This window comes from Uranotaenia lowii, chromosome 2, assembly GCF_029784155.1.
Source record: "Uranotaenia lowii strain MFRU-FL chromosome 2, ASM2978415v1, whole genome shotgun sequence".
In the NCBI taxonomy this organism is placed as follows: Eukaryota; Metazoa; Arthropoda; class Insecta; order Diptera; family Culicidae; genus Uranotaenia; species Uranotaenia lowii.
Genome location: NC_073692.1, coordinates 358,592,243 through 358,664,331, shown reverse-complemented (window position 1 = coordinate 358,664,331; position 72,089 = coordinate 358,592,243).

Below are 72,089 nucleotides of genomic sequence, written 5' to 3'. Positions count from 1 at the left end.
TAAACCGGAACGATTTATTCGGGCGGAAAGCCTAGATGTGTTTTTTATTGGCAGCCTTTTCAAAGTGAATCCTGCTTACCAGAAGCTGACTGAATTTATTGTTTTTTTTTTGTTTCGATCATCGTTGTTTTACCATCTTTATGGCATTCGCGACTTTATATCAACGTTGCAGCTGACTTGCCAACTGAGCTTTATCACAAGCCAAGTTATTGTTAAAATTAACCATAATTTTAAGTGATTGAAAAACAATTCTCCTTGGGTTTAATCATTTTCATGTCGATTATGATCAACATAGGCCTATACTCAAAAAAAGAACCACTTCCTTTGGTGAACAACTTTTGTTTGCTTTGGTTTTGATGATATCTTGTCAAGTGGATTTGGAAATAGCTTTCAAGCAGGAAGGACATAGAAAACAAATTTTCGAAGGTGATGGGAGTTATTAGAGAAATATAAGGTATCAAATAAGAAAGGAACATTAGCCGTGAATACCATGAATTTTGGAGAAAAAAATGCAACAGCTCACCGACGGGACTTGAACCCGCAATCTCCGCCTCTGTACAACAACGGTGCGTTAGCCAATTCCACCACGGTGAACGTGTTTGGGCGGAGTTCGACATGAAATCTAACAAAGCGGTGGAATCGATTGCATCCCTACTGAAAGCCGTCCCTGCCTTGTCAGCACAAATGTTGCTTCGTTTTTTCGCTGACATTTGGTACCCCGCAATATTCCCGGCCGACTGGATGCAGGGTATCCTTGTGAATGTCCCTAAAAAGAAACTTAACAGAGTGTGGTAAAAGGCGAGGCATAACTTTGATCTGTAAAACCCTCAAAGTACTCTGCAAAGTGATCCTGAACAGGGTCCAAAAGAAAATCGTTGATGTGTTCGTTGATTTCGAAGAAGCATTCGATCGACTGAATCTCGAAAACATCTTTTTTATTATTAGGCGAGCCACCGCGTCCCCCCAGTATGCTACTCTGGGTCCATGGGGGCAATTGGTCGACTCTAGATACTATGTACCCTTATGCTATAAAGTCTACCTGGGGCCTCTGGTTATAATTCCCATCGGGACCTGCATCGAAGGCTGTACCCGAAATGGGAGAACAAGTCCGCGCTTTAGCGCTCATCGGCTTACTAAGTTTCAAGTCCAAACTCCAGCATATATACCATGCCTCTTGTTACGATTCAAGACTAAGGACTTCTCCTCTGACGACTCGAGGTCCAACGTTGCCTCTGAACTCGAGGCTCGTTTGGTTTACACGACTATTATGCGCTCCGCCTCTGTTCGAAACCACTTCAAAAGACCAATGACCTCTCCTCTAACCACTCGAGATCCTGGCTCCGCTTGGTTTGGCTCGAGGCTCTCTCCTCTTTGCCCATCCGTGTGCCGAATCGAGAACAGCTTATCCTGGATACGCGCCTATAATAGCACACGTCCAGGGCTTTACGAAACTACTCGGATGATTCCCGGCGAAGACGTCATCCTACACCGACTCGAGTGACTCACACGACGTGAAGTCACTCTACCCGAGAGTATTTCGCGGCGTGAATACTCATCCCCCTACGAGTTCGACTGCGAAGAAGGTCAAGTCTTATACCCACAGCCTCCGTCGTAGAGGGCGCGTTCGACTCGGATACTCCTCAACGGTAACGTTGGAGGTATTCTACACACAGACGCGCAACGTACCAGGCAGCTCGGCATAAGCAGAAGGTAGAATCTCATCTTTGTTTGCTTTACTGCCAGTATCCAACGCATACTACCCAGATGCTCTCCGACGAGAGGAGTTACCCAACACCGGTCGCGGACTGTTACTGGTTCCAACTCCTCTGCAGGGCGGATCATGGGTTCATGATCCGGGTGAACCCATCGCTGACCACGCGCCAAGTATTGGCATCCTCACACATCCTCCGCACGATGTTGTCGGCTGTCGTGTCTGGTCCGCAGGCGGCGGACTGGTCGGACAGTTGAACACTACGAGCTCTGGTGTCTCTACAGTATCACCGCAGGTTGGGCAGAATGGTGAGCCATGTGTCCAAACCCGATGGTGGTACTGCATGAAGCACCCGTGACCAGTCAAGAACTGTGTCATGCAGAAATCCACTTCTCCATGTCTCCGGTTCATCCAGGATCCGACGTTAGGGATCAAGCGATGGGTCCACCGGCCACGTTCCGAGCTGCCAGTTGGACATCGAGGTCTCTCTGGCATGTTTCCGCACATCGGGTATGTGCCTGTGCTCGTAGCAGAAGATATCTACCTCTAGCATGACCGAGATGGGAATGACCCCCGCCAGAACACCAGCAGCTACCGAGGACACCGTTCAGTATGCGCTGATTACACGCAGGTTCATCAGTCGCTGTACACTGCAGAGCTTTTGCAGGTTACACTGCCTGCTCAAGGCTGCCTTTCAGGCTGCCGCTCCATACCGCAAAATGGACGAGGTCACACTCGCCAGGACCCTCCTTCTGCTGCAGCGGATCGCCGAGTTATTCGACATGGCCCGTGAGAGGGCTGCTGTCGCCATTGCCGCTCTTTTACAGGCGTAGTCGACGTGGGCCGTAAAGCTTAGCCGGTCGTTGGTCATCACCCCCAGGTACTTGATCGCACGGTTGGGTTCGATTAGGCACGATCGAGCTGTAATCGTCCCTGATTGTGCTGAAATCAGGTTGGTGATCAACACCACTTTCCACTTCTTTAATAGCTACTGTGGCGGGTAGCTGGACCTCTTCGGTTGATGGGCCCGATGCCAGTAGAACCACGTCGTCGGCGAATCCCACAAGTCTCACTCCCGTGGGGAGACGCAGTCTCAGCAGTTCGTCGTAGACATGAGTTATGTTCTAAGACTACGAATATTATTTATAAACACATCTTTAGATTAATTTAAATTAAAAACGTTAGGCACTTCATTAAAAACACGACAACAACTATGCATAGGGTGATTTTGGGCAAAAACTGTGCGACTAGATGGAATCCACAAAAATTTCTGTTGACGAAGACGTCTCGCTGGAGCATGAATTTGGATGCTTTGTAGCAGTAGAGGACAGTCAATGTTGTGGATCAACAAATCAAAACAAACATTCTTTGGAGGTGTATTCGTCTGCATCGCAAGGTCTCAAGACTTATTAGATTGCATCTTTCGGCATACGGTTGCAGTCGAACGGCATTACTCCACAGCAGTCGACGGAGTGCAAATCGTAGGAACTTCTTTTGTACCCTTTCTAGTCTTTCAGTGTGTACTGTTTGATGCGGCGCCCAAACTACCACGGCGTATTCCAGAACGCTGCGCACCAAGGCGCAGTAAACTGCTTTAAGACAATATACATCCTCAAACTCAACAGTGTTTCTACGAATAAAGCCAAAATGGCAAAGGCTTTTGCAGTTGTGGCGGCTATGTGTTCTGAAAAACTTAGTTTCTGATCAAAAATAACTCCGAGATCTTTAATCGAAACTACTCGTTTCAATTCTGCTGTGTCCATTTTGTAGGCAAAACGGAGTGGAGTTCTAGCTCTGCCGAAAGTTATACATCTGCTTTTACTGACATTAGCTTCCATCCCATGAGACTTGCACCAGTCCAAAAGTGTCGAGATGCCGGCTTGAAGTGTTGCACAGTCAACTGGTGATTAGATTTTCCGGTAAATCTTAAGGTCTTCTGGGTACATCAATTTAGAGGATTGCAGTAACACAAGATCGTTAACAAAAAGGATAAAGATTAGTGGTCCTATGTGGCTGCCCTGGGAAACACCGGAAGGGACGTCAAATGGATGAGATCTGATTCCTCGTAGATTCACAAATGCTCGTTGGTTTGTTAGGTAGGAGTAGAGCCATTTTATAGACCATGACGGAAAGCCGTAGCGTTCTATTTTCCTGATGGCGATTTCATGTGGAACGTTATAAAAAGCTTTTGAAAAATCTATGTAAATGGCATCTAGATGTTGCTTTTTGCAGATAGCGTCATGGAGTGTGGTAGAGTAGCTCATAAGATTCGAGACTGTTGATCTTTTTTCCATGAAACCATGCTGGGGTTTTATTGGTTTAGCAGCGTTGTAAAATCTCTCGTAGATAATTGACTCAAACACCTTTGACAAGCAACAGAGAATCGATATAGGTCTGTAGTTCACGTAATGACTGTTTCCCGATTTATGTATTGGTTATTTATTTATTTATTTATTTTCGACGGATCGATAGTTTTCAGAGCTGTCAAGACTTCATGCTGGGTTAGAAGCGGCTGAGGAAGGTTGATGTCAAATGCAGGCAATGTTTCGAAGTTGTCGAAGGTGGCATTTGTGTTGAATAAAAGCTCTTAAAAAATCTGCAGAAAGGTTTGCAGGCTCACATGCAGTTTCAGAGGAGCGCCCGTCAAACGATATTCGCTATGGAAAGCTGCTGGTTCGACGTCGAGACTTGATAAATTTCCAGAATTCAGAAGGATTGCTTTCCACTTCCCTTTCCATATCATTGAGGTATCTCCTGTAAAGAGTGTTACGTAACGCTGAGTAATCAGCTTCCGTTGATGCTAGATCGGCTTTGTTTGTTGCTGTTTTATTCAAGAAGTATCGTTTGCGTGTCTTGCGTAGTCTGTTTCTTAAACGACAAAGGTCGGCGTTCCGCCAAGGTTGCTTGTACGACTGATGTTGGAAAGGTCGTTTCTGTGGAGTGTGAAGCGCAACTAATGTGTGTAGCGAGTGTCCTTTCGCTTGGCCCTCCTTGTCATCGCAGCGTCACATGCGCGTGCGAGTACCCTCGTCAGGTTTTCCGCAGACAGGTTTTCCAAGTTCCGCTCCCAATTTAACACTTCGACGAAGACGTTCCGGTCGAATTGTGTTGTCTTCCAGAGGCGTGCTCCTTTTGTCGTATCTATTCTACCTGCTCGCGTTCTTGTGCCCACACGATAACGAATCGCAAAGTGATCGCTAACGGTGAACGCATCGCTTACCCTCCAGTCGCTCGTCCAGCCCGGACTACTGAAGGTGACGTGATTGATGGACTCACTCCCATTCATGTGGTAGGTCCTTGTATCGCCTACATTCCCCAGGTCTACGTTCAGCCTTGCCAGGGCTTCCAGTAGAAGCTGTCCCCTGGGGTTTGTAAGGCGACTACACCGTTTTACGGCCCACGCGTTGAAGTCCCTGTCTATGACAACGGGGCTCCTGCCCGTAAGACCTTCAACGATTTTGTCCATCATGACGCCTAACCTCTCCGAAGATCCCGTTGATCTTGGCTATCACTTTGGCTTTATTGGTTACCCAATTACTGCCGTCCGAGGTCCTGCGATACGTGTCTGCTACTAACGCCACGTCTAACTTTTCCTTAAATGCCATCTGCCGCAACAGCTGGTGTGCTGAGTGGGTGTGTTTGAGGTTGAGCTTCTTTCCCCGCGAAGGTGTAGCCATCACCTTTTGAAAGGCGAGGCATCTAGGGTTGCCAGCCCTGTGTCTGCTCACACTTGAGTGCCGCGTTTTCTGACACAACCGGAAGTTTCCCGAACGCCAGCTTTGTCCCGGATTTTGGAAGCCCTTCCCGCATCCTGATCGAAACCTGTTCCGTTTCGATCTTACACAGATCCTTCAGCGCATCCATGACCTCAACCTCCGTTCCTATCTCGTCCAGGTTCTTAACCCGGACGGTAACCGTGGTGCTCAAGGCACGGATTTCCGCTGCCTCGCCAACTATCTCCTGCGTAAGCGCACTATACTCCGCGATTTTAACAGTTGAGCCACGTCGGAGTTTGCGAATCATCTCTTCGGAGCGTGTTCGGGGGATTCTGCTAGACACACCAGCCTATTGCTCGTCCTCATCTGACGAAGGACATCGGCGTAGGTACCTTCCGGTGCCTTCAGCACCAACGCCTCCCCCTTGTCCCTGACCCAGTTGGGTTTGGGCTTGGACTTGGCCTCCCTTTTCTTCCCTTTTTTTCGCCCGGATCTTGCCGGACCTTAGGAACCTGGGCTCGTTTCTTCATGACCCCAGGTCTCGTCTCCTCTCGTTTTTTTCGTTTGCCATATCCGGAAAACTCCCCTTCGCCATCCATTTGCACGCAGACTCTGACCCTCTTTGGTCGAGTCGTATCCGCCCGCAGAGGGGTCACCACGTCCTAACCTTCTCCCGGCAGCTCCGGGGAGCTTAGGAGTTCCTCGACTGCTTGCTGGACTTGAGCGAAGGAGTCTTCGCTCTCTCCGCTGTCTACAGGCGTCCTCACCGGCTCGGCGGGTTGTCTAACTGGCGAGCGCTTCAACCTGCTCCTGACGAACGGATGAGGACAATCGTCCTTCTCCGCCTCGTTCTCATCCTTCCGCGTTTTTTGTTTCGAATTAAATCATATTTGTTCCCCGGATCGCGAGGCAAGTATACGGTCCAATGCGCCAGTGACCTGCAAGGACTGCAATATTGTGAGGTGTGTCTCCTGGTGCCCCACAGGCAACCGTTTGGGACTGAAGTGACTTAACAATTCGCCAGCCTTCCAGGTACATCGGCGCGGTTCAGCATTACACCTTCACCAAATGGAGTCGGTTTCCAATTTGATGTTCCATGTTCATAGTCCGAATTCGATTTCAAGGGTCTTCATGAGGGAGGGAAGAGGGTGTAGTTCTCTCGGCCGTACATCTGCAGTAATGCAGACACGTTTTCACTCTGCACTACGAAGAGGTGAAACAACATCGCAGAGCAAACATTTGGGCTGCACTTAGACGTAGAGGAGTCCCAGAGAAACTAGTCCATCTCTTCACCTTTGTAAGCAATCAATTATGCATAATATAACTCAAATAGGATTTTCAGACAATAGATAAGAAGACAGAAGATAAGTTAATAACCAGCTAACTTTGAAAATTCCTCAACATTTTGTGTTCCATATTTCAAAAATCTGAAGATGCCCAAATGCGCTTTAAATTTTTTTTCTACTGAGACTGAAACAATTTTGACGGTTGATTTATTGAAAAGGATGGTGTTTAGATACACGAAAATCAAGAAGAAAGTGAAGATTTTCTAACGAATCATACTTTTGTGGTTGGATAAAAAAACCATTAATTCAAATATTTTTCAACTGAATTTTTTGATTATTCCTGCAAATAATCCGGGTAAAATACGGGCTTTTTTTGCATTATCTAGGCAACTGATCCGGACCAAACTTTTCCCTAATTTTTCAATGTTTTTTTTTGGACGAGTCCAGACAAACTCCGATAAAACCGAGCCATAAGGAATGTTTGATCTAAGGTAGAATATATTTGAAAGATGATAAGTTTGTTGAGTAATTTTTTATCGTGTAAGTAAGTTATTACTGTCAAATGTTTTTTAAGATCTTCAATTCTATTTTAGATGTTTAATCAATATTTTTTATCCTTCTGGCTTTGATGATTCTTTTATCATGAAAATATTGATGAAATTTGTGAATGATGAAAAAAAATCCAACAGATTGTAGAAACATGAGATTATCTTTCAAAATTTTGAAAAGGCTCTTTCATTTCATTTTATTTTGACTATTTTTTAAGTATAAATAATCCAATCCTTTAGAACATATGTCTACCCATCTTTGTTCAATATCGCTTTTAAACTCATTAAGTACAAAATTTGAAATCAATTTTATCGAACAAAAAGTATCTACCTTAGTATCGAAATAAAGCCTTCCTTTTTCAGTGTTCTAATCTTCCAGAACTTTCCTACCAAATTCTTTTTTCGCTCTTACCAAGCTTTCACATTCCAATTTAACAGCTCCCAAAGAATGAAAGAAATCGAAGTAAAAAAATCTACGATAACGCTAAACAAATCCAACTTTTTCCCTTCCGATGAATGGAAAAACTGCTGCCGGCAGCAAAGTTAAACATAAAACTTTTGCAAAATTTAAAATTCAATCTCCGCATCAAATATTCCATTTAAATTACTCGATTTCTTCCTGCTTTGGTTTGATATTTCTGCTCTCTGTCGTCGCCGTTTGCTCTTCGATCGAATTGGCCCCGAAAGGTTACGGGTCCGCGAAATTCCAACTAGGGACGGACGTCGCCGTCGTTCGTCGCGGGTTAATCGAGCAGAATCGTCATCGCCATTTCGTTTTATTCGCCCATTTTGACGGGAGATCTGCGAAACTGGCCCTCGTCGGATGAGGGAAACGGAAAAGAGAAAAAAAATCAGTTAAGGATCCGACAGTTTGCTCCCGAAAAGTGTAAAAGTGTTTTGTTTGCTGCTCCCCTGCTCCTAACGATGATCTTGATTGAGGATTTCGTTTCACTTCCCGGAGCTGCTGGTAGATTGCTGATCAACGGTTTGTGATTGACCTTTTCCAGGATTTTTTTTTGTAATTGAATATTCGGCAGAATTTAAAATTAACATTGGAGGAAAATTTACTGACTCATTTGTCCAATTTTCCAATTTTCTCATTTTCTCTATTAATTTTTTCATTTTTTTTTGTTTTTTTGATTTTAAGCTTTCTTAATTTTTTTGCGGTTTTGGTTTTTTTTTTCTTTTTTTCTTTTTTGCTTTTATGCTTTTTGCTTTCTTTTAAGCTAATTGTTTTTTTTTTATTGCTTTTTGCATGCTTTTTTGCTTTTTTGCTTTTTTGCTTTTTTGCTTTTCTGCTTTTTTGCTTTTTTGCTTTTTTGCTTTTTTGCTTTTTTGCTTTTTTGCTTTTTTGCTTTTTTGCTTTTTTGCTTTTTTGCTTTTTTGCTTTTTTGCTTTTTTGCTTTTTTGCTTTTTTGCTTTTTTGCTTTTTTGCTTTTTTGCTTTTTTGCTTTTTTGCTTTTTTGCTTTTTTAAAATTTTAAAAATTACAAAATTACAAAATTACAAAATTACAAAATTACAAAATTACAAAATTACAAAATTACAAAATTACAAAATTACAAAATTACAAAATTACAAAATTACAAAATTACAAAATTACAAAATTACAAAATTACAAAATTACAAAATTACAAAATTACAAAATTACAAAATTACAAAATTACAAAATTACAAAATTACAAAATTACAAAATTACAAAATTACAAAATTACAAAATTACAAAATTACAAAATTACAAAATTACAAAATTACAAAATTACAAAATTACAAAATTACAAAATTACAAAATTACAAAATTACAAAATTACAAAATTACAAAATTACAAAATTACAAAATTACAAAATTACAAAATTACAAAATTACAAAATTACAAAATTACAAAATTACAAAATTACAAAATTACAAAATTACAAAATTACAAAATTACAAAATTACAAAATTACAAAATTACAAAATTACAAAATTACAAAATTACAAAATTACAAAATTACAAAATTACAAAATTACAAAATTACAAAATTACAAAATTACAAAATTACAAAATTACAAAATTACAAAATTACAAAATTACAAAATTACAAAATTACAAAATTACAAAATTACAAAATTACAAAATTACAAAATTACAAAATTACAAAATTACAAAATTACAAAATTACAAAATTACAAAATTACAAAATTACAAAATTACAAAATTACAAAATTACAAAATTACAAAATTACAAAATTACAAAATTACAAAATTACAAAATTACAAAATTACAAATTACAAAATTACAAAATTACAAAATTGCAAAATTACAAAATTACAAAATTACAAAATTACAAAATTACAAAATTACAAAATTACAAATACAAAATTACAAAATTACAAAATTACAAAATTACAAAATTACAAAATTACAAAATTACAAAATTACAAAATTACAAAATTACAAAATTACAAAATTACAAAATTACAAAATTACAAAATTACAAAATTACAAAATTACAAAATTACAAAATTACAAAATTACAAAATTACAAAATTACAAAATTACAAAATTACAAAATTACAAAATTACAAAATTACAAAATTACAAAATTACAAAATTACAAAATTACAAAATTACAAAATTACAAAATTACAAAATTACAAAATTACAAAATTACAAAATTACAAAATTACAAAATTACAAAATTACAAAATTACAAAATTACAAAATTACAAAATTACAAAATTACAAAATTACAAAATTACAAAATTACAAAATTACAAAATTACAAAATTACAAAATTACAAAATTACAAAATTACAAAATTACAAAATTACAAAATTACAAAATTACAAAATTACAAAATTACAAAATTACAAAATTACAAAATTACAAAATTACAAAATTACAAAATTACAAAATTACAAAATTACAAAATTACAAAATTACAAAATTACAAAATTACAAAATTACAAAATTACAAAATTACAAAATTACAAAATTACAAAATTACAAAATTACAAAATTACAAAATTACAAAATTACAAAATTACAAAATTACAAAATTACAAAATTACAAAATTACAAAATTACAAAATTACAAAATTACAAAATTACAAAATTACAAAATTACAAAATTACAAAATTACAAAATTACAAAATTACAAAATTACAAAATTACAAAATTACAAAATTACAAAATTACAAAATTACAAAATTACAAAATTACAAAATTACAAAATTACAAAATTACAAAATTACAAAATTACAAAATTACAAAATTACAAAATTACAAAATTACAAAATTACAAAATTACAAAATTACAAAATTACAAAATTACAAAATTACAAAATTACAAAATTACAAAATTACAAAATTACAAAATTACAAAATTACAAAATTACAAAATTACAAAATTACAAAATTACAAAATTACAAAATTACAAAATTACAAAATTACAAAATTACAAAATTACAAAATTACAAAATTACAAAATTACAAAATTACAAAATTACAAAATTACAAAATTACAAAATTACAAAATTACAAATTTACAAAATTACAAAATTACAAAATTACAAATTTACAAATTACAAAATTACAAAATTACAAAATTACAAAATTACAAAATTACAAAATTACAAAATTACAAAAGTACAAAATTACAAAATTACAAAATTACAAAATTACAAAATTACAAAATTACAAAATTACAAAATTACAAAATTACAAAATTACAAAATTACAAAATTACAAAATTACAAAATTACAAAATTACAAAATTACAAAATTACAAAATTACAAAATTACAAAATTACAAAATTACAAAATTACAAAATTACAAAATTACAAAATTACAAAATTACAAAATTACAAAATTACAAATTACAAAATTACAAAATTACAAAATTACAAAATTACAAAATTACAAAATTACAAAATTACAAAATTACAAAATTACAAAATAACAAAATTACAAAATTACAAAATTACAAAATTACAAAATTACAAAATTACAAAATTACAAAATTACAAAATTACAAAATTACAAAATTACAAAATTACAAAATTACAAAATTACAAAATAACAAAATTACAAAATTACAAAATTACAAAATTACAAAATTACAAAATTACAAAATTACAAAATTACAAAATTACAAAATTACAAAATTACAAAATTACAAAATTACAAAATTACAAAATTACAAAATTACAAAATTACAAAATTACAAAATTACAAAATTACAAAATTACAAAATTACAAAATTACAAAATTACAAAATTACAAAATTACAAAATTACAAAATTACAAAATTACAAAATTACAAAATTACAAAATTACAAAATTACAAAATTACAAAATTACAAAATTACAAAATTACAAAATTACAAAATTACAAAATTACAAAATTACAAAATTACAAAATTACAAAATTACAAAATTACAAAATTACAAAATTACAAAATTACAAAATTACAAAATTACAAAATTACAAAATTACAAAATTACAAAATTACAAAATTACAAGATTACAAAATTACAAAATAATAAAATTACAAAATTACAAAATTACAAAATTACAAAATTACAAAATTACAAAATTACAAAATTACAAAATTACAAAATTACAAAATTACAAAATTACAAAATTACAAAATTACAAAATTACAAAATTACAAAATCACAAAATTACAAAATTACAAAATTACAAAATTACAAAATTACAAAATTACAAAATTACAAAATTACAAAATTACAAAATTACAAAATTACAAAATTACAAAATTACAAAATTACAAAATTACAAAATTACAAAATTACAAAATTACAAAATTACAAAATTACAAAATTACAAAATTACAAAATTACAAAATTACAAAATTACAAAATTACAAAATTACAAAATTACAAAATTACAAAATTACAAAATTACAAAATTACAAAATTACAAAATTACAAAATTACAAAATTACAAAATTACAAAATTACAAAATTACAAAATTACAAAATTACAAAATTACAAAATTACAAAATTACAAAATTACAAAATTACAAAATTACAAAATTACAAAATTACAAAATTACAAAATTACAAAATTACAAAATTACAAAATTACAAAATTACAAAATTACAAAATTACAAAATTACAAAATTACAAAATTACAAATTACAAAATTACAAAATTACAAAATTACAAAATTACAAAATTACAAAATTACAAAATTACAAAATTACAAAATTACAAAATTACAAAATTACAAAATTACAAAATTACAAAATTACAAAATTACAAAATTACAAAATTACAAAATTACAAAATTACAAAATTACAAAATTACAAATTACAAAATTACAAAATTACAAAATTACAAAATTACAAAATTACAAAATTACAAAATTACAAAATTACAAAATTACAAAATTACAAAATTACAAAATTACAAAATTACAAAATTACAAAATTACAAAATTACAAAATTACAAAATTACAAAATTACAAAATTACAAAATTACAAAATTACAAAATTACAAAATTACAAAATTACAAAATTACAAAATTACAAAATTACAAAATTACAAAATTACAAAATTACAAAATTACAAAATTACAAAATTACAAAATTACAAAATTACAAAATTACAAAATTACAAAATTACAAAATTACAAAATTACAAAATTACAAAATTACAAAATTACAAAATTACAAAATTACAAAATTACAAAATTACAAAATTACAAAATTACAAAATTACAAAATTACAAAATTACAAAATTACAAAATTACAAAATTACAAAATTACAAAATTACAAAATTACAAAATTACAAAATTACAAAATTACAAAATTACAAAATTACAAAATTACAAAATTACAAAATTACAAAATTACAAAATTACAAAATTACAAAATTACAAAATTACAAAATTACAAAATTACAAAATTACAAAATTACAAAATTACAAAATTACAAAATTACAAAATTACAAAATTACAAAATTACAAAATTACAAAATTACAAAATTACAAAATTACAAAATTACAAAATTACAAAATTACAAAATTACAAAATTACAAAATTACAAAATTACAAAATTACAAAATTACAAAATTACAAAATTACAAAATTACAAAATTACAAAATTACAAAATTACAAAATTACAAAATTACAAAATTACAAAATTACAAAATTACAAAATTACAAAATTACAAAATTACAAAATTACAAAATTACAAAATTACAAAATTACAAAATTACAAAATTACAAAATTACAAAATTACAAAATTACAAAATTACAAAATTACAAAATTACAAAATTACAAAATTACAAAATTACAAAATTACAAAATTACAAAATTACAAAATTACAAAATTACAAAATTACAAAATTACAAAATTACAAAATTACAAAATTACAAAATTACAAAATTACAAAATTACAAAATTACAAAATTACAAAATTACAAAATTACAAAATTACAAAATTACAAAATTACAAAATTACAAAATTACAAAATTACAAAATTACAAAATTACAAAATTACAAAATTACAAAATTACAAAATTACAAAATTACAAAATTACAAAATTACAAAATTACAAAATTACAAAATTACAAAATTACAAAATTACAAAATTACAAAATTACAAAATTACAAAATTACAAAATTACAAAATTACAAAATTACAAAATTACAAAATTACAAAATTACAAAATTACAAAATTACAAAATTACAAAATTACAAAATTACAAAATTACAAAATTACAAAATTACAAAATTACAAAATTACAAAATTACAAAATTACAAAATTACAAAATTACAAAATTACAAAATTACAAAATTACAAAATTACAAAATTACAAAATTACAAAATTACAAAATTACAAAATTACAAAATTACAAAATTACAAAATTACAAAATTACAAAATTACAAAATTACAAAATTACAAAATTACAAAATTACAAAATTACAAAATTACAAAATTACAAAATTACAAAATTACAAAATTACAAAATTACAAAATTACAAAATTACAAAATTACAAAATTACAAAATTACAAAATTACAAAATTACAAAATTACAAAATTACAAAATTACAAAATTACAAAATTACAAAATTACAAAATTACAAAATTACAAAATTACAAAATTACAAAATTACAAAATTACAAAATTACAAAATTACAAAATTACAAAATTACAAAATTACAAAATTACAAAATTGCAAAATTACAAAATTACAAAATTACAAAATTACAAAATTACAAAATTACAAAATTACAAAATAACAAAATTACAAAATTACAAAATTACAAAATTACAAAATTCACAAAATTCCCAAAACTGACAAAATTGACAAAATTGACAAAATGACAAAATGACAAAAATTGACAAAATTGACAAAATTGACAAAGTTTACAAAATTGACAAAGTTAACAAAATTGACAAAAATTGACAAAATTGACAAAATTGACAAAATTGACAAAGTTAACAAAATTGACAAAGTTGACAAAATTGACAAAATTGACAAAATAGACAAAATTGACAAAATTGACAAAATTGACAAAATTGACAAAATTGACAAAATTGACAAAATTGACAAAATTGACAAAATTGACAAAATTGACAAAATTGACAAAGTTGACAAAATTGACAAAGTTGACAAAATTGACAAAATTGATAAAATCGACAAAATTGACAAAATTGATAAAATTGAAAAAATTTATAAAATTGACAAGATTGACAAAATTGACAAATATGCCAAAATTGACAAAATTTACAAAATTGAACAAATAAACCAAATTGACAAAATTGATAAAATTGACAAAATTGATTCAAAATTGACAAAATTGACAAAATGGACAAAATTGTCAAAATGACAAAAATTGACAAAATTGACAAAATTGACAAAGTTAACAATATTGACAAAATTGAAAAAAATTGAGCTTATGGACAAAATTGACAAAATTGACTAAATTTACAAAATTGACAAAATAGACGAAATTCACGAAATTGGCAAATTTGAAAAAATTGACATTATTGACATAATGGACAAAATCGACAAAATTGACACTTACTTTACTTAATGATCCCGCGCCGATCCTCCGGTGCATAGGGCCGTGGTAAAAGACCTCCACTGTTGACGATCCGGAGCCAGCGTCTTCACCTGGTCCCAGTCAAGATTCTCGTCGACAGTTCGGATTTCAGCGGCTAGGCTTCGCCGCCACGAGTTTCTGGGCCTGCCTCTTCTTCGATGACCTTCTGGATTCCAGTCAAGCGCCTCTCTGCAAATCTCGTTTTCATCTTTTCGCAGCGTGTGCCCAATCCATCTCCACTTACGTTCCCGAATCTCGATTTCTAGCGCCCTTTGATGACACCGGCGATGTAGTTCCTCATTCGAGATCCAGTTGCCAGGCCACCAAGCGCGGATGATGTTCCGCAGGCAGCGGTTTACAAATACTTGCAGTTTTCGCGTCGTCACCGCATATGTGCACCAAGTTTCGCACCCGTACAGCAATACGGATTTGACGTTTGAGTTGAAGATTCGGATTTTCGTTCGTAGAGAGATCTGGCGTGAACGCCAGATGTTTCGGAGACTCGCAAACGCAAATCGGGCCTTTCTGATCCGGGTTTCGATGTCTTTCCTGGTACCACCATCAGGCGTTATCTGGCTACCAAGATACTGGAAGCACTCCACTTTCTCAACTTGTTGCCCAGCTACCATGAAACTGGAGGGATTTCCTGTGTTGATCTCCATCGACTTGGTCTTTCCGACATTGACTTTGAGACCTGCTGCCTTGGAACTTTCGGTGAGGTCGTCGAGTTTGCTCTGCATGTCCGGTTGTGTTTGGGCGAGCAAAACAATATCGTCAGCCAGGTCAAGGTCGTTCAGTTGCTCCATTGTTAAAGGATTCCACGGCAATCCTCGGTTCGGTGCACAGTCGATCGATCCAGTCAGAATCTCATCCATTACGATGAGGAAAAGTAGCGGTGATAAGATACATCCTTGTCTCACTCCAGCAGTTACCGGGATTGGTTCGGACAAGACACCATCGTGCAAGACCTTGCACGAAAATGCCTCGTATTGTGCTTCGATGAGATGGACTAGTTTCTCTGGGACCCCTCGTCGCCTTAGAGCCGCCCAGATGTTTTCATGATTAAGTCGGTCGAATGCTTTTTCGAAATCAACGAACACCAGCAGAAGAGAGTCCTGCAATTCGTTGATTTGTTCCAGTATGATTCGTAGCGTTGTGATGTGGTCCACACATGATCGTCCGGATCGGAATCCAGCTTGTTGCCGTCGGAGTGTAGCGTCGATTTTCTCCTGGATCATGTTCAAGATCACTTTGCAGAGTACTTTGAGGGTTGTACAGATCAACGTTATGCCTCGCCAGTTACCGCACTCTGTCAGGTCTCCTTTTTTCGGGACCTTAACGAGGATACCCTGCATCCAGTCGGCCGGGAATGTTGCAGTATCCCAGATGTCAGTGAAAAGACGGTGCAACATTTGTGCTGACAGGGCAGGGTCGGCTTTCAGCATTTCAGCAGGGATGCAATCGATCCCAGGTGCTTTGTTGGATTTCATGTTTTTGATTGCCGCTTCTATTTCAGCCAGCGAGGGCGCTTCCGAGTTGACGCCATTTATGCGACTTACTGTTGGCGCTTCAAGCTGCGGGTTCTGTTGGCCATCGCTATTCGTGACTCGGAAGAGTTGTTCGAAGTGCTCAGTCCATCGTTTGAGCTGATCTGTTCGATCGGTCAATAACTGACCTGCTCGGTCTTTCAGCGGCATTCTTGCATTAGTCCTTGCACCACTGAGGCGGCGAGAAATGTCATAAAGTAATCGGATATCTCCATTGGCGGCGGCTCTTTCCCCCTCTTCGGCTAGGGAGTTTGTCCAGGCTCTCTTGTCTCGTCTACAAGCTCGTTTAACTGCCTTTTCCAGCTCCGCATATCGTAAGCGGGCGGCTGCTTTGGCTGACCCGGTACATGCCTGCTCAATTCCGACTTTCGCCTTTCTCCGATCATCGATCATCCTCCAGGTTTCATCCGACATCCATTCACTTCGTCTTCCACAAACTTTACCGAGAGTACCATGGCTCGTCGTGATAAAGGCATTCTTGATTCCACACCACTGTTCTTCCTTCGACTGTTCCGTCTGTCGGCAACTCCGAGGCTCGGGATTCTAGCTGTTCAACGTATGCCCTTTTCACCTCTGGATTCTCCAACCGGCGGACGTCGTATCGACACCCGACTTTCTCCTCGCGCCGTTGGACACGCGCAACTCTCAGTCGTATCTCGCCAAGGACGAGGTGGTGGTCAGATGCAATGTCTGCGCTTCGCTTGTTGCGGACATCAAGAAGGCTCCTTCTCCATTTTCGGCTGATGCAGATGTGGTCAATTTGATTCTCTGTTCGGCCATCTCGGGATACCCAAGTGACCTTATGTGCTGGTCGATGGGGGAAGAGCGATCCACCGATCACCATGTTGTTGTTGCCACAAAATTCTACAAACAGCTCTCCGTTTTCGCTCATCTGTCCTAGGCCATGGCGCCCCATGATGCGCTCAAGGTCTTGATTGTCGGAGCCAATCTTTGCGTTGAAGTCGCCCAAATGGATTTGAATGTCACCCTTCGGAATTCTCTCTACCACGCTGTTCAGTTGACTGTAAAACTGCTCTTTCTCCTGCAAATCGGCAACGTCAGTTGGCGCATAACACTGGACCATTGTAAGGTTTCTAACCCGTGTTCTAAATCTGGCTACGATTATTCTTTCGTTTATCGGTTCCCATCTAATGAGGGCCGCGTAGGCCTGCGGGCTTAACAGGAAACCAACTCCTCGTTCCCGAGTAGCATGTTCTCCTCGTATGCCAGAGTAAAGCAGGGCTTGCCCGGATTGTGTCTTGTGCTCTCCAGTATTAGGCCAACGGACTTCGCTCAGTCCCAGAATTTCAAGCTTGATGCGGCTAGCCTCTCTAACAAGTTGTTCCAGTTTGCCTTGTTGGGCAAGGGTTAAAAAATTCCAAGTTCCAATTCGTGTCCGTGTTTTCATGCTAAAAGTCGTCGCCAAAGTTCCAGGTCGGTCATTTCTTTCGGATTCCGTAACAATTTCAAATCGGGAGCAGTAGGTTGTTAGCCTAAAGTCCCTATCCCGCGATGGGGCTGCCATCTTGGACTTAGCTGGCGGGAGCCGCATTTCATAAATTCAGCCGCTTGCTGCAAGACAGACGCTGTTTGAGCCGCCCCTGACCTGGGGAACAGACGCGTGCGGCCACCTTCTCAGTCTGCATGCGACCAAAGCATCCACCGGGGTTGGGTACCCGATCTCCGCTTAGGTTACTCGCACCCCAGCCGGCACCGCGGGGAGGTAGAGATAGGAGTTGTGAATAAGAGGTGATATGACCACTATGGGGTCTCGTGTTGCACATTATCCACCGTTTACCAGCCATATGCCATAAAATTGACAGAATTGACAAAATTGACTTTATCGACGAAATTGACAAAATTGACTAAATTGACAAAATTGATGAAATTGACAAAAAATTGACAAAATTGACAATATTATCAAAACTTTAAAAAAAAAATCCGAAATGATCATTTTTTTATTCTAATTTTTTAGTACTCAACTAAACGTTGTTCTCAAATTGTGATTTTTTTTCTTCCCAATTTTAGCTGATTTTGTTTTGTACTTCGGACTGGAGTTTGCGACTTTGAAATCAAATGTAAAATTTAAATTCTTAAAATTCTTGAAATTTCTGATTTTAATTTTTTAATAATGCCAGCTTCAAACTTATTTTGTTCAAATTGGATTTGGTTGCTTTTCAAGCTTTTATTCCTTAAATCAAAGGAATATTTAATAATTTTTTCTGCTTTAAGCCATCCATTAAACGGTAGCGCCCAGTTTCGAAATGCTTCTTTTTCCTTCTTCTTCCTTAAATTCCGAGGCCCAAACTCAATTTTCGTTCTATTATTTTTTATGCTTGCTGCGTGCCAAAAAGATAAACGAACAGCTTTTCCGGCTAAAACATACAAAACCGAGAGGCACAGGACATGATTCGTTGGTTCGTGAGCACCGGGGATAAAATTCCTACCTTCTGAAGCTGGAATTTTTCGAAACCAAACCAAACCAAAAATGGATGTGGAGGTTGGAGGAAAAGTGAACCCAGCGAGAGGGAAAAAAATGTCGCACATTGCCGTCGTCTAAGTACAACATAATCTTGATTATTTATTTTCCGCTGGTTGATTCCGCTCGCTGCTGGTTGGGTTTTGTTTGAACCACTTTCTTCGCGCTTTTAAGAAAAAAGCTGCCAGTTTTTGTCGCTTCTGTTTTTCCTATCTCTATGTTTGGCAGAGCACCCAGTCGAAAGATGTCTGCTGCTTGGGCCAGCCAGTGTTTTTCCTTTCCCTCAAACCAAACCAAACCAAACCAACCTGGTAGAGCTTCGGTCGCCCAAACGGTTCGCGAAATGTTGATTTTTGTATGATTTGTGATGTTTTCTTAGGAACACACGCCCTGCAAATCTCTCTTCCAGGCGACACGGGGGTGGGTTTGCTTTGCTTAAGAAGGATGAGTGTCCTTTTTCGTCTTGCCAGAAGCAGCAACAGCACTTTGCAGAAGCTTCCGTTTTTTTTCTTGCTCCACCCTCCCACAACAACCAGAAGCAAAGGTCCCCAAACCGTGGATTGAGGAATTTTCCGAAAGGCTGAACAAATAGCGGGAGTTTATTCAAGAGTTGTGTGATAACGACGGAAAAACTTCTTGGAAGGATTCTTGGTGCTACAGAGAGACAGAGAGACACCCCGGGTCTTGGGCGTGAACTTTCTGGGAACTCAAATTTACTGATTTGTGGATTACCTATCTCGCTAAACGATATCATGGCCTGGCAAGTTTGGCGCCGTATCTGTCACCACAAATCGGTTTCGGTATTTTCCTTACCCTGAAACAAGATCTAAACAGATTACATAATTTGATGATGCTTTAATTTTTAATGATGTTTGATAACTCAAAGATTCATATGGATTTGTAGTTTTTTGAGTGGATATTTTAGGAAAGAAGATTGGGGAAAAATTTATAGTTCTCTTTGTGTACTCGGATTTCTTATACACGGTTTAAATCATTGGTGGCCAAATGATGGCCTACAGGCCACATTTTGCCCGCGGCTGTCTTTTTGCGGTTCGCGAAGCTCTTTTTGAAATTACCATGTTCTCAGAATTGAATGTTATTTTTTGGCTTATATCATTTGAAAAAAAAATCAAGAATCTTCATCAGTTTCATTCGAAATTAAAGTCGGAGGAATCTTTTAGATTTGATATGATCTAATTTTACAAAAATTAACCGTCACTGAATAAAGGATTAATAACAATACCAATCAGAAAACTGAAATTTTCTATATCTATATATATAAAAATGAATGTTTGTCTGTCTGTCTGTTCCCTATAGACTCGGAAACTACTGAACCGATCATCGTCAAAACTTGCATCTGAGGGTTTTTGAGGCCGGGGATGGTTTCTGTAATAGTCAAAACTCCATCCGACTTAAGGAAGGTGAGGCTTCCATACAAAATTTGTAGTTTTTAGAAACAAATTAAAGTCATGACATCCATTTTCTTGAGATTTTTTTTTCCTTTGGGCGGTTTGTTTTTCGTCTCCAAGGTCGAGGCGTCGAGCCAACGTCGCAAAAGGATAGTAACCCAAGCATAGCACACTGATCAGTAGGAATATTTTGGCGCGTATTTCTCAACCTGGGGTTTGTTTTTCGTCTCCATGGGCGAGCAAACGTCGTCGCAAGAGGATAGTAACCAAAGCACACTGTTCATTGATTGCTGGAAAATTTAAGAATAAGGCGCCTGTTTCTCAAACACGTGGGCGATATGCAACCTAGATGTGTTTTTTTCTTGCTTATTTGATTTGTACACAGCACGTGGTAAAAAATGACGCCTAGATGTGACACGGATTGGTATTTTATCAATTGAATCAAAACCAATTGAAAGATTTGCAAAAATACTTCCATACTTAGTTCGTGATAATGTAAGTAGCATTCAACCTATCATTCAAGAAACATTAGAACATGTTCAAACGTTCAACTTTTTCTGTTAAAAAAACAATTAAAAATTATGTTTTCTTCTAGAAATTATTACTTCGGCCCAAATACACAACTGAAACGAATTTAGAAATGAAAATGAGAAAATTCTTAAATGTCTTTGTTAATGAAGGTCATTCCCTTTGAACAGCATTCGTTAAAAGTGGAGTAACAAACATAAATTGGAGAAACTTGATAGAACAAAAAACAGGAATTCGTATTAAATCCATTTTAAAGCCATTACTCTGACGCATCTGTAAATAAGCTTTGCACTGACACTTTCCCCAATATACGGGACAAATGTAAACTTAGAAATTTGTTTTTGCCTACATTTTTGAATATTTGACTTTCAAAGAGAAAATAAAAAAAAAAACGCTGAGAACTTATTTAGTGATGCAACTGATATTTTTTTAAATATTTATATGTTTACCGTAGTAAATTTATCTAAAAAAAAAAGAAATTTGCACTGTATTTAATACATAACTAATTTAATATATTTTTCATTTCCATGATAAGTGCTGTTTGGGTATCGAGCCGGTTAAATTTGCCTACCTTCTTCAAGCAGTGGGGGACAAAATTGAAAAAGATGGGAGAAAGGGACCATATTTAAAAAGGTTTATTTTTGGGTACAGAGTACAAATTTCAGATCTTGAAAAACGAGTTTAGAGATCAAGTTTCAGTAAATAATATATACGATCTTTGAATTGCTATTCAGAACTGCAGCTGTAGCTCTCATTTCAAAGTTGTAGGTTCTGAAGTATGATGCGGTTTGATTTAAAAAAATGCTCTCTAAAATCTAAATTTTAATAAATTTTTACAAATTACATTTATTTCCGGAAGGTGTAGCAAAGCACAACGGGTCAGCTAGTTGTACAATATTTGACGCATTCACAGGGAAACAGCATTTTTGCTGCCTGTTTTGTAACGACTGATTTTAGAAGATTGTGGCGTCTTCAATATAAATCATTTGTCAGATTTTATCTATATTATGTAAATTGATAAATCTACCAACGTGAAAACTGAAACCAGATTTTAAATATGTTTATTATCCTTTTTTTCAATCACGGATTCAGAGCTTGCTTAGCTATTCGTTTCAAAGATATAGGATTAAATCTTAATTTTTTTAGAACTTGTAAAAGATAAGATTACATCTATTTCTACATTATTAAAGAAAGTCTTTAATTGGTTTTAACATTTTTTTTTTTCAAAATTTCGTCAAATGTACCGTATTTTTACAGGATTGGGGAAAATTGACAATTGGGCCACTTTTTTTCGTTGCTCCATAACTTCTTTATTATAAATGATAAAATGAAAATAAAAAATGGTATGGTTTTTCACATTTTAAAGGTATCATAAGGTATTTTTTTTTAAATTTTAATTAGTTATTTTCCCCAAATTCTAACTGTTTGAAAAAAAAGCAATATTTTTTGGATTTTAAAAAATGGTGGGGAATCGTGAGCCACCAAATCCAAATTGACCAAATAACATGCAAAGTTTATGAGTTGACCCAAAACTGTGTTTTCCTAATTCATTTCGTTATTTTAAAGCAATTTCAGATGATGAAATAAAAAAGAGAGCTGTGTATGATCGCATAGATTCCAAAACCTGGCTCGCGAACGTTTTGGCAAAATTTCTTACATAGGATGGACAAAATATTTTTCATAACTCTTCATTTAGCATAAGAAAACTTTACAGATAGGAAAAACGTATTTTAAGTTCTGAATGTGTATAAAAACATGAAAATATAGGTGATTCAAGATGTGTGGCCCACGATTCCCCACAAGCTATGATTTGCAAATTAGTTGCGTTTGTGTGACTTATTGATGTTTCATCAAAAATTCCTTTTCCACGTGAAAGATCATGACAAAACTAAGATCATAAGCGTGTGAGCATATTTTTGTTATGCACTGTAGGTTCCCTATCGATGAAATTAGCGGGTGTTTTTTTAATTATGTAAGTAAATTTTTCTAACTTTTTTTAGCTTGATAAATAAAAGAAGCATATGATGCGTATTTCAGTCAACAACATATAGGAATATATGCTCACGTAAAGCGACGACGATGACAGTTGGTTTGAGATTTTTATCTCAACACACATCTGAGATATTAAAAGTGGCCCACGTTTCCCCTTAGCCAGGGTGGCCAGCGAACCGGGAAAACCGGGAAAAAACCGGGAATTGAAAATGGGATCGGGAAAACAGGAAAAAACCGGGAATTTCAAATCAAAACCGGGAAAATTCTTTATGGATCATTGTTCCCCTATATAAATAATAAAATTGGGATCTAAATTCCATGAGAATAATGTGGGCAAATGTCGATAACTTCTTGAAAAATTGAGATTTTTTAGCTCAGCACATACCTTTTAGTGCTCTGAAGTGGTCGAGTTCCAAAATATTTTGAGATTTTCTCTTGTTAATTTACTAATTTTTGACATTTACAATTTTACAAATTTTTTATAAGCATTAAAAGCGCGAAGAACTTATCTTTCATATGTTCAAAAAAATTGTTTTTCACAAATAAATTCCATTTTTAACCTTTTAGAGCCGGGAATTCATTAATTTCTGCGGGGAAAAATTCGAAAAAACAGTAAAATTCAAAATAAGTTGCCACCATGTTACATGGTTCATTCATAAAATGTCCAAAAGTTAGAACGAGATGCTTGCGTGATTCTATCTAACATTTTGCGCTTTTACTGGTAATCGCATTCTTGATTGATTAAAAATTTGCAAAATACAGATTGTTTAAAAATAAGAATCACATTAAGATATTATCATATTAAAAAGGCTGATTTGAAAACAAATTCAAGCCTTAGAATAATTTTTAAAATTTGTGTTAGAACTTCAAATTTAAAATTTGAATAACGATATTCAAATTTTCTGGTTGGATTGCAAATTCAGACTCAGAGTTTAGATTAACATGCCAAGTTCAAAGTCAAGCTCTTAAAACTCAGGCTCAGGCTCACTCAGTATTCAAGACGAGAATCAAATCAAAATTGAAAATTAATAGCAGGAATAGAATTAAGTGGATTCTGTTCTCAAAATTACAGAGAAATAATATTAAATTAGAAAATCAATCAGTATTAATCAGTTAAAATTCGAATCATGAAACCAAACTTATCTTAGGTTTGACTTATAGATTCATAATTCACCCGAAATTCATAGTCGATGATTATATTTCAAATTTCATAATTCAGTAATCAGAGCTCAATACTTAAATTCTGTGTGCGATAAAGTTTATTCAAATTGGAACATCATGGTTTTAATTGGATCGAAAAAGTGTTGACAAAATTACCAAAAAAATCAGAGTTTTGCAGCAGATGTAGATTGAGATATGAAGAATTGATTGGTATTTGTACTTAACTCAAAGTTTGTGATTTTGGCACCTCACCCTCTGATTCTAAGGGCCTCAATTACTTTTTCCATCCTTTGTTGAAACAATTTTCTGTAGAAATCCCAATAACCATCTTCGTTAACAGGATATTCTTATGTTTGATATGAAAAAAGGGCTTATTTTGGTTTAAAAATAAATGTTGACATTCATGTATTTCAAAACTGGGAATACCATAAAATCTCGATCGAAAAACCGGGAAAAAAACGGGAATTTGAAAATGGAAACTTGCTGGCCACCCTGCCTTAGCTCACGATACCCCACTCTCCCCTACTACTATAACTTTTTTCTCAGAGTACAAAATTATACGTTGTCTTCTGAAAAGTTGTTCATTAAATTAAAAATTTGTTTTGAATTCTTCGAAATGTTCTATAGTTTGCCAAAAAAGTGCACAAATTTATTTAATAAATTTTGAACTATTTTCAAGAGTTATCTCGAAAACAAGAGCGGATAGAAAAAAAAATTTTTTTTTGAATCATACTAGTGAAAATTAGCTGTTAAAGTCTTTGCACCTCTGAAAAAAGTAATTTTTGCTGCTTTATGTTATCTATACTTTCCATCACATAATCGGCCCTTTTTTCGATTGTTTTTGGTTATTTCAGTGGTTTTACAGTTGTTTGAGCTTTCGTTGTAAGCTCTCGAACTCGACCCTACCTTCAATTTTGAGGAGTTTAAAGGGCCTCAGGAAAACAGATCATATCAAACTTAAAAATTTCTCTGAACCACATTTACATAATAGTCAAAATTGAATTCAACAAATTTTGTTTTGAAAACATCGACCATCCATCAAAACTTTACAACATTTGCTTATTATTCAAAAACTTGATACTCTTGGACGTAAGTATTAAAAAAAATTTTTTTTTGCTTAACTTCAATAGTGAAAGCTGCAATGTTTTTAAGTCAGCATTAGCTTCTTGTTCAAGGTTGCCGAAAAAAATTCTGTGTTTTGATGAAAATAAATTCAGAATTTCTGTTATTTTACCCAAAAATTCTGTGACGATTTACTGTGATGCTTTTTCGTTAGTTTCATTCAAAAGTCATGCCACATTACGTCATTTGAAAAATGAACATTAACAGTTTTATCATATTTTTCCAACTAAAAATAATTATCCGAAATTTATATTGACATAAAACATTGAATTTTGAAAAAAAAACCTCCAAAATTTTGAAATTCTGTATAATCTTTGAATAATATTATATTTCTGTGTTCTGTAACACAGATTTTGTGATGAAAATTTGCTCAAAATTCCGTGAAATTATAGATTTTTCTGTGATTTCGGCAACCTTGGTTCTCAGTCATTTCTACTCCACTATGAGTCATCTGCAAATAGTTTGAGACGGCCACGCTGTAAGCACATTTTCATGTCATTGATGTACAGTATAAATAATAAGGGACCCAACAAACTTGCTTAGGAAACTCCTTGGTTATTTACTCTGTACCGTGACCTTCACCGCACTTAGTACAACGGATTGACTCTCTGCAAATTTCAGCTTTGTGACCATAATTCCAATACTTATAACAACGCATAACATTACACGTTGTTTCTGAAAGAAAACTTTATTTTTCAAAAATAAGCATTACTTATTTTTGCACCATTCGAAAGCTGAGACTTTCCCCTTTCAATTTTTGAGCCATAATTTAGAATAATCCATTGGGGGGTCTAGAATATTTTATTTCTTGAAGATTTTTTAACCTTTTTAATGGTTTTTTTCATACTCAAAATCATACTATATAATCACTATTTAAACACTTATCGAACCTTTTGCGTTATTTCAACTACATATGTCAATAACATGATCCACTAAGAAACATTAATCCCCATGAATGCTCTCTATTTCTGATTTTCCTAATTAAATTTATGTAAAAGATTGATTTTCATTGTAAATAAACCCTCCTGAACATTGAAATACTCTACAATCAATAACTTAGTCGTCAGGATGCTACTTGTTGTCTTGGTACAACCTGAGATGATAAGTCTAATTAGATTTTTCAAATTAATTAATAATTACTCTGTTTGCGACATTACAACACTTTTCTCTCAATTTGTATCGCTTTGATGTCTTCGACAAAGTTGTAGCCAGGGAAATTTCCTATTAGATCATGTTATTGAAGTATGGAGTTGAAATAACGTAAAAGCTTAGACAAGTGTTTTAGTAGTTATTAGTATGATTTTGTGTTTGAAAAAAAAAAAAATCATTAAAAAGGTTAAAAAATCTTCTAAAAAATGAAAATTTGCTAGACCCCCTGATGTTTTATTTCAAATTTGGGCTCAAATGAAAAGGGGAAGTCCCAGCTTTCAAATGGTGCAAAAATTAGCGATGCTAATTTTCGATAAAAAAAATTTGTAATTTCAGAAACACCGTGATTAATGTCTTCAAAAATTTTGCAACGTTCCCAACCAATATTTACTTCACCGCGTTTTATTCAATGTCTTAAAAGTTTTCGAATCAACTTTCACAGTAGCAATCATCGGATTATGCGTCCATTTCTTGTTTAAGAAACCAGATCTAATGAAGATCTCAGGTCTTAACGCGATACATCCACACTCTGTTTTTAAAAATTCGTCTTTTATTAGTTTTGAACGATCGGTTTCCTCCAATTATCTAGATAAAGATGCATTTTGTATTGTGTCTATTTTGGCAAGAATATCTCGTTTGGTCGATATTTCTTATCATATGTCACTTGTTTACTAAGGCCTGTCCTGACTCAAATTGCATCACGGGAAAAACGCTGAAGAAAATAAACTAGTTGACCGATCTTTACCGACTGATTTTCAGATAACGAAATATTACGAATTAGTGAGCTTTGTGCATAGTTTTGATTGATTTGCATTGATTTTTTTTTTTCAAAAAATGTATAATACGTTTTGAAGCCAACAAATAATGCTTCAATATGCAGAAGAAAAGAATTTGTTTATAACCAATGGGGTTGATTTAATAAGCAAACCAAAAAAATCGCAAATGAGTGAATTCACGTTACATAAATAGGATTTTTTTTTAATTTAACAAGAAAACTTTTTATTTAAAAACTGACATTTTTTAATATAAAAATATTTTCTTTGAAAATGATAAGACGATTATGCAACACTAAATTCTAAAGAAATCGGTTGAAATCTAACTGAGTTACAACAACGCGAATTAGTGAATTCACGTGACAAAAACTTTGGATTTTGTAAAATTTCATAAGGGAAATATGCTCTGAGAGCTGTTTCCTCAATATGTTGCTTTTCAAGTGACAGTCGAAATAAGGAAAAAGCAAGGAAAAGATACTAAAAATTTATGATTGTACAAATCCGAATTACAAAATATCACTTTTAAAAGTTCACATAAAATTGCATAAAATACATGAAGGCTTTAAAGAATGGTTCAAAACGACTTGAAATTTCGTGACGTGAATTCAGTCCTTAGTAACGAATTGAAAAATGGTCAATTCTAGCGTGAATTCACGTCACAAAAATAATCGATCACAACACAAACAAATTAAATTTTTTAATGATTAAATTACATCTATTTTGAAGGAAACTAAATTTGCGACTATTTGCTACTATTTTTTTTAAATCTCAAGTAAATTGGTTGACTTCTAGAATGATAACAGTTCAGAATAGTCCGGATAAGCGATTTCACGTCACGGTGGAATTTATGTACAGCTTCTTCTTTACAGAAATCTGCTTTTTATCATTTTCTTCCTCAGGATTGAACTCCTCGAGATGTTTTAGTAGTTCTTGCTTAAAAAACCCCCAGTATTTTTAGATGGGTCTTAAGTTCCAGGGTATTGAGAGGATTCTGCCCGCTTAGTTGAGCATTTTGATTAACCCACAAATGGAGGTCCAGATACGAAAAGCTTCAGCAGAATTGTTTACGGCCTTTTTAGGCTTTGCTCAGAACTACGATTTTCAGCGTACAATGTGGTATATATCTCTATTTTTTTAACATCATTAAAGCTATACAAACTTAACAAAAACATTCCAGCTATTAAAACGATTTCATAACAAATTTGTTTTTTTAAATCAGTTCAGTAGTTGTGCAGCTGAAACCAAAACTTTAAATCAATATTTGGAAAATTGATACTTTGATTCTGAAGATAGAATAAATCACAGTTAAATGCTAGTTGCGTTTTCATAGATGATGGAAAGAATTAGAGAAACATGAGCTATCAAAGAACGAAAGAACATAAGCCGTAAATATCATGAATTTTTCGAAAAAGATACAACGGCTCACCGGCAGGACTTGAACCTGCAATCTCCGCTAGTTGCGCGTATTACGAGCTAGGAAAATCATATTTAAGTTATATTTTATCATAACATAAATTAAATATCTTCAAAATTTAAAAAGCATGGAAAACATTTTGTTTATAATTACCCCTTTAGACTGGATTGATTTGGGGCCATTTTTGAATTTCTCAAACTCTGGGATCTTAAAAGGTTCTTTTTTGGTTAAAAACACATCCATGATTTGTTGCAGAACTTTTGAGTAACGTTAACATGAGTAAATTTGAAATATTATGTTTTTATGGGAAAATTGAATATTTTGTAAACTGAAAAGTCAAAATAATTTTTGTTTCTTCTATAGAATTAAGCCTGCTGATTGTTTCTGAGCCAAATTATAAATTTCTAAAGGAAATTTTCCGCGGAATAACTTTGTCGGAGACCGTAACTTCGTATCTTATTAAACAAAAAAGTTATCAGGTGTTGAACGGGGGGGGCATGTCTTTTGGCATTGATAAACAATAAATTCAATTGATATCACTGCTTGTGCCTCGCAAAGCATTGCATGAAAAGTAGTCTTGCAGTGCCTCGCCAGGCACCGAGCAGTGATGTCATTAAAATTCATTGTTTATCATTGCCAAAAGACATACCCCTGTTAAACAGCTAATAACTTTTTTGCCTAACAAGAAACAATGTTAAGATCTGGGACAAAGTTGTTCAGCGGAAAATTTCCTTTAGATAATTTATAAATTGGTACAAGACCATAAGCAGGCTCGATTCCACAGAAGAAACAAAAATGATGTTGATTTTTCAGTAAAAAATATTCCATTTTCCCATATAAACCTTAAAGTTCAAATTTACTCATGTAAACGTCTGTAACGTCTGTAAAAAATCATGGATAATTCAACAAAGACCCCAAATCGACTCAGTCTAATCAACAGTCCTAAATAAACGCACTTCAATCAATCAATCTATCTTAATGGTTCAAAGTATATTTCACCTTTTGAAAGACAAATGGTAGATATTTCTCAAAATTGAAAAAATAAATTTGTAGAGAAATGAATCCAACTGTGTTAGATGCAATTTCAGGGACTTAGTAGATAAAACAAAAATCGATGTTGAGAACCATGCGAAAAAAAAAATTCGCCTTGTCTCCCGGAAGGACTTGAACCCACATCTTGCTCCTCCCCGGGGCCCATGTATTAACATTCTACTACAGTAGACAACCTGGCGTATGAAAGTTATACTGGTCGAGTGTCGCCTATATTACTGGTCGAGAAGCTCTATATTACTGATAATCGATTGCAACCCCCAACGAAATTCGTCTTCTACTCGTTTAGCCCATTCACCCAATACCCAATACAATATTGTGGATGTTTCCTGAGTTTTCAAGTAATTTATAGCTTTAAAAAGAATAGCGGAAGCCGCCATCTTGAAATAGTGATGGTGTCAAGCAACAATTTGTTTCCCCTACTAGTTCTTCTAGTTGGGCTCCTTCACTCAATACTCATATTGTAGAGATTTCATACCACTTCCGATAATTTTAAATATTTCAAAGTTTTTATATTTTTTTATCAATAAACTCAGAAACACCGCACATGGCTTATCAGAAATTTAAAAAAAAATTGGGAATTCCAATTCAAATATGTGCAATCTAGCCATAGCGTGTCCTGTTTTGATATCTTGATCGAGACCTGAATTTATTAAAGTTTTAAAATCAAGTACTGCGTGTCTTTATAAAACATGCAAAAAAAGCTTAGAACAAACATCGTGGTTTATGTTTAATTAGAGTTTTAATAGAGCAATCAGAACTCTTCCTAAACAACTTAAACAGTACATACACTGCCGGCTAAAAGTTTGGGATCACCCACTAAAAACATGCAAATTTTGATCGTTGATATCTCAGACGTCTTAGGACATATGGCAAATCTTCTGATCTCATTTGAAAGATAATGAGCAATAGCTATTTCGGAGGTATTTTGCCCAGAAGTAATGTTTTAATTTTGTACCTTAAACTTAACCTAAAGTTAGAACATTTTCAAAAAATCGCACTCAATATTCAAAGCTGATCATCTCGGGATAGGGTGGACCAAATTTCAAAATTTTAGTTGTATTTGAATCCTTATTCTTTCCTTCTCAAAACACAATAAAAAAAATTTGTGCAAAAATTTAAGAATGTAGTTTAAATTAATAAAATAGACACTGTTCCGACGCAGTCACATAAAGCAGCGAAAAAATAATAAAAATAAAAAAATTCGAATGTAAAGTGAAATAGCTTTAAGAGAAAAAATGAGATGTAAATATTACACACAAAACATCAAATCTACTTCACACAACATACAACATTAAACACTTAAAATGAATTACCAACACTGCACACTCACAACACATAGATTAAGAAGTGAGAAATGACATGAAAGTGATAAGTGAACTAAAACTCATAGCGTTAAGTGACATGTAATGTTTATTTACTTCAATAAAAATCACTTTTCAAACCATACTCGCGTGCATCGGACGTTGTTTTGCCACCCGAAATTTCGCTGCGCTCTCGGCCTATTGTTTGCTCCGCCATCGCTGGTCAATTCGATGACCTATTGTTGCTGCTAATTTCGGATTCTTCGACGCCGTTTGGGACCCAATTCGTGGGACATTAACAACGGAATCCTTCGTCCGTACAGACACTTAAGTTATCGTCCAAAAGTTTGGGATCACCCCTTAGTATGGTGTATCGGCCAAAAGTTTGGGATTCATTCATATCTTTCTCATCTAACATTGTATTGCAGATCTGGAGGGTTCATTTGGAAGCAGTCTTCATGAAAACATGCTCCAAGTTCAACTTGTGTGCAATTTTCAAAGCGCAGGGTCAACTTGAGCTTTCATACGCAGTATGTTTGGCGTTCGTGAAACAATATTAGGATACTATCCAACACATAGATTTATTTGAAACAGCAACCCGAGCGTACCCGAGCGCGCACATGTGTGCGAAAAACATGGCTGCTTTATATGATGTATTGTTTATCATTCTTTTTGTACGTTGTCTAAGATTTTCCGCAAATCTGTTACCAATGGGAAAATTGCTGACCTTCAGCTCGCAGATTTTGACAAATTTGAAGACATCACCGAAGATCATTTCAGCTCCCAAGTAACACAGATTATGCCAACTAGCATTAGGAAGTTTTATTATGGTTTAATTATGGCATTTTTAGTGCAGCTCGTTTTATGGCGGTTTTATTATGGTCATGCAGAATGCTTATAATTTTTTTTCGACCATATGTTTTTAGATGGTTTTGAAAACGCTAATAAAACTTTTATTAAACATGCTGTTTTAGTTATTTTGAAAGAGTTGTGAATGCTTTTTTTAAACTATTATAAAACACAAACCTAGAAGTTTGCTCCAAGCTTTCTTTTGCATGTTCTATAATAGCACTCAGTGCATGATTATTAAACCGCCATAAAACTTAGTGACAGTTCTCGATCAAGATGTCAAAACAGGACACGCTCAGATTAGATAGCACATATTTGAATTGGAACTCCCATTTTTACACATTTTTGGTAAGTTATGCGTGTTGGTTTTGAGTTAAAATTAAAAAAAAAAATACATCTTTGAAACTTGAAATCACCGAAAGTGGTATGAATATCTTTACAATATGAGTATTGAGTGAAAGGGCCCAAATAGTAGGAAAAAAATTGTTGCTTGACGCCATCATTAATTCAAGATGGCGGCTTCCGCTTTTATTTTCAAAGCTGTAAATTACTGAAAATATCGTGAAACCTTCACAATATGGTTATTAGGTGAAAGTAATAAACAAGTAGAAGTCAAATTTCGTTGCCCGTCGCCATCTTAAATCCAAGATGGCGGCTACCACTCAACTTGAAAATACTGTAAATGACTGAAAATCGCAGAAAACCTATATTATAGGGGTATAAGTTGAAAGAAATCAACCGGTAGAAGTTGAATTTCGCTATCTGACGCCATCTTGAAATCCAAGATGGTGGCATCCGCTAAACTTTCAAATGTAGTAAATGACTTAAAATGACATGAAACCCAGGTGGTAGTGAGTGGAAGGGCTTAACGAGTAGAAGTCGAATATTGCTATCTTACGCCATCTTGAAATCCAAGATGGCAGCTTTCTATAAACTTTAAAACTGCTCTAAATCATTGAATATCGCATGAAACCTCCAAAATATGGGTGTTTGTCAATTGCGATAAGCTATAAAAAGTTTATTTTTGCCGCTATCTTGAAATCCAAGATGGTGGCTTCAGCTGAACTTAAAAATACTGTAAATGAATGAAAATAGCATGAAACTCCCAAATATATTGTATTGGGTGCTAAGGCTAAATGATAGAAGTCAAATATCTCTTTTCGCGTTTCTCTGAAAATCTGTAAGTGACTGATAATCCCACAAAAACCACCACAATACAGACCCCATTCGTTTTTGGCAACATTCGATTTTGGCAACATCGAATTTGGCACATGTGCCTAAATCAGACGGTAAACAGAAACAACATAACCTTATAGTTTTCGCTAGAATAAGACCAATACAATTTAAACATAATAGCATGATAGGAATAATAGAATTACATAAATGGCAAAAAAATCAAAAACTATAAACAAAACAAGAAAAGTGCTAAATGTATTAGAAACATAATGAAAAAATAATAAAAGTGATTTAAAATTATCTAAATTGTCTTAAAATAGTAGTTTTAATGTAGTGTTACGTGAAAAAAAGTTGTTTTCAAGCGATTTTCATTGATTAACAGTATTTTAAATTCAGTGGAAGCTGCCATCTTGGATTTCAAGATGGCGTTGGAACGAAAAAAATAGACTTCTAGTTTAGCCCTTTCACCCAATATCCGTATAGTGGTGGTTAAATGCGACTTTTTGTCAGCATTAAGCATTAAAAGTTGAGCGGATGCCGCCATCTTGGATTTCAAGATGGCGTCTGATAGCGAAATTCAACTTCTACTCGTTTAGCCCTTTCACCCGATACCCATTTTGTTGGGGTTTCATGCGATTTCAAGTCATTTACACCATTTTAAAGTTCAGCGGAAGCCGCCATCTTGGATTTCAAGATGGCGTCAGACAACGAAATTTGACTTCAACTCATGATTTATTCCACGGGTCATTCAAAACCAATCCCTTTTCATTCAAAAAGTCTGTCCTCATTTACTGTACTAATGATAAACAACTCAGAAATGAGGAACTCAACCTTAGCGTGTAATTGGTTGGCTTGCGAAAGAAACGTCAAATCGTAGCTTTTTTTGGGGTCATCATTAAACCATAATAAAACTATGAATTGACTCACGCCATGTTAGTTGCAAAATCGAAGGGCACAAAATGACGCCATGTTGATGGATTCACAATGCAAGCATTGGAAAATATTTTTTCAGGCCCTTTTCCATCAATTCCATCATGATTGACCATCAGATTTAACGAGGCGCATTTATTTTAAGATACTATTTCATATACATTTTACCTAAAATCTTGACTGGCAGTAGAAAAGAAGCTCATTATATGGTTAAAACATTGGTTTTTTTAGCTATTAATTTTACCAGATCATATCTGAATAATGCAATCATCATTCATCAACCATTATGGTTGCTGGCAAAAATTAAAAAAAAACTCCGAGAACTGACAGAACCGAAAAAAACAAAAATTTCTAACATGTTTTATAATAGCTTTTTAAAAGCTTTGGTGACCAATATTGATGACCAACAATTATATGTCTTGATGACGTTTCTAGGGTAGGGCCAAATAGCCTGATTTTGGCTTTATTAGAGTCCAGGTGATGTTATAGAATGCGCTTTAGCTTTTTATGAAGATTAATGCGATAGTCCAAATGATATTTTGCTGACCATAATAAAGCTTAAATTGTTACTTGGGCTCCTTGCAATTTTTTTTTGTTAAAACGAACAACGGATCGAAAGCTGTTACGTAGTCCTCAATATAGCTCCAGTCGTCCGCCGTCAGGCAAAGTTTTTCAAAAAGATCGCCAATTGTTATGAAATTTGCTTTGTTGGTATGAACCGAATTCAATATTGTGAACAGCGATCACTATCTTGTTTCAACGTCAATTTTCGGTAGCGGAATTTTATGCCGACGAAAGAACGAGCTGTACTGCTGCTACATTTTTTCGATTTTTTTTTTAAAGTTGCACAATTTTTATCAGCTGAGTCATTAGCGACAAGGTTTATCGTGTGGGCTGCGCATTTGAGAGTTGTGACACAGGACTCGTTACCTTTTAGAACGACGCTGTCAATGGCTTCCAACATGGCATCGAACTCAGCAGGAAAACTTTCGTCGTCACAATGATCGTCATTACCTTGAGAGTAACGATCGAATTGGTCAATATTGTTTTCATCACTCCAGACTTCTTTCTCCGTAGCAGTAGAAAGCGCTTTTTTTTTGAGAAACAGCCAACTCATCTCCACATTTTTGCGCATTCCGGGCATTATCTGAAGTGCACGAATAAATATGTGTGACATCTGTACTGTACGATGCCAAAACGTCATCGACAGTCTTTCTCAAATTTTCTGCAGTTTGTTTTTCAAAAATTTCTTGCATCGACAAGATTCGGGTTATAATCTTCCCTTCGCGAAGAAAACGTGCGTTTATACCGAAAATTTTTCTATTATGACGCGATGCTCCATCAAACTCCAAACAGAAAAAAATTTGGAGTTCGACCGAAATCATGTCTCTGATAATTTTTGCTATTTGAGGAATACAACCCGCGATGGCCTCGCCATATACCGGTATGTTCAACCCTTTCGCAACAGGACCTATCGTAGCGTGACACGTACGAGAGTTGAAATAATTGAATGATATCGAGTTGATGGCGGCCATTTCAACCAATTCACACTGGAACTCGACGGGATCCACCTGAATTGTGATAGTTTTCAAACGCTTTTCTCTTGGAAATGACGATGCGGTTTGTTGTTGGTCAATTTGTTCAGTATTTTTCCGCTTGTATCCTTGTAGACCGATTCTTTCTGTGATTTCAGGGTGCTGTTGAACCAAATGCCTTTTGAGACTACTTAGGACGTCCTTCAATTTTCCAGGACAACCAGGAAATTTGCACGTTTAAACTTTATTTCGTATTCGAAAAACATTCGTCTTATATCAACGCTGGACGATGAACCTATTAGAACAATATACAACCATAAAATGTTAACTTTCACATAGCTATCGACTTAATTATTTGTTTTTTTTTTAAATATAAGATTGAGTTTAATTTTTTTAAATGTTTGTGAGGTTTTTGATTTACTTCAGAAAAATAACTGCCAAATTGAACTATAGGTTCTAAACGGATTTGTCCTTTGACTTACAGGAAATTTCAAACCTTCAAACCTGTCCTGTAGGCTCCAGACTGGGTTTCCTCCCGAGATTTACATAAAATCAAAGCCACATTGTTCTTCGAATAAAAGTTTTATTGAACATTGAAAAAAAAAAACAGATTTAAACTGGGTAACCAAAATGTTGTAGTTACTGCATCACTACCTTCTCTGCTGTTACGTTTCAGCCTGTAAAAAAACGAAAAGACAATTTTCCAGTTCATTCTGAATAATTTAAAAATTTACCTGCTCTAGAAAAAATTCATAATACTGAAACCAACGGTACTTCCCATATTCAACTAATTCATCAGGTGCCTTTTTGATCTTTGATCCAGCAGCGGATCTATTTGTGGTATCCTGACGAGCGAGGTAAAACTGCGAGAGTTTATAGATGATGAATAGCGAGCATAATCGAGAGCAGGTCTTAGTCTAGAGGACCGGCAAGCGGTTCAGATGGAAATACCATACTATTCTTCAAGTTTGATCGTCTGAATTGAAATCACAATCACTGATTAAAAATATCGTTTTATGAAAAGGAAACACGGCGCAAATAAACGTTTTTTTTTTCACTTTGATTACAATGTAGATTTATATTCCAATTTTTAATCTACGTGAAGATTAAATAAAACTTTTTTAAGATTTCCACTTACCAGCCATTTTGATCAATAATAAACTATTTTAATAAAATCCTTTTCTTATAAATTGTAATTTGAATTAAGATTTTTGATTGCGGGAACGATGAAGTAACAAAAGGAACCTAACGACTAGGTTTAACTTATCACTCAAACGAAAATCTACACCGAATTGCAATATATAATCGCTTCAAGTGGTTGAAAATTCTGAACTTGACTGCTTGACTGCTGTAATTGATACCAAAACTAATAAAGAGTGCGCGCCCAGTTTTGAACATGAACCTAAACTTGCACAATACACATGAGTTTAAGCATGTTTTCAAAGAAGCATGTTCAACGCGCACTTCGCTTATAGTGTTCATGTATGTACACAAACTTCTATGCACATCGCACATGGGTTGCTCCGTGAAGACTGTTTGGAAGCTTAGGAATTGTTGTTTTTTTTCATAAATTCATTCAAAAATTATATTTTTAAGTTATAACCTAAAAAAAATTAGAATCATAAGTGTGAACTTTAATAAAAAACAATTAATTTCAGGTGAATTTTTTATTGTTATTACATTAAAATATAATTTTTGAATGAATTTATGAAAAAAACCACAATTCCTAAGCTTCCAAATGAACCCTTCGTGGTTGAATCAAGAATTCAAGCATTTGTCATGACTATAATTAAACAGTTATAAAACTTTCTAATGCTAGTAGGGTGTTACTTGGGATACGATGGCTAAGCAGTGATAAGTAAAAAAAAATTTCTTTTTTATTTAATTTCGTAGCTCAAAATTCTTTAATAAAAAGTAAAGAAATTGTCAACCAATTCAGTCTTAACACTTCAAGTAACTCAACAAAAGTTATTTGGTGAAATTCGGCCCTGTTGTGCCCCCCCCTGTTCCGCCCTTGGGCTTTCAAGTGTTACAAAACCAGTCAGTTGGTTCAAGATACCGACTGATTTGAAATCAAATGGATTTGATGTAACGAATGAATGATAATATTTTTAGTGAATATAGTAAGGAAGAAGTTTCATTTTATTACTGCTTTAAGAAACTAAAGTTACTATAGAGTTCTCTCTACAACTCAAATAAAAACTCCGTGGCTCAAACAAAAAACCAAAATCAATTAATTCTTCTTCAAATTGATTTATCATTTTATTTCAGCTATTTTTTATGCATTAAAACGTATCTACATGAAAAAACTTTTTGCAATTTGCCAAAATTTCCTGTGTATATTTGCATCGGAAGCACCACCGCGATGAACGATTTATTAAATCAATTTTTTTCCTCTCTCTCTTTTTATTTGCAGGTAACATGTTACACATTGCAGCACACTTTACTGCAGCAGCTCCAGCTCCAGGACCAAATACGGTAGAACATTTTCATAAATCAAATAATCAAACCCGCAAAAAGGTGAGAGATGATTTGTGATTGATGACTTGCGTGTTTCCGGCAATTTATGGTATTCCAAGTTGGCGCAACACTGCTGGGAGGTCCTACTTGGTCATGATTCATCTGACCTCTCCTTGTTGATTTGGGGATGGTTTCGTTCCGAATCGTCTGGACATTTGCTTAGCCGGAAAATGATTCATCATATATCAGAATTGTTTGTCTGCAGCTGATCCTCAATTTTTATTTTTGATACCAGTTGGAATTGGTTTTGAGATTTAAGTGCAATTTTCGGACCATTGCAAAATATTTCAGCAAGATGTTTTAGAGAGATTTTTTTTTACAATTCTTCATCGACCATAAAGCATTTTCAAAGGTGTAGTTTCGGTTTACTTTTTTCATAATAAATCTACAGCCAAGTGCGAAATGAAAGTATGTCGGTGAGAGCTTCCATTTCCTCCGATTTCTTCCGGCTTAAGATTTTTCTGGCTGGGACGATGATGACGGTAAGTAACACGATGGGAAAAATCATTTCCGCCGCAAGATTTTCGATTTTCTCCGAGACATTTCGGATCTTTGTCACCTCTGGCTGGCTGGTTTGGTCTGGCTGTTCTGACTTTGCGGCATCTGCTCCGTTGCATATTGGATGATGGTGTCATCATCCTGCGGATTTTACGTTCCATTTTTATACTTCTATAGTTAGGTTTATCCCTACACTTTCGCTCCCGAAACCACAGCTCGCAATTTTTTCTGCTCTTTTTCACTTCTCGGGGGGTAGTGTAACGAGTTTTATTCTTTTCTGTCGCTTTTTTTTCTCGAGTTGTGATGCCATACCGTAGCAACTCTGAAGGACATGCCCTGGAAATAACTTCTGTTATTCTCTCTAGCTTTTAACACATCGATTTTGGTTCACGTCACTGCCAGGATTTATGGTGTTGCAGCAGCCAACATCGATAAGTTGTGTTCTTAATCAAACAAATAACAATGGATTTGGGACACTCAATTTCGGTGGAAAAATGTGGTTGCTCAAGTTGTTTTAGAGCTTTCACCACTAAGTTTAACACCGATTTTCAAAGACGGAACCTAATTCTAGGGATTTTTTTTAAAAAGAAATTCCCTTCCTCATCTTTCTAAATTTTAAGTACAATCAGGGTTTGAAAAATGAATCAAAATTCACGTTCACCCCCTTAGTGAAGCCCTACAGAAATGAACGTGCTTCGATCTGCTCTGTGAACAACATGCTTCTGTGTTATCTGTGTTGCCTACTTTCAAACCAGCGCGCAGTGGAATATTCAGCCATAGGAGAAGCTCCAAGGCACTCTGTTTGGTTTTCGTCAGGATCGAACTTTTCTTCGAATCGGCGTCATTCGGTTATGTTACAAAATTGAATGATGATCATTTCAATTTTATTCTTTCTCAAATGGAGATGGCTGGGGATGGCAGTTTCTGCTTAACTAAAAATTGCAGTAAATGACTGAAAAATGTATGAAACCCACACAATATGGGTATTGGGGAAAAGGGCTTAACGCGTAGAAGTCGAATATCGTCATCCGACGCCATCTTGAAATCCAAGATGGCGGCTTCCGTTTAACTTCAAAATGCTGTAAATAACTGAAAAATGTATGAAACCCACACAATATGGGTATTGGGGAAAAGGGCTTAACGCGTAGAAGTCGAATATCGTTATCCGACGCCATCTTGAAATCCAAGATGGCGGCTTCCGTTTAACTTCAAAATGCTGTAAATGACTGAAAAATGTATGAAACCCACACAATATGGGTATTGGGGAAAAGGGCTTAACGCGTAGAAGTCGAATATCGTCATCCGACGCCATCTTGAAATCCAAGATGGCGGCTTCCGTTTAACTTCAAAATGCTGTAAATGACTGAAAAATGTATGAAACCCACACAATATGGGTATTGGGGAAAAGGGCTTAACGCGTAGAAGTCGAATATCGTCATCCGACGCCATCTTGAAATCCAAGATGGCGGCTTCCGTTTAACTTCAAAATGCTGTAAATGACTGAAAAATGTATGAAACCCACACAATATGGGTATTGGGGAAAAGGGCTTAACGCGTAGAAGTCGAATATCGTTATCCGACGCCATCTTGAAATCCAAGATGGCGGCTTCCGTTTAACTTCAAAATGCTGTAAATGACTGAAAAATGTATGAAACCCACACAATATGGGTATTGGGGAAAAGGGCTCAACGCGTAGAAGTCGAATATCGTCATCCGACGCCATCTTGAAATCCAAGATGGCGGCTTCCGTTTAACTTCAAAATGCTGTAAATGACTGAAAAATGTATGAAACCCACACAATATGGGTATTGGGGAAAAGGGCTTAACGCGTAGAAGTCGAATATCGTCATCCGACGCCATCTTGAAATGCAAGATGGCGGCTTCCGTTTAACTTCAAAATGCTGTAAATGACTGAAAAATGTATGAAACCTAAACAATATGGGTATTGGGGAAAAGGGCTTAACGCGTAGAAGTCGAATATCGTCATCCGACGCCATCTTGAAATCCAAGATGGCGGCTTCCGTTTAACTTCAAAATGCTGTAAATGACTGAAAAATGTATGAAACCCACACAATATGGGTATTGGGGAAAAGGGCTTAACGCGTAGAAGTCGAATATCGTCATCCGACGCCATCTTGAAATCCAAGATGGCGGCTTCCGTTTAACTTCAAAATGCTGTAAATGACTGAAACATGTATGAAACACCCATAATATGGGTATTGGGTGAAAGGGTTAAACGAGTAGAAGTCGAATATCGCCATGCGACGCCATCTTGAAATACAAGATGGCGGCTTCCGTTTAACTTCAAAATGCTGTAAATGACTGAAAAATGAGTACTACAATATGGGTATTGGGTGAAAGGGCTCAACGAGTAGAAGTCGAATTCCATCATTCAACACCATCTTGAAATCCAAGATGGCAGCTTTCGTTTAACTTCGAAATGCTGTAAATGACTGAAAAATGTATGAAACAACCACAATATGGGTATCAGGTGGAACGGTTGAGCGAGTAGGTGTCGACTTTCGTCATCCGACGCCATCTTGAAAACCAAGATGGCGGCTGTCTTTTAACTTCAAAATGCTGTAAATGACTGAAAAATTTATGAAACTCACACAATATGGGTATTGGGTGAAAGGGCTCAACGAGTAGAAATCTAATTTCACCATGCAACGCCATTTTGAAATCCATCCTTGCACAGGTCGTATACACAGCAGCGGCTACTCAAGTGTCTGTGGAGCGTGATAATTTGCATTTTGGAATGATATTCACGCCCCACAGACACTTAATTGGACAAGCAAAACTGGGGAATGTTTTACAAGTAAAACTGAATGCTGAACTCATCAATCCAGTATAAGATCGAGCGATTCCATTTTTCAAATCAGGTCCTTCCCAAAGTGTACCTAACACACCTTAAATATTATTTAACAACTTTTTTTTTATTATTTATGTTCTTTTAATCTTCGATTTTGAAATTCGACTTCCACTCGCTGAGCCCTTTTCACCTGATACCCATATCGTGGGTGGATCAATTGATTTTCAGTAATTTATTAAGTTAAGCGAAAGCCGCCATCTTGGATTTGAAGATAGCGTCGGATGACGAAATTTGACTTCTACTTGCTGTGCCCTTTCATCTGATACCCATATTGTGGATCGCTCTAAGGGTCCAGCGCCGATTGACCGGCGCATAGGGCTGAGATAAAAGATCTCCACTGCTGGCGATCCGGAGCCAGCGTCTTCACTTGCTGCCAGCCAAGGTTCTCGTCAACTGTGCGGATTTCAGCGGCTAGACTTCGCCGCCACGAGCTTTTGGGCCTGCCTCTTCTTCGATGCCCATCTGGATTCCAGTCAAGCGCCTCTCTGCAAATCTCGTTTTCATCTCTTCGCAGCGTGTGCCCAATCCATCTCCACTTACGTTCCCGAATCTCGATTTCTAGCGCCTTTTGATGACACCGGCGATGAAGTTCAACGTTTGAGATCCAGTTGCCAGGCCACCAAGCGCGGATGATGTTCCGCAGGCAGCGATTCACAAAAACTTGCAGTTTTCGCGTCGTCACCGCATATGTGCACCAAGTTTCACACCCGTACAGCAATACGGATTTGACGTTTGAGTTGAAGATTCGGATCTTAGTTCGTAGAGAGATCTGGCGTGACCGCCAGATGTTTCGGAGACTCGCAAACGCAAATCGGGCTTTTCTGATCCGGGTTTCGATGTCCTTCTTGGTACCACCATCAGGCGTAATCTGGCTACCAAGATACTGGAAGCACTCCACTGTCTCAACCTGTTGTCCAGCTACCACGAAATTGGAACGATTTTCTGTATTGATTTCCATCGACTTGGTCTTTCCGACATTGATTTTGAGACCTGCTGCCTTGGAGCTTTCGGTGAGGTCGTCGAGTTTGCTCTGCATGTCTTGTTGTGTTTGGGCGAGCAAAACAATATCGTCTGCCAGGTGAAGGTCGTTCAGTTGCTCCATGGTTGAAGGATTCCACGGCAATCCTCGGTTTGGTCTACAGTCAATCGATCCAGTCAAGATCTCATCCATTACGATGAGAAAAAGCAGCGGTGACAAAATACATCCTTGTCTCACTCCAGCAGTTACCGGGATTGGTTCGGACAAGACACCGTCGTGCAAGACCTTACACGAAAATGCCTCGTACTGTGCTTCGATGAGATGGACTAGTTTCTCTGGGACCCCTCGTCGTCTAAGAGCAGCCCAGATGTTTTCGTGGTTCAGTCGGTCAAATGCTTTTTCGAAATCAACGAACACCAGCAGAAGAGAGTCCTGGAATTCGTTGATTTGTTCCAGTATTATTCGTAGCGTTGTGATGTGGTCCACACATGATCGTCCGGATCGGAATCCAGCTTGTTGCCGTCGGAGTGTAGCGTCGATTTTCTCCTGGATCCTGTTCAGGATCACTTTGCAGAGTACTTTAAGGGTTGTACAGATCAAAGTTATGCCACGCCAGTTACCGCACTCTGTTAGGTCTCCTTTCTTTGGGACCTTTACGAGGATACCCTGCATCCAGTCGGCCGGGGATGTTGTAGTATCCCAAATGTCAGCGAAAAGACGGTGCAACATTTGTGCTGACAAGGCAGGGTCGGCTTTGAGCATTTCAGCAGGAATGCAATCGATTCCAGGCGCTTTGTTGGATTTCATGTCCTTGATTGCCGCTTCTATTTCAGCCAGCGTGGGCGCTTCCGAGTTGACGCCATTAATGCGACTTACTGTGGGCGCCTCGAGCTGCGGGTTCTGTTGGCCATTGCTATTTGTAACTCGGAAAAGTTGATCAAAATGCTCAGTCCAACGCTTGAGCTGATCTGTTCGATCTGTCAGCAGCTGACCTGCTCGGTTTTTCAGCGGCATTCTTGCATTAGTCCTTGCACCACTAAGGCGGCGAGAAATATCATATAATAATCGGATATCTCCAATGGCGGCGGCTCTTTCTCCCTCTTCGGCTAGGGAGTTTGTCCAGGCTCTCTTGTCTCGTCTACAAGCTCGTTTAACTGCCTTTTCCAGCTCCGCATATCGTAAGCGGGCGGCTGCTTTGGCTGACCCGGTACATGCCTGCTCAATTCCGACTTTCGCCTTTCTCCGATCATCGATCATCCTCCAGGTTTCATCCGACATCCATTCACTTCGTCTTCCACAAACTTTACCGAGAGTACCATGGCTCGTCGTGATAAAGGCATTCTTGATTCCACACCACTGTTCTTCGACTGTTCCGTCTGTCGGCAGTTCCGAGGCTCGGGATTCTAGCTGTTCAACGTATGCCCTTTTCACCTCTGGATTCTCCAACCGGCGGACGTCGTATCGACACCCGACTTTCTCCTCGCGCCGTTGGACACGCGCAACCCTCAGTCGTATCTCGCCAAGGACGAGGTGATGGTCGGATGCAATGTCTGCGCTTCGTTTGTTGCGGACATCAAGAAGGCTCCTTCTCCATTTTCGACTGATGCAGATGTGGTCAATTTGATTTTCTGTTCGGCCATCTCGGGATACCCAAGTGACCTTATGTGCTGGTCGATGGGGGAAGAGCGATCCACCGATCACCATGTTGTTGTTGCCACAAAATTCTACAAACAGCTCTCCGTTTTCGCTCATCTGTCCTAGACCATGGCGCCCCATGATGCGCTCAAAGTCCTGATTATCGGAGCCAATCTTTGCGTTGAAGTCGCCTAAGTGGATTTGAATGTCACCCTTCGGAATTCTCTCAACCACGCTGTTCAATTGACTGTAAAACTGCTCTTTCTCCTGCAAATCGGCAACGTCAGTTGGCGCATAACACTGGACCATTGTAAGGTTTCTAACCCGTGTTCTGAATCTGGCTACAATTATTCTTTCGTTTATCGGTTCCCATCTTATGAGGGCCGCATGGGCCTGCGGGCTTAACAGGAAACCAACTCCTCGTTCCCGAGTAGCATGTTCTCCTCGTATGCCAGAGTAAAGCAGTACTTGCCCGGACTGTGTCTTGTGTTCTCCAGTGTTAGGCCAACGGACTTCGCTCAGTCCCAATATCTCTAGCTTGAGGCGGCTAGCTTCTCTAGCAAGTTGAGCCAGCTTTCCTGGCTGGGCAAGGGTCAAAACATTCCAAGTTCCAATTCTAGTCCGTGTTTTCATGCTAAAAGTCGTTGCCAAAGTTCCAATTCGGTTATTTCTTCTCTCAGTTTCTGTAACAATATAAGGTATCAGGAGCAGTAGGTTGTTAGCCTAAAGTCCCTATCCCGCGATGGGGCTGCCATCTTGGACTTAGCTGGCGGGAGCTGCATTTCATAAATTCAGCCGCTTGCTGCAAGACAGACGCTGTTTGAGCCGCCCCTGACCTGGAGAACAGACGCTCGGTTGTTGTTGCACGCCGCCCCTGACCTGGGGAACAGACGCGTACGGCCACCTTCTCAGTCTGCATGCGACCAAAGCATCCACCGGGGTTGGGTACCCGATCTCCGCTTAGGTTACTCGCACCCCAGCCGGCACCGCGGGGAGGTAGAGATAGGAGTTGTGAATAAGAGGTGATATGACCACTATGGGGTCTCGTGTTGCACATTATCCACCGTTTACCAGCCAATATTGTGGATGGTTCAATTGATTTTCAGTAATTTATTAAGTTAAACAGAAGTCGCCATCTTGGATTTCAAGATGGCGTCGGATGACAAAATTCGACTTCTACTCGCTGAGCCCTTTCACCTGATACCCATATTGTTGGTGGTTTATTTGATTTTCAGTCATTTACAGAATTTTTAAGTTGAGCGGAAGACGCCATCTTGGATTTCAAGATGGAGTCGGATGAAGATATTCGACTTCTACTCGCTGAGCCCTTTCACCTGATACCCATATTGTGGGTGGTTCATAAGATTTTCAGTCATTTACAGCATTTTTAAGTTGTGCGGAAGACGCCATCTTGGATTTCAAGATGGCGTCGGATGACGAAATTCGACTTCTACTCGCTGAGCCCTTTCACCTGATACCCATATTGTGGGTGATTCATTCGAATTTCAGTCATTTACAGCATTTTTAATTTGAGCGGAAGACGCCATCTTGGATTTCAAGATGGCGTCGGATGACGATATTCGACTTCTACGCGTTAAGCCCTTTTCCCCAATACCCATATTGTGTGGGATTCATACATTTTTCAGTCATTTACAGCATTTTGAAGTTAAACGGAAGCCGCCATCTTGGATTTCAAGATGGCGTCGCATGACGATATTCGACTTCTACGCGTTAAGCCCTTTTCCCCAATACCCATATTGTGTGGGATTCATACATTTTTCAGTCATTTACAGCATTTTGAAGTTAAACGGAAGCCGCCATCTTGGATTTCAAGATGGCGTCGGATGACGATATTCGACTTCTACGCGTTAAGCCCTTTTCCCCAATACCCATATTGTGTGGGTTTCATACATTTTTCAGTCATTTACAGCATTTTGAAGTTAAACGGAAGCCGCCATCTTGGATTTCAATATGGCGTCGGATGACGATATTCGACTCCTACGCGTTAAGCCCTTTTCCCCAATACCCATATTGTGTGGGTTTCATACATTTTTCAGTCATTTACAGCATTTTGAAGTTAAACGGAAGCCGCCATCTTGGATTTCAAGATGGCGTCGGATGACGATATTCGACTTCTACGCGTTAAGCTCTTTTCCCCAATACCCATATTGTGTGGGTTTCATACATTTTTCAGTCATTTACTGCAATTTTTAGTTAAGCAGAAACTGCCATCCCCAGCCATCCCATCAGCATTTTCTACAGATGCCTTTCATTTTCACTGGCCTCCGCATTGAACTTGGTTGATATCAAGTAAGTCGAAATAATTTCATTCGTCCACGCGATGGCTAGGAATAATTTGTTTGGCAATCCATTCCATTCCATAATGTTACAAAATGGAATGATTCAGCTCAAGCATGATTCGGAATGGTTTGCGTTTTGATCGTTTCGGGCATCTAGCTAGCGACTCGATTTTCAACCCCTGAGTACAATACTTCTGGACTCACTCTCTTCAAGTATAAAGACACTAAAAATTAGTGTCTACATTCGTTCAAGTGCTCAAAAGCTAAACTTTCCCGCCTTCAATCGACAATGTGCCCCGATAAAAGTTTGCGGGGAGCTATCACCTTGCATTTGCATTTGCTGAATAAAGTGCATCTAAAGTGCACCACTTCGAATTCTTTGAGTTTTTTTTGTGCCTCATCGCCATTTGCAAGGCGAAGACCGCTTAGAAAAAAAAACAAACCTAACCTAACCTCAGAAAACAAAACCAAAAACTAACCGAGCCATTGGCATCGGAATGGGGCAGCCAGATCGTTCGTTGTGGCGCCCTGTTCCGTTGCAGCGAACGAAGAGAAGAAATCCTAAGCTAGCATGAAAACCGCACTACAAAATACCAGGTGGCTCCGGACTCCAGCAAATCCCCCTCGAATGCCCGATGCTGAACACATAACCTCGGGTGGTTTTCTAAGTTTCTAGAAAGGTGGTTTGTACAGATTTTTTTACCATTTTTTAATTTCTTTTTCTTTGTCATAAACATGCATACGTACATAAGTATGTTCCATATGAAAAAATATTTAGTGACATTTAAGAAATAAATTAAACATTTAAAACAGATAAATTCGTTTGACACGTCCTAAGCTCATTCAAAGGTTAAAAAAAAACTCATCTTATGACGAGGAAAATCTGAATACGTAAGTAGCAGCTGGCTGAGAATTTTTATATTCTGAGCACTGGCTCGTACATGCCGTATTAATTAATCCATGAGCACTAAACTGAGTGGAAACATATTTAATACTTACCCCAGATCTTGGAACAAAGTTCTCACGGTCACAGGTGCTCTTACTTTTTTCCGAAAAAACTTCCACCGACCATAAGCAAGTTTCCTTGAGGAAGGATATTGGAAGAAAGTTCACATTTGGCTGAATAAAAAGTACTCAAGAGAAATGAAAACCGTTTTCCTGAGTGCTTGATTTGGACTTCTGAACGGACATAAAATGTCTAAACAAGAAGCATAGAACATAATTCTAAGTACCTTAAAATGTCCGGATTTCAATTCTTGCCTGTCGTGCTTTGTCACGAACTTATCACTTCTTATACAGCAAATTTTACTTTGCTGGAAATCAGCAAAATTTTGCTAGATTTTGTCCCGCTGGCTTTCCAGCTATTTTGATTGCTGGAAAAGCCAGCAAACTTAATTACTGGAAATCCAGCATTGTCAATTGCTAGAAACCAGCTATCGCTATTACTGAAAACCAGCTATCACAAAACAAAATTAAATAATATCTGCCAGTGGGTTGGTCGCTTTTCGCCAAGTATTAGAAATCATGCTCCATCTGAAATAAAAATAAAAATTATTAGTTTCTTGAACAAAATACTTCATCTTTTTGAAAAAATATAAGTACCTCTGGTTTAAATGCTTCATTGCAGGAATATAGAGTCAAACACTTCGCGCGCAAAGAAAAAAATCAGCAAGAAAAAAAAACAAATTTGAATTTGACAGATCGATTGCTGGTTGTGGAGTAATGAAAATTAAGTGCTGGAAAAATCAGCAAGACGGAGAAAGTTTGCTGGTTTCCAGTAAAAAATTGTATTGCCTGACTTTTCCAGCATTTTTTTTTTGCTGAAAATCGAGGAAAAAATTTACTGTGTACGTACTTTTTGGTTCATGCGGATCTTATTATGAATTTTTGATTTCTTGTGGATCTATAGGCACATTATTCTACACACATGTGGCAATGAAATTAGAAGTTTCGCTTTATATTTTCAAAAATTCGATATTGATTGAAGCACTTTTTGACCGTTCCAACCTTTTCTAAGCGACGGACTGGGACGAAGATATTCAGTAGAAAATTTTCTTAAGAGAATTTATAATTTGGCATAAACACGACTTGCATGTAAAACTAGGTTGACAATTCACCATATTTTCCTTGAATGTTCTATGTTGCGTAGTAAAATAAAAAAATATAATCTGGGTAACTCGATAGAAGAAATCCTAGCTAATGATCAACGTAAAGAAAAACAAGTTATTAATTTTCTAAAAGATGTAGATTTATTTAAACTTCTGTAAACTTAGGATAAGAAACAAGATTAGTGTATTTTTTAAGGTTTTAGTTTGAGTTTCTATTTTTTGTTATTTTTTGCACAAAGGAGAACGTGAAAGACCTCTAAGGTTAAAGCGTCAATAAACTATTTAAAAAAAAAAAAAAAAAAACACGACAAGACGGCTCGGTTGCAAAGATATAAATCTGATTTAAAACGTTAATATTTTTTTTTCAGTTTTACCAATTTCATCAATTCCATCCATTTTGTAACCTTTTTTCATTTTTGCCAATATTGAAATTTTATTCAATTTGGTGAGTTTTATCCTATTTATTTCCATTTTTGTCATTCATGTCATTTTTTTTAAATTTTTGTTGTTTTTGTCACCTTTGTCATTTTTTGTTATTTTTTGTTATTCTTGCCATTTTTGTCGGTTTATGTAATTTTCATCATTTTTGTAGTTTTTGTCATGTTTGAAATTTTTCTCATCTTTATCATTTTTGTCATTTTTGTACATTTGTCATTTTTTGTCATTCTTATCATTTTTGGCATCTTTGTTGCTTTTTGTTATTTTCATCATTTTTGTAGTTTTTGTCATTTTGTCATTTTTTAATTTGTGTATTTTTTGTCATTTTTGTATTTCTTATTTTTGTCCTATTTTTTTGTCATTTTCTTATTTTAATAACTTTTGTCATTTTTGTTATTTTGATCTTTTTGTCTTTTTCGTCATTTTTGCCGTTTTTTTTAACTTTCATTATTTTTGTAGTGTTTGTCTTTTTTAAACAGTGTTTTCATTTTGGTCATTTTTGTCGTTTTTGCCATTTCTGTCACCTTTGGAATTTTTGTAATTTTCGTCATTTTCGACATTTTTATCATTTTTGTCATTTTTGTTATTTTTATCACTTTTGTCTTTTTCATACTTTTTTATAATTTAATTTTTGTCATATTATTCATTTTTGTCTATTTTGTTAGTTGTGTCATTTTTCATCGTTTCTGTCATTTTTGTTTGTCGTTTTCTTTGTAAAAATCCGATTTAATACACTTGACACTGGATTGCAGCCTTTCTAACAGCCCGTAAGTTGTTACGTACGACACAAAATAATTAACAAATGATAGAATTTTAAATTCTGAATCAAAAAATTGTGACTAATGGATTTCGAACTCATTTTGGTCAAAATTTTCAATTTTGTCGTTTTGCTATCGTTGTCATTTATGTCCATCTGATATTTTTAAATTTTTATCAATTTTATAAACAAGGACAATTTTGTGCATTCTATCATGTTTTTGCAATTTTATAGCTTTTGAATAATGCATAATATTTTTATTAAAATTAACAAATTTGACAAAATTTTAAACAGAAAGAACAATGATAGCAAAATTGACGAAATTCACTAAATTTAAAAAATTTAAAAAATGAAAAATGACCAAAATTTATATAAATTACAAAATAGACCCAATGGAAAAAATAAAGTCAAAAGACAAAACTATCGAATTAAACCACATCGACAAAATTAACAAAATTGACGAAAAGGACAAAATTGAAAAAGTTAATAAAAATGGTCAATATTATGAAAAATGATAAAATTTACAAATTTAACAAAAGTGACAACAATTCCAAATATAAAGAAAATTGACCAAATTTTGAAATTATTAAATTGATAGAATTTTCAAAATTGTGAAAATAGACAAAATTGACAAAAAAAAACAACAATGATGAATTGAAATTGACAAACTAGAAATATTGACAAAATTTACAAAATTTCAAAAGTGGACTAAAGTCACTAAACCAACAAATTTGACCACATCGAAAAAAAAGACAAAATTGATTAATTTGACTAAATTGACAAAATATACAAAATGATCAAACTAATAAAATTTTCAAAACAAATTTTGTCAATTTTGTTTATTTTTTCAGTTATCTTATCAATTTTGTCATTATACCAATTTTGTCATTTTTTTGTAAATATTTATCCATTTTTTTTAAATTTTGTCAACTTTTACAATTTTGTCCATTTTGTCAGTTTCACCAATTTTATCAATTCTGCCATTTTGTAAACTTTTTTTCAATTTTGCCAATTTAGCATTTTTTTTCAATTACGTAAGGTTTGTCCTATTTATTTTTTTCATTTTTGTCATTCTCTCATTTTTATCACTTTAGTTATTTTTGTCATTTTTTCGTTTTTATCGTGTTTGTCAGTTTTATAATTTTCGTTTTTTTTTTGTCATTTTTGACATTTTTGTCATCTTTGTCATTTTTGTCATTTTAGTCAGTTTTGTCATTATGCTCATTTTTGCCATTCTAGTCATTTTGACATTTTTAACATTTTGGACATTTTTGTCAGTTTTGTCATTTTCGATTTTTGTATTTTTTGACAGTTTTTTGCTATTGTTTTTGTCATTTTTGTCGTTTTTTGAAATTTTTAAAGTTTTTGTAGTTTTTGACATGTTTGTCATTTTTGACATTTTTGACATTTCTTCCATTGTCATTTTCGATTTTTATCATTTTTATCATTTTGGTCATTTTTATCATTTTCGTCACTTTTGTCAAGTGACTAAACTCTCAAATTTACCCAGATCGAAAAAATTTATGAAATTTGTTAATTTGACAAAATTAACTTAATTTACGAATTAGACAAAAATGATCAAATTGATAGAATGGACTAAACAATTTTGTCAATTTTGTTTATTTTTTAATTATGTATATTTTAGCCATTTTGTTATTTTGTCATTTAAACAATTTTGTCAATTTTGTCAGTTTTACCAATTTTATCAATTCTGCCATGTTGTAAATTTTTTTTTCATTTTTGCCAATTTTGCAATTTTTTTCAATTTGCATAGTTTTGTCCTTTTTTTTCATTTTTGTCATTCTCTTTAATTTTGTCTTTTTTTTTCGTTTTTTTAGTGTTTGTCATTTTTGTCATTTTTGTCATTTTTGACATTTTTGTTATTTCCGCGTTTTGTGATTTTTGTTATTTTTGTTATTTTAGTCATAATATTTAGTTTTGTCTTTTTTTTTGTCATTCTTGTAGTTATTGTCATGTTTGTCATTTTTGTCATCTTTGACATTTTTGATATTTTTGACATTTTTGTCATTTTTGTGATTTTTGACATTTTGACACTTCTTCCATTTTTGTCATTTTTGTCGTTCTGGTCATTTTTATCATTTTCGTCACTTTTGTCAAGTGACTAAACTTACAAATTTGACCACATCGAAAAAAATTACAAAATTGGTTTATTTGACAAAATTTACAAAATATAAAAATAGACAAAAATGATCAAATTGATAAAAAAATTTGTAATTTTTTGTGATTTTTTGTCAATTTTCGTTAGTTTTGTCAACTTTTTCATTTTTGTCAATTTTGTCAGTTTTATCAATTCTGCCACGTTGTAAACTTTTTTTCATTTTTTTGCATTTTTGCATTTTTTTTTTTCAATTAGTGTAGTTTTTTTTTCATATTTGTCATTCTCTTTAATTTTGTCATTTTTTTTTTTGTAATTTTTTTCGTTTTGATCATGTTTGTCATTTTTGTAATTTTTGACATTTTCGAGTTTTGTCATTTTTGTTATTTTTTCTATTTTAGTAATTTTCGTCACTTTTGTATTTTTTTTGTCATTTTTGTTTTTTTTGTCATTTTCATCATTTTTGTAGTTTTTGTCATTTTTGACATTTTTGAAATTTTTGATATTTATGCATTTTTTACATTTTGACATTTCTTCCATTTTTGTCATTTGTTCCATTTTTGTCATTTCTAGCATTTTTTTGTTATTTTTGTCATTTCCGATTTTTGTCATTTTTGTCTTTTTCATCATTTTAGCCATTTTTTAATTTTTGTCATTTCGATGTTTTTTTATTATTTCTTCCGTTTTTTTTTTATTATTTTGTGATTTTAATCATTGTATAATTTTTGTCAGTTTTGTAATTTCTGTCAATTTTTTTTTTCATTTTTATAAATTTAGACTGGTAAAAATCATGTTAAAATTTTTTCATGTGAAAGTTTCTTAATTCTCTAATCATGGATGAATTTTGAACCAAAACAAAGCTTTTAAGACATCAAGGTTTGTCAAATTCGATAATGACCACAAATCGACTAATATACGCACATAACAGAAAAAAAAAGATTTATTTACATTATTTGTTTTATGTTTTATATGCATCATGCTTGAGTGTAACTTAAGTTTTTTAAAGATATTTGTCATTCACGTGGTTGATTAAGAAGGACTTTGTCATGTCAATTTATCTGGCTCCAAAAAGACAAAAACCACGCCATCAACATTAGACGAAGCAGCTAAAATAAGGTTGCCAGAATTTTTTCAGCACGTATCCGGGTGAAAAGAATCCGGGCTCTTTTAAATGAAACCTGGAAAAATCTAAACATTTGATTTCAAAATTGACGACAAAAAACCGGGTTATATCAAGGCAAATTTTGTCAAAACATAAAAATTATTCAACAAAAATGAAGAAAATAAAATTGAAGAAAAAATTAATCAAATTCATCGACAGATTTTAATTCGTATTTAAGGCTTCCAAAAAAAAACCTTTCATGATCTCTTCCATAAAACTTGGTCAAAAAAATTCGTGTAGGAGGAATAAATTAAACAAATTTACAACACAATTTGTTTTTTTTTTTGTTTGATTTGCCCAATGTAAAAATCCGGGCATTTTTCAATGACTGTTCCCAAATTTTGTATTAAATATCCGAACAAACCCGAATAAAACCGGGCAATCTGGCAACCTTAGGCTAAAAGTAATCCAAAATTCCAACTCTTGGTATTTGCCATTATTTTTACCTATTCCAACTGGATTGAGGAAAATACCTTTTACGGGCAAAGAGACAAGTAGGTGTGTTGAGTTGGGATGAGGTAAGCAACATGGCAGCGATTGCACAAAAAAGCTCGGCACACAATAAATTGTACGGAATTTATGCTTCCAGGCTCTACACGGGCAACTATTTATCAAATGCGCGAACCAAGAGAGAGAGAATGGAAGAAGCTCACCTGAAGGCAAATCGTTCTGCCGACATTTTTTCCGACTCTCTCCACTTCTTCCGTTACACAGTTGCTTCTGACTGACTGGTTGGAATTCGCCATTTTTTCCGGAAGCACACCCACACCCAAAAGTACAAACATCTACACCTGCAGACAAATCGCGTTGCTCCAAAATATCCGGTGGGTTTGCAGCAGCGAGCGTAGCAAAATAATCGCTTTGTTCGCGCGGAACGATTTTGAGTATGTGCTAAACGGGAAACCTCGCTGGCTGGCTGGCTTGCTTGAGGATAAACGAATGGATTCCCGTGTTTTTGGGGGTGATATGTGAAAACGCGGATATTTTGCAACTTTTATTCCCCACACGCTGGAGGTGATGTGTGAATGGCTGGTAAGGGGCACCTTTTCCTAACCGCTTCCATTCGGGGTTGAGGTGGTATTACCCGAGGACGACTCTCGACAAGTAAAATTGGCTAAAACTTTGTCGCCCCCGCCTTGTGTCAGGTGAATGTTTTGGAATGTGTGTGTGTTTCGGGTGGGAAAATGCAACAGCTGTCAGTTTGAATTGTGTGCACCCAGGCAATGTTGGTACCTCCTGGCTGGCACATTGTTGATCTCTTCTTGCAATTGTCTCAACCCGGAGCAGCAAAAATGTGGGTGAAATTTGTACGTGTGAGCTACTTGCTCGTTCACATTTAGTCGTCCGTCGTTGAGTCGTAAATTGCGAACATTCCCTGGGGATCATTTTTCAGCGGAAGCTCAAGACACAAATTAAGAAGATTGGTAGCATTTTTCTCGGAAATATCTGATGATTTGTGATTCGTCTTGAGTTTCTCATATTCTTGAGGAAACACATTTTTTTTCTTTTATATTATTTTTATTTTATCGTTCGCACCATTCATAAATTTATGTTTCAGTAGTACTTCGCGCCACTCAGTAGTACTGTTACTAGATTTCAAACCAATCAAATCCGTACACATGATGAACAACTTACAAAACCCAAGATTTCGCACTGTGACACTTGAGACCTTTGTTTGGTCGTCTGGCGAAATTTGGTTTCGATATTCTGAACTCATATAATTACAGATATTTCGTAAAACAATCTGTAAACCAGCAGATTTCTGGGTTTCTGTAAGTCCGTAGAAGTGGTCCAAATGCTTGAACCTGTAGGAGAATCAGTGCCTGTAGTGAGCGGGTCTTTCTGTAATAATGACAGATGCCGATGCGCAACGAGAAGAATTTACGATTTGAAGAACTCACGAAGAGAGAGCAAACGACGTTATGAGAACTAAGATTCTACTCTCCTGAATGGTGAATCCACGTGGACAAACAAACTTGTGTACGAATTCGAAGCTTTTTCTTACACTGACAAATCATTTGACACTTCAGTGTGTAAAATTTCACACATTTTGGAAATAAGTAGACCAACACATTAAATGTGTGAAGGTACTGCTGCACATTAATGTAAAATACCCTGTAAGGAAAAGAGATGTGTGCGTTTCACACATTATGGAGAAAGCGTTGAAAACGGTAAAATGTGTGAAATGTACATAGCTTAATAAGAAAAATGTGTAAAATAAAGCAATGTTTCAATAATCTGGGATGATTCGGAACTGAAAATAAAAATGTGTTGCTATTTCAATTAAAATCACTTTTATTAAATCAATGAAAAGATTCGCAATGGATTGGCCCTATTCAAGAGCTGGTGTGGGATTAAAATTCTTCCAGCGGAAAACACGGGTGGGATCTGAAAAAAAAAATGAAAACGATATTCGATATAGTTAAAAGGTTTGATTTTATTAGTGACGGTTACTTACCAATAATTGACTATATACGACTCAAGACGACGATTTGGTCCTAGCATTTCTACGAATTTCTGTTCCTACGGCTCTTTCTTGATTCGTGCAAAACTGATGAAGGAAAATCTGAAACACTTTATTTCACACAGTTTTTCCTTACCCGCTTATTTCGCATAATGTGTAAATTTGGGAGTTGCATGGTGTGTAAAAATCACAAATCAGTTTGACAGCTCCGTATATTTGCCAAAAATGTGTGAAATGTTTTTGTAAAATGTGTGAAATGATTTATCAGTGTAGGCGCAATGAGTTTGAGTCAGATGCAATCAAAGAAACCTGCTGAGGACGCTAGAGTTTACACTGAACCCAAATTCACTCTTAAAATACACATGATTTTTCACATAAGAACAAGAATCCAGTGATTTTCTTCTATTCAAGTGCGACATATACATTTCACTTGGCAGTCACTTAAATTTCAAGTGAGTTCATCCACATTCACTTCAGTCGTCACTTTAATTTGAAGTGAGAAAAAATATTCACTTCCCCATCACTTGAATTTCAAGTGAATTTCGGGTTGTAATTGTGTTTATTTTCAGAGTTCAAAATGGCAAATTCTAAAGAGCAGCGTTTAAAGCTTATGCTGGATTTGGATTTTCCCAATTCTTTACTAGGCGATTTTGGCGGTAGTTTGTGTTAAATGTGATGTAAGAAAAAGTTATTTAAAGGTGTTATCATGTTTCAGCTTGTGGGTTGGACTGGACAGATTTTCTGATTTGCAGCAGGGAAGATTTAGAAGTCGCACTCGTCGCAGTAACCGATCTGCCTTGTGATTATGATGGAATTTTCCAATCAATAAATTTATGGCAAAAGCGTAATGTAAGTATTTGAAATCGAAGTGGTGTTTTATAAATGTTCTTTTATTTAAAAACGCGAGAGATAATGAACTAGAAACTTACTTAGAAATTCAGATAAATTTCACTCGAACGTCATAGTGTAATTCACTTGACCGATTACTTAAGTGAATTCACTTGACCCATCACTTAAAATTCAAATGAAATTACGTATGGCGAGAATTTACTACAGATGTCACTTATTTTTTAAGTGAAAACTATTTTGCGAAATCTTTTCCGGGTAAGGGGTGTCCACGATGAAATTGCCACACTATGAAATTGCTAACTTTTTAATCGCTGGGTAGAATTTAATGAAAATTTGGGTGGATTTAGTTCATAGTGCATTGTTTACATCCTGCAAGTTTTTAAGTCCTGTGATCAAAACTTGCCGTGATCAAAACAGATCGCCGGTAACCTGTTTTTCAAGGCCAAGGATAAGTTCAGCGTTCCGGAGCATGTCCGCACTCAGATGTCCAAATTTGCGGATAAATTCCTGATTTGGCAAGCCATCTGCATGTGCTGAAAGCGGAGTGCACCTTTCGTGACCCAGGACACGAGAAACGGATAACTGTACATTAGAGTGCCCCAAATGACCCGACTTTTGAAAAAGTTATGCGTTGCAGGCTAAAATTGATCCTAGGCCTAGTACAAGATCTCATGCCAAATTTGGGCCAGATCGGATCACGGGAAGGGGTCGCTCAACGAGCCTCAAGTTTGTATGGGATTTTGAGACATTTTGTTCGGGAGAAACATGAAAAACAAGTTTTTCATCAATAACTTTGGTTCCCGTCGGCCGATTTCTTTCAAAAACGGGTTTTCTTAAAGCCTAAATTATAATAAACATTTCATCCGGAAACTGCATATCGATAAGAGTTAAGACAAAAAAGTTATTGGACTTCCAAAATGGGCTAACTTTTTTTACGGTGGTATTCATCACTGCTAATGAGGCGTCAATAAGTTCGACCGCCCCGACTCATTTACAGTGATGAATACCATCCTTAAAAAAGTTTGCCCATTTTGGAAGCCTAATAACTTTTTTGTCTTAACTCTTATCGATATGCAGTCTTCGGATGAAATGTTTATTATAATTTAGGCTTTAAGAAAAACCGTTTTTGAAAGAAATCGGCCGACGGGAACCAAAGTTATTGCTGAAAAACTTGTTTTTCATGTTTCTCCCGAACAAAATGTCTCAAAATCCCATACAAACTTGAGGCTCGTTGAGCGACCCCTTCCCGTGATCCGATCTGGCCCAAATTTGGCATGAGATCTAGTACTAGGCCTAGGATCAATTTTAGCCTGCAGCGTATAACATTTCACAGGTTTTGAATTTCCCATACAAATTTGGGGCAGTCTACTGTACATGAAATAGTGCCTCCTGAAGCGGCTGCTTCCTGTCCTGAAGGCCCATAACGTCCCAACAATCTTCTGGCCGAATTTGGCCTCATGCCACTACTCCAAAGACGTGCTGAATTAATATGCGGACAATAAGGCCAATTTCGTGCCGAAAATGTTCAACCCTACCAACACTCCGGAGCTGTGATAATAAACTGATTTGAGTTGATATTCGTTTATTTGAACGGGTGCCGTGCTAATAGACTGAATAATATCTTAATCGGCGAGAAAATTTTCATAAATTCTTATTCCTACAAAAATAACAAGAAATTGTTGTCGGTTCAAATTTCGACAATCTTGCAATCCGGATTATGATCTGATGAGTTTTTAATGGCTCCCGGGAGAAAGGAGACGATTCCAAGCATTATCAGATGTAGAAAAATGATTATTTGTAGTGAATATTGAAAGCGCCATGGCGCGCCAGTATAACATACAAATGCGTTGTATTGCTTTCTTATTGGAACGTAGAACGCAAAGCGACGCATTGTCGCCTCAGCATGACATCAACCTAAAATAGACGGGTTCAATTTATTGCTAAATAGATAAATACAGTAAGAGTTATTTTTGACTGGACCAAATTTTACTTCCTTTCTTTTACACGGTTTTTACTTATTGACTTTTTTCGGTGAGTGAATCATTTTTTTTAAATTAACGTAACGTTTCGGGTTACTCTGGGGCAGGCCCATGCGAAGGACCCGTCCATGGGGAGGGGGTTTTCAAAATTCAATACAACAATACTAAAAATAAACAATAAATAAAAAAAAATGATTTCTAACACCACTTTCATACTCATGATATATCTCACAAATTCAAAAAATAATAAATTTCACTGAAAAAAAAATCAAAATTTAAACACAGATTAAAAAATAAATAAATTTTAAAATAAACGTCACATAAGGTTAAAAATTAGTTATGATTGAATTGGTTTAGGAAATAACAATACCTAATTGTTATCAATTATTCATCTTTATTTACTTTTCTTCATTTTCAATTGAAGGATTGATAGAAAAATTCCTCTGTAGTATTTTGAATTCTAAAAAAAATTTGATCACGTCTTGAAATGTAAATTTTTGATTAAAAAAATCTATTTTGAACTTAGCAGGATGTTTTCAAAAGTTGATTATTGAATTTAATTTGATAAAAAAAAGAATTCATTCCATCCCAGTAGCTTGGCAAGTGCGGATGTGTTTTTGTTTCGCTATTTATCGGGTGCTTTACATAAAAGTGAACCAAAAGTTGGAAGTTTCCACAAGCAGTTATCCTGCATCATTCGGTCGTCAATTGCCGAATCAATTAAGCAACAGAAGTGACAAGCTGTGTTTCCCCCGGCAGCGCTGGTGCGCAATCCCCACATCTGGCTGGAACATCAGGCTGTCTTGTCGTCACCATCAGCACCAGGACCATCAGCAGAGGAGTGCAAATTGTTTCCTTCCAATTATTCCGGGTTTGATTACTGTTTGGGTGGTTGTCCGATAGATCCGGTATTAATGGCCGTGACCGGATAACGGAAGCATTGCACGAGTCTGAATCCGATTGGTCATCCTCTCCCGGTGAATCGAGCCATCATCTATCAACCGAGGAAAAATCATTGCCGTCGTCATCGCCAGGGCCGGCTGCGATCAACGAAAGAAAACGTGGTTGTGTACCGAAGAAAAAAAAACACTCAAGAAAATTAGCTCGTTAAGAAGTGCTTGGAAAAAATTGTAAGTTCTTCTTCTTTATTTTTCTCTTTTCTTTTTAATATCTTTTTCTCTATAATTCGAACATTGTTTGCTTCGTTCATATTTGAAGAAATATGAACCAAGGCGGGGGGTCAATCCCCTCAACTGAGGATGAGGAGGATAGCGTCTATGAGGATGAGGAGCATTTAGAGGATTCGGTTGTTGCGGGTCCTTCTAATGAATTTCATTCTCCAATGGATGTTAATTCTGAGTCATCCTCAGTTGAAAGTAAAGCTACCCGACTCCGAGTCTACACTGAGAGCTCTACTTTCACTGGTCCTTGGGTGGTTTTTATCCGGCCCAAAAAAATGGAAAGCAATTGAATGTGGTTCAGATCACAAGAGATCTGGCGAGATGGTCCTCCGTAACCTGCATTAAAAAGGTGCGACCTAACAAATTGCGAGTCGAAGTAGCTAACCGGAAATCCGCAAATGAAATTGCTGCCAGCAATTTCATAAACTTAGAGTACCACGTGTACATTCCGTCTCGAGACGTAGAGATCGAGGGCGTGATTACTGAAATGAGTCTGAAGGCAGAGTACGTGAAATCCAACGGCGTTGGTAAGTTCAAGAGCCTCGATTCGGCTTCGGTCGAAATCTTGGATTGCCGCCAACTCAGAACTGCCACCGTCGTAAATGGAGTCAAAGGGTACTCACCTTCAGGTTCATTTCGTGTGACCTTTGCGGGTACCGCCCTCCCTCATTATGTCTTGATTGACGGAATATTGAGGCTGCCTGTGCGACTCTTTGTTCCTCGCCCAATGGATTGCAAAAATTGCAATAAGTTGGGACACACTGCGTCGCACTGTTGTAACAAGCCACGGTGTCCCAAATGCGGGGAGAATCATGGGGCTGGAGCGTGCTCAGCAATAGAGCAGAAATGTGTTTATTGCGGGGGCTCACCCCATGATATCTCCTCGTGCGAGGAATTTAAGAGTCGCTGGGATAGCCAAAAGCGCTCTTTGAAGGAACGGTCAAAACGGTCGTATGCCGCTATATTGAAGAGCGCGGCGCCCCCGATCCAATCTCATTCGAGTAACATTTTTTCTGCGCTGTCAGTTGACAATGGAGAATCAGATGCTACCGACGAAGATCATCCTGTCATTTTTGTAGCTAATTCGAGAAAACGCTCAAGACCAGCACCAAAGAGCCCCAAAATCCCAAAAAAAATTCCAACATTTTGTCCCTCAATTGGTGTTAAGCCAAAACTGACATCTATGGTGAAAGAAAAACAAGTCCCTCCCGGGTTCCGTATTAATATGACTCCACAGAATACACCAGATATTGCGAGAGCTTCTAAGTCTGCCTCTCCTAACGTAATCTTACCAGAATCAACTTGTCAATCTGGAATTTTCAAATTATCTGACATTTTAAATGGGATCTTCACCTTTTTAAACGTTTCGGAATCAATAAAAAACATTGTTACCTCTATGCTTCCGGTATTAAAGACATTTTTAATGCAATTGATGCAAACTTGGCCCCTTCTTTCAGTGTTTATCTCTCTCGATGGCTAATTTACGCCCAGAGGTCGGAGATATCACTGTTTTACAGTGGAATTGTCGTAGTCTCATTCCTAAACTGGATCCGTTCAAATTTCTTCTTCATGAAACTAGTTGCGATATTTTTGCCCTTTCAGAAACATGGCTTTCTTCTCAATCAAACATCTCATTCCACGATTTTAACATTATCCGTTTGGATCGCAACGATTCTTATGGAGGGGTGCTTTTGGGGATCAATAAGCGCCACTCCTTTTATAGAATCCACCTCCCTTTATCAGGAGGAATTGAAGCTGTTGCATGCCATACAACTATACGAGGTAAGGATTTATGTGTTGTCAGTTTGTACTGGCCTCATAGAGCTGCAGTGGATCGAAGTAACCTAGAGGACCTGTGCTCAGTGCTCCCTGAGCCAAGGTTGATCCTGGGTGACTTCAATTCACATGGAACTGTTTGGGGGGAGCAAATTGATGATAGACGTTCTTATCTTATTTATGGCATTTGTGACAGTTTCAATTTAACAGTTTTGAACATGGGTGAAAAAACACGGGTGCCTAAACCTCCTGCAAGACAAAGTGCAATTGACCTCTCACTCTGCTCAAATTCTTTATCATTGAATTGCCAGTGGAAGGTAATCCCTGATCCCAATGGTAGTGACCATTTACCTATCAAAATTACCATCACCAATGGGGTCAATTCTTCAAATTCAACAAATATGGAATATGATCTCACAAGACACATCGACTGGAAAAAGTTTTCGGACACAATTAATTCAGCTATCAACTCCATGGAGGTTTTACCTCCGTTGGAGGAATATAACTTTATTTCTCGTTTGATTTTCGACTGTGCAGTTGGTGCTCAAACGAAACCCATCCTAGATCCATCTGTTCGTCGAAGGCCTCCCAACCCATGGTGGGACAGTCAGTGTACCAAACTTTACGTGGACAAATCGAACGCCTTTAAAGTTTTTCGAATATACGGAACCCTGGATAACTTTAACACGTATTTTTCTCTTGAGCAGCAATTTAAAAACCTGATCAAGGGAAAAAAACGTGCGCATTGGCGTAATTTTGTGGGTGGTTTGTCGCGGGAAACATCCTTAAGCACTTTATGGAATGTAGCACGGAGCATGCGTAATCGTTCTTCCACGAACGAAAGTGAAGAACATTCGCATAAATGGATATTCAATTTCGCTCGGAAAATTTGTCCAGATTCCACACCTGTGCAAAAAATCATAAGAAGTGTGCCACCGAATAGATGCGATCTAGATTGCGGCTTTTCGATGGTAGAATTCTCACTTGCTCTCCTTTCTTGTAACAACACAGCTCCGGGAATTGATAAAATAAAATTCAACTTGTTGAAAAACCTTCCGGATGCCGCCAAATTTCGCTTGTTGAATTTATTTAATCAATTCTTGGAGCATAACATTGTTCCCGAAGATTGGAGACAAGTGAGAGTTATTGCTATCCGAAAACCTGGGAAACCTGCGTCCGATTTTAATTCATACCGTCCAATAGCGATGTTGTCTTGCATTCGGAAATTGATGGAGAAAATGATTTTGTTTCGTTTGGATAAATGGGTAGAAACAAATGGCCTCCTTTCAGATACTCAATTTGGATTTCGAAGGGGCAAGGGAACAAACGATTGTCTTGCTTTGCTGTCTTCAGAGATACAAATGGCGTACGCAAAACGTGAGCAAATGGCTTCAGTGTTTCTAGACATAAAGGGAGCTTTTGATGCAGTCTCAATAGAGGTGTTGTCAGACAAGTTGCACTCCCGAGGTCTGCCTCCTCTATTGAACAACATCTTATACAGCTTGTTTTGTGAGAAACATCTGAATTTTGCTCACGGTGATATTGCAGTTAGAAGAACCTCTTACATGGGCCTCCCGCAGGGTTCATGTTTGAGTCCACTTTTGTACAACTTTTACGTAAGTGACATCGACAGTTGTCTCTCTGAAGGCTGCACTCTAAGACAACTCGCAGATGACGGCGTGGTATCTGTAACAGGATCTACTGAATCTCATCTGCACAGACCTTTACAAGATACTTTAGACAGATTGTCAACCTGGGCTTTGGGGCTTGGGATTGAGTTTTCTCCACAGAAAACGGAGATGGTTGTTTTCTCTAAGAAACGTAGACCTGCTCAGCCTAAGCTTCAACTCCTAGGCAGGACGATCATTCAATCGAGGTGTTTTAAGTATCTTGGGGTTTGGTTTGATTCCAAGTGCACCTGGAAAGCCCAAATTGAGTATCTGAAAGGAAAATGCCAACAAAGAATCAATTTTCTCCGATCAATCACTGGCACCTGGTGGGGAGCTCACCCAGAAGATCTTTTAAAATTGTATCGAACAACTATTCTCTCAGTGATGGAATATGGTAGCTTCTGTTTCCAGTCGGCTGCCAAAACTCATCTCATAAAACTCCAGCGTATCCAATACCGTTGTCTTCGCATCGCTTTGGGTTGTATGCCCTCAACGCACAACATGAGTCTTGAAGTTTTGGCAGGAATACTCCCACTAAAAGATCGATTTAATTTATTATCACTCCGATTCCTCATCAGGTGTGAGGTCTTGAACCCATTGGTGATTGTAAATTTCGAAAGACTACTTGAGCAAAATTTTCAAACCAGATTTATGTCTATATACCATGTCTTCATGTCCATGCAGGTAAATCCTTCTTCGTATTCTCCAACTCGTGTTTACATCCCAGACTACGACAACTCTTCTGTCCAGTTTGATTTGTCTATTCAGCAAGAAATTCGTGGAATACCGGACTCCCATCGCCCACTTCTGATTCCCAGAATTTTCGATGCTAAATATAGACACGTCGATGCTGATAAAATGTACTTTACCGATGGTTCACTTATAGAGGAATCAACAGGATTTGGAGTGTTTAACGAAATGTTCAGCGCATCTTATAATCTCCAGTCACCATGCTCTGTGTATATAGCAGAGTTAGCAGCAATTTTTTGGGCTTTGGACACCATCGCTTCACGGCCTGCGGGACACTACTATATCGTAACAGATAGTCTCAGCTCTGTTGAAGCAATCCGCTCAATAAGACCGGGAAAGCACTCACCATACTTCCTTGAGAAGATACGGGATATTTTGAGTGCTTTAACAAGACGTCGCTTTTCCATCACCTTTGTTTGGGTTCCCTCTCATTGCTCGATAGTGGGTAATGAGAAGGCAGACTCTCTGGCAAAGGTGGGGGCGAAGGAAGGCGACACGTATCAGCGTGAGATTGTCTTCAACGAGTTTTTCTTTTTAGTTAGGAGAAACTCTCTTGTCAACTGGCAGCGCAAATGGGACGAGGATGAATTGGGTCGGTGGCTTCACTCGATTATCCCAAAGGTAAGCCTTAAACCCTGGTTTAATAGATTGAACTTGAGTCGGGATTTTATTTGTATATTTTCCCGTCTCATGGCCAATCATTATTCCTTAGACGCGGTACTCTATCGTTTTGACATTGCTGGCAGCAATTTGTGTAGTTGCGGCCAAGGTTACCATGACATCGAGCATATTGTCTGGTCGTGTGAGGTCCATCTTGTCGCCAGAACGAATTTATTAGACTCCCTCCGGGCCCGAGGAAAACCACCTAACGTTCCAGTGAGAGACGTGCTAGCTGTGCTAGACTTGGACTACATGTTCGAAATTTACCTTTTTCTAAAAGCTATCGATCTCCGTCTATAATTCTTTTTATTTTCATATTTCCCTTTCTATCATCTTTTTCTTTAAACTCAAAGTGTTAAGCTAAGCAAACAATTGTAAAAACAAAAACGAGTTTGGCTCCTTAAAACCTGAAGGTATGAGCCGTTTCAAATAAAGAATTATAAAAAAAAAAAAGAATTTAATATTATTCCAAGTGTGCCAGTGATCAAAGTCATAGGGTAGGAGTACCTACCTCCGTCGTATCCCTCTGATTCGTCTTAACTCATGAATGCATGTTTGAGAGCCGAAAAATCACTTTCCACTTTAGTTGGCTACGTCACATGATAAACTTACGCCTGTGAATTTATTCTCTATCACAAATTTGTCACTTTTCAAACTATTTTTTGAGATATTTGATCCTGAAATCGCGAAGTGAAATTAATAATTGGCGCACTCCGCCATATTGAAAAACGAACTTAGTGATCCCCCCAACGCGTTTCTTTGCTTTAACGCTTCCTGACAATGCATGTTACGATCAAAATCATAAAATTCAACAGAAAAATGTCGAAATAAAATTAGAAAAATTATTTCAAACTAGTGTGATTTGTATAAATTTATCCATTTTCGATTGAAATCCAATCGCTCGGCCCCCATAATTCGTCGTAATTTTGCGACAAGAATAGGAAACCGTTTTGCAATAATTGGAATTAGACCGGTTCATTTTTACTATTTTTTGCTGACCACAGTTGGACTTATAGAGAATGAACATAATTGATTTAAAAGTAATTTTGATTATTTTGATCTCATTGAAGCTAGGGACTTAATGCGCTGGGAGATAAGTGCAAAAAGTCTATTTATATTTATAAATTACTCGAATGCATTCAGCATTGCTTATAATGCGTGGTTTTAAATGATCTAGCTTTGTGGTTGGTGTTTTGCAAATTATTTACTTACAGTACCGTGCATAATTTAACAGAACGCAAGAACATCTCCAACTTTACACATACCTAACGTTCAACTCCAATGACATTGTTTCTTCAAAATTTAATATTTTAAGATTTGATTATTTTTGATTCTATTATCTGATGACATTAAACATTTTCTTAAGTATTTGAAACATGTGATACATAAATTCTATGAAAATTAAACTTTTTGAACTTTTTCAACTGCAATATCTCACATACGACCAAACGCTTTGCTCTACAGAATGGTCACTGAGAGATCCTTGAAAACTAAATCTAAAACTTCTCCAGTTTTCAAAGATTCTCTGAATGGGAATCAATAACTACTCTAACTACTGACCAGAATACATGAGTCTCTAGTTTGGATCTCAATACAATTTTCAATAAAAAATCGAATTCGGTTGACTTTTTGTACATAAACTCGTTCAAAATTCTACAAAATCGAACCCGCTCATATTCTGATTCCTCCCATATAAGTTTTAAAACTTGACTCATGTTTGGTTAATTTTTGTAAATTCTCAGTTAATTTTCAACAAAATGTGGTTCGTCGTTTTTGACATACTACAGTTTGAATGAAAATTGTCAAAAAGTCTAATTTTGGTTGAATTACTGTACGTCAACTCCCAAAAATTTGAACCCAAAAACTTGCATTTAGCTGCTTTATACAACAAAACAAAATGACAACAACACAATGTTAGAATAACGGAGCGTGAATTTCCGAGAAAAAAAACTTTCTTGCAAACACTTTTATCGCTCGTAAAAAAAACTCGAATAGATGAGCTGAACCAGTCTAATGTGCATTTCATGCATCAACGTTGCGTTGCTTTGTTTCGATATCCTGCGCCAGGGTTCCCACATGAATAAGAATACAAATGTTGACAAAACGCATGAGTGATTCTGCCTCTTCTCCAATCTCTTACTATTCAGTGCCATTATGTAGAAAAACATATAGTTCTTTTTTAAATGTTGATGTTCTTTAAATATGTGCGGTTTCCGTGTAAATTTGTGCAAAGTTATTTGTGAAAAATGTCTGCATGATCGTTAAAAAATCTTATTTTACCGAAAAATCCTGCCTCATGGCAGCCCTGTCCGTTTGAGAGTGTGTTGGTATAAAAAACACTTGCAGGGTGGATTCAATTTGTAAGGTCTAATATTGTGCTGCCTGTAATTGCCCCAGCCAAGCAATGGTACCTTGCTACAATAAAGCTACCTTTGATCTGCTTTCTAGCTTCATGGGGAGACCATATTATTGCGACCTTGATCTAATTCGAACTTTGCAGTTGTCCCGCGCGGTTGATCGGTGCGAAGTAAATGATAGCATTTGAATGAACCGCAACCGCAAAATTTTAAAACTATCCCTTAATAGTTTGAGACAATTTCGGTAGCATTTAATGAAAGGTATGATATTTTGCTGCCTGCAGATGCATTAGCCAAGCAATGGTAGACCTTTTTACAATAAAGCTATCCTAGTTGCATGGCTTATTGCGACTGGTTACTTGAGCGAAAGTTTGCTATTATCCTGCGCGGTTGATTCGTTTGAAGTAAGCTAATGCCAATTGCATGAACCGCAACCGCAAAATTTTAAATGTATTTCTGAAGAGGGTGGAATAAATTGAGACAATTCCGGTCTCCTTGTACGACGGAATTAGGGACCTGGTACGACAATGGAGGAACTGGAATGAAGAAAATAAATCATTAATTGACTCAAAAGTACGTAATGGATTGATCTATTTCCTGCATAATTTCATAACACAAGATTAAAATTATAGTTCAATGAATGAATGACAGTTTTAAACCAACATGGAAGGCAATTCTATTGAAGTAAAGAAAAAAGCTTCTTTAAGCCGTTGTCTTAGGCGCCTCTACCCTATATAAAACCTTTTTCAAAAAAAAAATTCTTCCAGTTATCCGAATCATTTTTCGGGCTTTTCAAAAATTTATTCAAAAACCATGATCAATTCAAAAAACATGTTTTTATATTACAAAAATTAATGAAAATTATATAGATTTTCAGTTGAAGATTTAAAAGTTTGAGATTTCAAGCTTTGAATATTTTTTCACTTTCAATTGAAAAATTGGGTCCTGGAAAGAACACAATGTTAGAAACTATATGGTTTTTCTTATTAAAAATTTAGATTTAAAGGCTAATGTTTTCCGAACACAAAAATTCAGAATTGAGAAATAAAGACAAACTTATTGAAAATAATGTCTAATAATTTAAAATTAAATTTATAAGGAAATTAAAAAAAAACTGTCCTAAAAAATTTGATTAATTTATATAAATTAAAAATTAAAAAAAATATAAAGATGAAAAGTAGAAGTCGTTGAATGAGGCAAAGTAAACGAATGGAAAACTTTATAACCTTTTTCAAAGAATTAAAAACTATTTGATGTGAAAAGAAAAGTTGATAAAAAGTTTTCAATGCTGTTTCTCACTTGTTTGACTATCATGTTACTAAATCAAAGTTTGAATGTGCAATCCGTGACGTCACCTAACTTAATTGCTATGTAATTTTGTTATAAGCTAAGCTTAAGCAATCAGTCTGTATGACAATAGTCGAAGACTTCAGAAAATAAATAAAACATTCATTTCAACACGTTATGTTTTTTTTTTATTTAAAGTCTTGCCAAAAAATTGTGGAAACTTCTTAAGTTACTATTTTCATAAGTTATTTTGAATAACAAAAGCTGATAGAAAAATTGCATGTTTAGGTTCAGGGCACCCAAATTAGTCAAAATACCTTTCAAATTTATTGCACGTCGGAAGAATGAAAATTTGTTGGCCTTGTGTAATTAATCAAAAAAAAAAAATTACATGTGAAATTGAGCATTTAAAAGAACGAGAAAAATATTGATTTTCAAAAAAAATTGTTTTCTTGGAGAATATCTCAAATCAGCGTAAAATTTTAAATTATATATATGATTTTTTTAATCATAATTTTTATTAATAAATCAGAGGTCATAAGTTTAAGTTTTTTTTTGTTAATTCTGTTGACCATCGTGAGTGGTAAACGGCTGTTACATGGCTACCGATTTATTGATGTATTAAATTAGTATTCGATGAATAAATTTTGAAGTTAAAGTGGTTGGTTTCAAACTCTGAACTTGTTGAGTTGAGGGTTTTTGTATATCAAATTTAGAGTTTCAATACAGAAGGTTGAGTGACTCTTGGCTTGTGTCAAATCTAAATTTACAACTTAAATAAGTTTCAATTCGTGAACGTCAAATAGTGTCGTAAAATGAAATGTCTCAAGCCTAGAGTAATTCAAGACTTAATTCCGGAGGCGAGCAAATTTTCTGACTAGCTTGTTAACACCTATTTTCAAACACCTTTTTAAAATCAAGTAATATCCCGTTAAAAAATTTACTTGTAAAAAATCTCCATGGGCGGGGGGTTAAACCCCTAAACCCCCCCCCCCCCACCCCCCCGTTCGCACGGCCTTGCTCTGGGGGACATCTGATGATGGGTGAAGAAAAGTGATGTTTGTTTAACTCTTGAAAAAGTCATAAGTAAAAACCGTATAAAAAGTACCGGTGATAAATTTTTTACAATAAGTTTTTGCATTTCTTGAACGATTATCGTCCGCGGACAAATCGGCTATATCCAGTCAATTAGGAACATTCTTGACGATCAGTCTTACCCATCAGAATTGGTTCTAGACATCTCAAAGCGGGTTAATTTCAAGTATCACTATTCATTAACCATTGTCCAAAATTTAGCACTTACAAAACTTTATCAGCAATTTTCTTGAAACATGCCAAACATTTCATAGACCTGTTCAAAACTGGCAGAGTTTTTGTTTTTTTTCTCAGTTTGGTTTTGACAGTTCTCTTTGGTGTGTTTGGAGATATCTGATGGACCAGCCAAAAAACCAAAATTGGGTAAAAACGATCGTTGGAAATTTTACACAAGTTTCGTTGGCTAGCTTGTACGTCTGTTCTCTGTGGTATGGGTTTACATGCAAAAAACGGATGATTCACAGGTTGTGCAGAGTCTTATGGCCGGAGTTAAGGCCAAGATGCGGGCATTTGCGTATGGACTGTAAATAAAATACGAGTAAAATGGTAAAATGAAGATTAATAGTTATTTTTCAATCACTGAAAATTCGATGGCAGTCAGATGAAAACAATTTTATGTGTGGCAATTTCATCGTGGACACCCTTTACCCCAAGATCCAGTGTTCTTGGTCAGCAGTTGTTGCCAGTTATAGTCCTTTGAACCGGATCTCGGACTAGCATATAGCGTGGCTAATATGCGGATGTGTCCAAACGTACCAAAATAGAATGGTCAAACCCAGTCATGACAGGTTTGATGCTTGAAGAGATCCGTACTATGATATGCCTCTAGCGAAAAATGGAGCATGCGGAAGACCGTATGAAGATGATAGTCATACCTGGCTACGCAGAGGAAAAGGTTACACGCATGCTAAACTTCCTTAAATAGCGAAAGTTCACGCTATGAACCTTCTAGTTATCTTCCGCGAATACAAAAAAAAATCCACCGTGACTCCGTTACGTGAGATCTATCGTATCTTGGTAAATGCTTGAAGTGATTTTAATGTTACCTGGGCTGATTCAGCGCCACAGACTTGTTGTTTAACGTTCTCAGAGGTGGTTGAAAATGGGTTGCCGGCTTCTGGTATTCATAACGGGAAAAATTCAAACAAAATTTTTCTTTATTCTCTAATTCTACCAATTTTGTTGATTTGGGTGAAAATACTGAGGAAAAATTTAAAAAAACAATCAAATTTTAATGGAAATGAAGCAACTTATGTTGAAAGTAAATTCAATGTTTGAAGCTTTCCAAACTTCTTTTAATTATGCTAACAAAATTATTATGACATTACGATTCCCTCATGGATCCAAATAGATGTTTAAATATTATGAATTGGAATGCTAGATCTTTGCTGGCTAACCAAGATGAATTCTTTTTATTTTTGAAAACCCAAAACACACATATTGCTGCCATCACTGAAACTGCTTTCTTTAAAATTTTGCGAAATGATCGACTTGATCGACAAGGTGGGGGTGTAGCTATTGTCATCAATAGTCGTCTTAAATTTAGACTTCTTCCTTCTTTCAATACAAAAGTCTTAGAAACAATTGGAATTGAATTAGAAACTTCTATGGGTAAAATTATAATTATTGCCGCATATTTGCCTTTTCAATGCAGCGGTGAACAGAAAAATTTTTTGAAGAGAGATTTAAAAAAAACTCACCAGAAATAAATCTAATTTTTTATTGGTGACTTTAATGCAAAACACCCATCTTGGAACAATATTTCATCAAATTCAAATGGGAATATTTTATTTAATGACTGCTCTGCAGGTTATTACACTGTTGAATATCCTAATGGGCATACTTGTTTCTCTTCGATTAGAAATCCTTCCACAATTGATTTGGTTCTAACGGATTTAGGCGAGCATTGTAGTCAATAAGTTACTCATGCGGACCTCGATTCAGACCACCTTCCAGTAACTTTTTCTTTATCCCAAAGTCCCATTGAAAACCTTTTAAAATCAACTTTTAACTTTCAAAAAGCTGTCTGGGAGCGATATAGTAATTTTATTGAACGTAATTTTATGTAAACGTTCCACTGAATTCAATTGAAGATATTGATTTGGCTGTAGAAAATTTGACAACTTCAATAGTCAATGCTAAAGCCGCTTCAATACCTAAAGTTAAACATAAATTTAATCAACCTTTAATTGATGATGATCTTCAGTTTTTGATACGACTGCAAAACATTCGTCGACGCCAATATCAACGTACTAGGGATCCTTATTTGAAATTTATTTATTGCGACCTTCAAAAAGAGATCAAACGTCGTTTAAATTTCATCCGTAATGAAAATTTTGCTAAAGCAGTAGAGGACATAAAACCCTACTCAAAGCCGTTTTGGAAATTAACTAAAATTCTGAAAAAGCCCCAGAAGCCAATTCCTACTTTGAAAGATGGAGATAAACTTCTTTTAACTAACGCAGAAAAAGCTCAAAAATTAGCCCAACAGTTTGAGTCTGCTCATGATTTTAATTTAAACGTTGTAAGTCCAATTGATGTTCAAATTTCCCTTGAATTTGATGATATTCTTTTTAAACAAAATGTATTTGAAAGTTCTTATGAGACAAATATTGATGAACTTAAATTGATTTTCAAAAAATTTGAAAACATGAAAGCCCCGGGAGAAGACGGGATTTTCTACATTCTTATCAAAAAGTTGCCTGAAAGCACTTTAAATTTTTTAGTTAAAATCTTCAATAAATGTTTTCACTTGGCTTATTTTCCCAATAAATGGAAAAATGCCAAAGTAACTCCAATCTTTATACCTGGAAAAAGTGCTTCAGAGCCTTCAAGTTATCGATCAATTAGTTTGCATCCTTCTTTAAG